This window comes from Passer domesticus, chromosome 9, assembly GCF_036417665.1.
Source record: "Passer domesticus isolate bPasDom1 chromosome 9, bPasDom1.hap1, whole genome shotgun sequence".
Classification (NCBI taxonomy): Eukaryota; Metazoa; Chordata; class Aves; order Passeriformes; family Passeridae; genus Passer; species Passer domesticus.
The window spans coordinates 16,393,976-16,464,604 of NC_087482.1; the positions used below are offsets into that span (position 1 = coordinate 16,393,976).

General features: G+C 45.1%; 2 protein-coding genes and 2 long non-coding RNA genes across 4 annotated transcripts in view; all 4 read left to right on the forward strand.

The window, feature by feature from the left end:
• Positions 1 to 22,950: 22,950 nt before the first annotated feature.
• LOC135307235 (uncharacterized) lies at positions 22,951 to 29,402 on the forward strand. Its single transcript, XR_010367952.1, has 3 exons — positions 22,951 to 23,221; positions 28,817 to 29,161; positions 29,249 to 29,402. It is a non-coding gene; the product is annotated as an uncharacterized LOC135307235 (long non-coding RNA).
• A 714-nt stretch (positions 29,403 to 30,116) lies between these two features.
• Positions 30,117 to 31,519, forward strand: LOC135307236 (uncharacterized). The gene is made up of 4 exons (XR_010367953.1): positions 30,117 to 30,624; positions 30,713 to 30,784; positions 30,872 to 30,973; positions 31,403 to 31,519. It is a non-coding gene; the product is annotated as an uncharacterized LOC135307236 (long non-coding RNA).
• Positions 31,520 to 40,811: 9,292 nt separating this feature from the next.
• LOC135307690 (IQ motif and SEC7 domain-containing protein 2-like) lies at positions 40,812 to 50,457 on the forward strand. Its single transcript, XM_064432096.1, has 4 exons — positions 40,812 to 41,240; positions 42,069 to 42,245; positions 48,400 to 48,449; positions 49,863 to 50,457. Exons 1-4 carry the CDS (start codon positions 41,219 to 41,221, stop codon positions 50,310 to 50,312), a joined length of 699 nt encoding a protein of 232 aa, XP_064288166.1. The 5' UTR covers positions 40,812 to 41,218; the 3' UTR covers positions 50,313 to 50,457.
• Positions 50,458 to 63,088: 12,631 nt separating this feature from the next.
• The window catches only part of LOC135307691 (complex I assembly factor ACAD9, mitochondrial-like), a 13,019-nt gene continuing 5,478 nt past the window's right edge, over positions 63,089 to 70,629 (forward strand). Inside the window, exons 1-8 of the mRNA XM_064432097.1 lie at positions 63,089 to 63,434; positions 64,769 to 64,870; positions 65,039 to 65,145; positions 65,861 to 65,961; positions 66,623 to 66,701; positions 67,608 to 67,782; positions 68,381 to 68,454; positions 69,676 to 70,629. The exon at positions 69,676 to 70,629 is cut by the window's right edge and continues 1,919 nt beyond it. Coding sequence (XP_064288167.1) covers positions 64,849 to 64,870; positions 65,039 to 65,145; positions 65,861 to 65,961; positions 66,623 to 66,701; positions 67,608 to 67,782; positions 68,381 to 68,454; positions 69,676 to 69,759 — 642 coding nt within the window. The 5' untranslated portion in view covers positions 63,089 to 63,434; positions 64,769 to 64,848 and the 3' untranslated portion in view covers positions 69,760 to 70,629. The remainder of the gene's footprint in view (positions 63,435 to 64,768; positions 64,871 to 65,038; positions 65,146 to 65,860; positions 65,962 to 66,622; positions 66,702 to 67,607; positions 67,783 to 68,380; positions 68,455 to 69,675) is intronic.

Genomic DNA, 70,629 nt, shown 5'->3' on the forward strand with positions numbered 1-70,629 from the left:
ATCTATGAAATATTTCTATGTATGATATTTTGTTTATTTGCAAATTATGACACATCTCTTGAGAGCTGGAAAAGAATACCATCCATCTTTGAGATAGCAAAGCTTGGGTGTAGGAGCAAACCTGAATTGTGATTTCCTTCTTGCTAGACATATGCTGGATTGTTTAGATTGACTTTGAACCAAAATCCTGCAAAGCTGGAAAATGACTGGTGGCCATCACTCTGATATCCTTAAAAGCCCTTTTTTCATTCTAATTTTTTCATCTATGGTGGCTGGTAAATACCTGTCTTCCTTAAGCTATGTGCTGGCAATACTGGAGGTAGAAAATAACATAATGCTGCATAGTTTAGATACTTGATCGTTTTCTTGTGAAATCTTATGGCAGTATCTCCTGCCCCAAAACTAAAGCAGCAGGTCAGCTACTGAGCACAACTTACTGCATAGCTGCAGCTCATGTTTCTACAGTGGAAGTGGCTTTTTGTTCTTCTGCATGGGTATGAAACACTACCAATTGAAAGGCTGCCTACAGAGCAAAGAGCCTTGTTAACTGTTGCCTGGACTTTGGGAAGGTGGTAGCTGTTAGATCAATACCCAGTAAACTGCCGAAATTAATTTTTGTGACTACTCTCTTGTGATTTTGGCCTGGCTTCTTTAGGAGGTTCAATTTTCATTAGAAATGGCACAGTGGAGCCAGTGCTGCCTCAGGACAGGTGGAGCTGGGACAAATGGCACATTGATTTTGATCTCAACAAAAAGCCACCTGAGCTCCTCATGACAGCAACCCCACGGACTGGAAATGGATCCATTAAAACTAACTCTTCACAGAGCTTTTAACTCGAAGCTCTGACACATGGAGCTTGCTCAGTTCAGCCATGGAGGAAGGGAGTTTGAAGACAGAGAGGTTCAGCAAGGAGATCCATGTACAACAAAAGTGCTTCTATTTTAGCAAATGAAGTATCTTAGGATGTAAACCCTAATCCATACTCCAGTCTTATCCTTCCATTTACCCAAATTCTCTGTCTTAATTCCTTTGTCAGTAGGAAAATATGAGAGGGAAGTGTAGATCCTCCTTTCTTTCTTCAGCTGGGCAGCTTGTAACCTTGTCTTCTCCCACAAACAGGAGCAGACAAATGGGAATTTTGTCATGAAACCATACTTGGGAAAGTTTGCCCTGTGTTTGTTTTTGTCCCAAAGTAACTGAGATTCATCGGAGTATTTACAAGCCCTAAAGGATGGATTTATTTTGCTTGCTAGAATTTTGATTTTTTTAGACCTTTTCTGCTGCAGAAGAGCCTGGCACTTGCAGAACTCTTACCCCATGCACTTCTCCAGTGCTTTTTGCAGAGAAGCTTTGGGAAGCACTCAGGAAAAGTGCCATGTTCATGTGTGGTTTATGGAGCCCACAGGACAGGGAAATGTCTTTGCAGTGGGCACTGCCTTTTATTCCAAGGTGTAGAAGGATTCTTGGCTGAACAGGGCCATGATATTCCCCTGTGGGAATTGGACAGCCCTGGTCTGCAGATTACAGAGTTACTCTGAAAACCATGTAACGTTGATGGAGAAGGAAGACTTGCTCACCATATGATGATCGACAAGTCTCGTCTTTATTCCCGAATCACCGATTATTATACACCTTTTAATTAGCTCATGCATAGTGCAAAATCCCAGCTCACCATTGGCTAACTAGCTATCAGCTAACTACGTGCTGGTTTTAGTATAACTATTCCACTTTCCCAGGCTATTTGCTCCACCACCTGTGTCTGTGCATTACGTCATCCGTGGGCCAAGGACAGTTTAATTGAGATAGCAACTCCCTTCATTCTGTATCTTGGTCAAATTAATCTCACTGTGAGCTTTAGCTGGGAGCTAGCTTGTTACAAAGCTCTCAACATTTCCCCCGTTTTCTTTTTGGGCCAGAAGTGTTGTTTTCTAAGCCCTTTCTATCATCTGACTCACTATTCTTTGTATGCAATTAAGCAAGCATGGTAATACAAGCATTAGTAATACTATCACACAATATCTCTATAGCATATTGATACAGAATGATCTGATAAATTCATACAACACATACTCTCAAATTCTTCACAACCATGGCCTTGAGCTAATAATAAGAAATCGATTGCTGCTCTATTCTGCAATACTGCGTGACTTACACTTTGTACATCTTGAGACAGCATGTCCAATACCTGGGAGGTGGCGTTCAGCTCGTCTTTGGCCCAGCAGCCTAATTGCTTGCCCAAATTCATGGCCTTATTAGCTGCCCCTCCAGGTAAAAGTGTGGCTACTACTACCTGTTTCAGCTCGCTCACACAAGGTCTTAAGTTGCCAAATAACATATGCCAAAATAATTTGCTCCGGGGCTTCATACAAGCCTAACGATTCTCTCAAATCAAGCCCTGTAAAATCCCTTAGTGCTTGCTGCCACGAGTTCTGCAAGTTCCAGGAGAATCGACAGCTTGGGCACCAGTTCTGCCGAACGGTCGATTGCTCCAACCAAAACACCTTATTACAGCCTCCACAGTCTAGCGCGATCTATGCAGCACATTTATTGTCCCCACAGTCCAGGCATGGCTGTGATTGAGGGGCTTTTACTTCTACCGTAAGGTCCTGACACCACTCGATCCAATCGTCAGGAAGATGAACGCAGGCACCTCGCGCGTCGTTAGAGTAGGGCTGGAGGTGCTGCAAATATCAGCGTCAGTTTGTTGTGCACCCTCTCTTTGTCCTCCGGTGACAAGGCCGCGATGGTCCTGAACATCTGGTACAGCTCGAGTCCACTTTTCGGGGATCCACAAGGGTCCTGTTGGAGAAACACAAAGATATCTCCTCCCCCAGTATAGTACCCTGGCAGCTACTCCTGCTGCATAAAGGGAGTCAGTCACAATATTCAAAGGACCTTTTAAATTCATCATTGCCTATACTACAGCTAAAAGTTCCAATGTCTGTAGACTGTCCCTGGCATCTGCATCTAACAAATGTTGTCGCCACTGTCCTTGCTGTTTCCATGTCACGGCTGCTCTCCTGGACTTTTTACCAGCGTCCGTAAAGGCCGTGATAGCCCCCCTTAATGGTGACAGACTTCGAATGGGCTTTGTTATCCAGTCCCATTCTGTCATCCATTGGAGGGGACTAGGATGCAGTTTCCCAGTCTCCACGACAGCTCCAGCTCCTAAAAGGGCTTCCTGGAGCTCCCCAGAGTTTACCAAATACCAGTCAAGCGTGTCCTTTTTAATGGGCAATCGTATTGTGGAAGGCTCTGCTCCTGTAACTTGGATTGCCCTAAAACGTCCTTTCTTTATGAGGGATGCAATCATTTCAATTTTCAGTCTCACAGTTCTCTGTTGCTGTAGCGGTGGAGAGAGCCACTCCAATACCCTGAGCTCCCCCATTTTCTTTTCAAGCTGAGACAGGGCACCTGTTAAAACACAAACAAATCCCACATCCCTGCAGGACTGAAGAATCTTCTCAAAATCCTCGAGGTGAAGAATGGGTCCTGGTTTCATTTTGTAATGTTACATAAAGAAATGTTAAGAGTAATTAGGAATTAATTTAGATAATACACACAATCAACAACACATACAAGATCAAAAAATTACTAAACACTATAGCACTGAACTCTTATCCCAGAGTCTGCGACAGCTGACAAACCTTAAAATGACAGAGAATTGGAGAAATCATGTCCGGATTCATGTTTCTCCAAATCACTTTTGAAAATGGCTCAGCTGTCATAGATGGTCAAATTGCCAAGTCAAAAGGACTTGAATACTTTTTGATGCAGAAAACATCTGGGTTGATTGTCAGTCACTCCATCCAAATAGAGTTAGAACTTGGCCAGAGCCCGAACTCTAATTGGTGAGAGTCACTTAACACATTTTTTAAACAGGGCTTTTAAAAACAACTGTTATAAACAAGAAACCTTAGGGTTACAAACTAATTAAACTAGCAAATAATTGAATCCTTCTGAAGTTTCTGTCAAGACAAAGATTTTCCAAACACAGCAAACTTCTTGAATTCTCTGCTGGAGTATTCCTGTAATAATAATTAAAAGAACCACAAAACTGGCAATTTGGATAAAAACCCTCAGAAACATCTAAATAGTTAGGAAATAAAAAGACAGGATCCTGAAGAGACATGTGTCTTGTAGGTGATCACACAAAAAACATAGAAAAACACATGAAAGGAAAGTACATGAAAGTCGGCTGCAAATGTTACAATATACCAACAACAATTTTCATCACAAAAATCTGAAAACTCCCTAACAAGAAGTGCTTGAAGGGGTTAAGACAACCTTCCCAAAGTATTCATCTAGTATTAACAACAATCACTATCTATCAGCATTACTTACAAAAACTAAAAATAACAAAGATTATAAACTCAACATCAACAATTCTTAAAACCTTGAATCTTGGATAAATATTTTAAAACAAAACTGAGAAAGATGACAGATAATTTTAAACACAAATAATTTCACTTAAAATAAGGCCATTTATCTAATGCCATCTCTTAATGAATAGAAGAAAGCAAAGACCATAAAAACCATAGTATACAGAAATATTACAGTTTAAATCTTCCCACATGTAGTCCAAACAGAAACTAGGAAGTTTACTTAGACTCTGCCCCCCTAAAAGGTTGTCCTCGCCTTAGGCAAGGGAAAGGTAATAAAGTCATCAAACTTAAAGCCATCAAACCCAAATACTCAATCATTTTTAAAAGCAAACACATTTACAAAAAAACTGGTAAACTAATTGTAAAGTCTGTGGAACAGTTGGGTGAAATGCCTTGTATAACATCTGCTGTATGATGCACTGTGTGAATTTTCAGAAGTTTTCTATCCTGACCTTGAAGGAAATTCCTGACCTGTTTTTTCTCAGACACTTGTTTGAATTGCTGCGATGGGATGGCTGCTGTGGTTGCTAGGCAGCTGTGACAGGGCGGTCCTTTGAGGAATGTCTGCTCGCGCCCGTCTCTGCCTGCTCCGGCAGAGCCTCAGTCTGCGCTATCCCGGGGGTGCGGAAAGGAACGCCCTCGCCCGAACCCACGCAGCCCCGATCTCCTTTGGGCTCCGCTCTGCCTGGATCTCCGCTCGGGCTGGTTCCCCCTGGCTCTGCGCCAACACCCGCAGCCAGCGGGAGCACGTCCCACACCGCTGGTGCTTTTGTGCGCTTGCAAAAAGTGAAAAAGCCCTCCTAGTTCCAGCTTTCGGGTTTCGCGTTACTGGTGCGCGTCCGCCGCCGCTACCATTGGCACTGCGCTTATCGCTGCCGCGTATTCGGCCCCCGCGTCTCGCTTTGGCTGGCCCGGTCCCGGCAATCTGTGCGCTTTCCCTACGAACAGCTGCCGTGCGAGTTTTTGTCACCGTGCGCGTCACTGGACCCGCGGTGCGCGTAACCGCCGCTGGCACCGAGCACGCCGCTGCCGCAGCGCTCGGTCCGCTCCGCCGCCGCACTGCTGGGAGCGCCGCCGGCACCGAGCATGCCGCCGCCGCAGCGCTCGGCCCGCTGCGCCACCGCACCGCTGGCACCACCGCCACCATACGCGTTTCCCTCATGGTCCCGAACTTACGCCACTCTGTTAACTCACGTACTTTACAAGGATCTTGAGAAACGCCTTGTGCACACCCGCAAGCTAACAACTGCGGGAGCTCTTTCTGCAAGTCTATGTCCTTAATCTGCTGCTTTTTTAAAAAGCAAATAAATAAATCATATGCTGCTTGCCTTTCCATTTCTAATCAGCGCTGTTGCAAGGCTTACAGACTTCGGCAGCACGTAGGCTAGGACTATCTATATAGCTCCTAGGGCCGCGACCCGCAGTGGTCATTTGCCGTTCCCCCCCTTGCTTCAGAGAGACCCACTCCTACTTCCCCATCCGTGGCAGCCGTGTCCGTCCGTAGTCGTCTTACGGTCGACGTCGGGGTCAGCCATTTGATGGAGAAGGAAGACTTGCTCACCATATGATGATCGACAAGTCTCGTCTTTATTCCCGAATCACCGATTATTATACACCTTTTAATTAGCTCATGCATAGTGCAAAATCCCAGCTCACCATTGGCTAACTAGCTATCAGTTAACTACGTGCTGTTTTTAGTATAACTATTCCACTTTCCCAGGCTATTTGCTCCACCACCTGTGTCTGTGCATTACTTCATCCGTGGGCCAAGGACACAGTTTAATTGGGATAACAACTCCCTTCATTCTGTATCTTGGTCAAATTAATCTCACTGTGAGCTTTAGCTGGGAGCTAGCTTGTTACAAAGCTCTCAACATAACGTCCTCCAATAGGAACAAGATAGACCATGTGCTGTCCTCAAATAGTGCAACAAGGAAGAATGAGCATTGTGCCAGGATGAAACCAAATGCGCCAAGCTCATCGTGGGAGCTGCTAATTTGGCACACCTTAGCTAAAGATGCTTATAGTGTGACAACCAATCAGTAATTAAGATGTATGTGTGAATATAGCTACTTAACCAATCAGCATTATGCACCAGTGGCGTGAGACAGTGTATAGAGAAGGATAAATATGCCAAAGTTGCTTAATAAAGGAGGATGACATGCAGCCACATTGGCTGTGAGTGTCATTACTCAGCCGACTCTCCGTGGGACCCTCCTCACCAAGGAATTGTCATTGCTGTGGGCACTGGCTGTTATTCCAACACCTGTGTCATTTGTTCTACTGGAATCCATGTGAGAAAGGTTGTTCTTCGCCATTGAGATTTTTAGTGACATTTTTGATCTCAAACATCCCAAAGTTTTCCATCTCACACGTTTCTGATGCTGGTTTTTCCTTTCCAGTCTGTTGTTGGCCAAGGAAGATGCTGCTTAGATTCTGCAGGCCCCCATACATGGATACTGTTACAGGTAAAAATCGATCCAGCCAATTTAATAAAAATAAAAGATAAATTTATTCACAACCGATATGCAGCCACGACAGCCAACAATCAAGGACAGCACTGACCCCGGGATGGAAGCTGGGTGAACACAGATCCGCCTTCTATCGCACCCAATCCCCCCTGTTCACCAATGCCGCTTGGCAGAGTCCGTTCTTATACTCTTTTTCTAGCCCATGGTGGAGTCCCTTTGTCTTTCCTCAGGGTTCTTCATATTCATGATGCCTCTATTCTCCGTCCTGTGCTGGACAGAACCTTGTCCGGGAACTGATGTGTATCCACTCTTTGGTTACCGGAATCCCGTATGCAGATGTATGTCCTTGATGGTCCCCTCTGTCTAAGATGAACATCTCCATGGGCCATCATCGCTGGACCTCCTCCTGTTCACACCAGTGAGAACGACAATCTCCTGTGCCGGCTGGGTTCACTTCCTATGTTAATGACACTCCTCCTACCCGACTGCCAGCTGCGGTTTCCTCACCCTGTGAAGCAATCCCCTCTTCCCTTGCTACTGTGATTTCAAGGTTTGATATTTTATTCTTATAAATATATATATATATATATTCTATCAGCAGGAATTACCATAATATACATAACAGGTACCAAGCTGAAAGTTCTCCAGTGCTCCACAGCAGCCCAGTTATCCACAGGAGGGCCAAGAGCAGCTCCAGAAGCTCCAAGGGATTCTAACAGGTGAATTTCTGTCCCTCAGGAAGGCAGGGCTGGGTCTGAAGTACAGGGTCTGACTCTGCACCCAGCTTGGCATGGCAGCAGCTGTCCCACACTTTGTGGAAGGCACATAACATGTGCCACTTATAGTTCAGAACCGGCTTAGTCAGTCTTATAAACCTCTTAAAAAAAAACAAAAACAGAGTGGGCAAAAAATTATTTGTATTTAATTGGTTGGGGTGTTTTTGGCTTTTTTTTTCCTTGGTTCTTTGCTTTGGTGATCAGAGATCATGGAGGAAGAGACAGATTTTCTGTTCAACTTGCCTGTCAGTATGCAGGGGGCATGAAAAGAAGGTCAGCTTTTCACCAGCTGCTTAAGGAGCTCTAAAAGTAATTGTGCTGTCCCTAATCAGGGGGTGGGGGCACTGCTAACAGCCTGGATTGTCCCCACCTGTGTTCGCCTCCTTACCAAAGTGCTGTGTAGATCCAGATCCTTGTGCCTTGGCCCAATGGTGCAAAAATCCTCTCAACATCTATCTGTTTGCAAAAATTTGTTCTCATTAAGATGAAAAGCTGTATGGGTGGCCTGCAGCAAATGTTCTTTTGTTGCCTGGACCCCAGGCAGTGCTCACATCTAAATGACTTACCAGCCCCAAGCTGCTCTTAAGACTGATTTGATCAAAGGCACTGAAGCTCTGTTGAGTGCAAATTCTCCAGGAAAACAAGCACAGGAACTTGGATAATGTTGGTGGCAAAAGCAGAGTGCAGAGTTGAACCTCTGAGGACACCTCACTGCTGCCTCCCCCCACCCTTTTATTTTAAATTCATTTCATATTCTGAGTGCGCGCTCTTGCATGAAATGGGTCCTCAGCAAGGAGCTGCTGGGCCTCCTGGCTGTGTCCCTTTGTGCTCCTAGTGCTTCTTGAAATAAATGGGGCAGGAGATTTTTCTCCTTTTTAATGCCTTTATTAAAAAGAATCAGCTCAGGTGGGGAGAAATCAAAGGGTCGCGCCCACGCCGCCGGTGCTCCCAGGAGTGGCACGGAGGAGGAGGATGATGCAGCTGTGTCCGCTGGTCTGCAGACAGAGCTGGGGATTCCATCCTCACCAGAGATTAGGAGATTCCGCCTTTTTGGTCCAACACCTCGGGTCCTCTCTCTAGTCAACATCCTTTCAGGTTAGGGTGAGAAGCAAAAAGGATCCAAGCAGGCACTGGACTACGCTCCCATCCTTAGACATCACCTAGGTCCCCTAGTTCTATGTTGGCTCCTTGTTTTTAGGGGTTTTCCTGGAAAACTGCAAAATTTGGTGCAATGCATTTCTCATCTGCATACCAGCTCTGATGCCACTCCCATTCTCCTGGTACCTGCAGGGTCCCTGTGTCACTCCCTGGCAAGCATCAGGGGGAATATGGTTAATCACCAACCATTAACAGGTAATTGAAGAAGAACTCTTAACAATGAAGCTAACTTAACAGCAACTGGTCCAACTTGGTTTAACTTTGCAAGCTTAAACAAAAATAGATAAGTTTTTATTCATAACAGTCCCCCCTCTTTTTCTTTGATCAGGCTTAAGCTTAAGCTTGCATCAACTTACAGTTTTTGCCTGATTAACATAGAATTTCTTATATTTTTTGTATTGATTATAAATTTCCTGAGCACTCTGGTGATCATATTTACCCAACTTCATTACTTTTTTTTGGTTTTTTCAGGTTAATCTCTTTAGAGATCCTTAGGTTATTCTGTACAGCAGATATCACTATTTTAATTAAGGAGGGAAATAAGAACAAACTAACAAGTGCACACACTGTGAAGGTTGTAGTTTTCTAACTTTTTTTGAAAGTCCATAAATTATCCCACCAACTGGAATCAAGTACAGGAGTCCTTTTTTGATTTCTTACATATGCCAGTTTTCTTATTTCATTTAAGATGTCTCTCATGACTGCTACAGTTAATTTGATTTGATAAATTACTGTTTTGGTTTGGGTGAGTTGGTCATTAATGTGATTAAGAGCTTATGTGGTCTGATTCAATATTATCTCTAATATTGCTTGTAACTTCATAATTTGGTTTAATATATACCGTTTCTTCAATTTGTTTTTCCTTAAATCATCGTATATAGGGACTCTTGTACTTGATCTAGATTCTTTGGGAAATATAAAGAAAGCTTGTTTTATAATTCTAATGATGCAACTGCCAGACCAGTCTCTTGGCAATTCAGTGGATGCTGTGGTACCATTGACCCAAAACAGGTGTTTAGGGGTTTCCCGAAATATATTAGCTTTTGTTGTGCTCTCCTAATATTTAGAAATATCTTTTCCTTTGACCAGATTTACCAGGCTTGCTTTAGTAGCATCACGTTCAAAGCACCACCAGGCTTCTCCTACAGGGTACTCTCTCAGGAGTGGCTGCCTAAATGTGGCAGTGTTCTGGGCTGTGCAATATATTTTCTCATTCTCTTGATAAAGGATCAATTGGGAGAGGTTAACACAATTATAGTTTAAATTGGTGTGGACTCTCAGCAAGGAACTTACTTCTTTCTCATAGAGAGGTTGGTAGCACTCACTGCACGGCTCTCTTGGGCTCCCCGGAACACCACCAGCAGTCAGAGCCATTGCTACTACCCTTCCCAAGAGTCCGATATGGGTCATCTTGCACAGCTTGCCCACCTGGCCTTGCCTCCTGAGGATTTTACTGAGAAGAAGTTTCCAAGCTCTTTAGAGTCTCTTGCTCTTCTGGTTAAACCTCTCTTGATCTGTCTCTGCTAATTTGGTCTCTCCTAGGGGAGCACTCTGCAGAAGATTAACCTGGAGTCTTTGGTACTAAGTTGGGAGGACTTCACCAGAATTACTTAGTAACGATTTTTAACTTTTACAAATTTCTTGAAACACTTTAAGACATGTTATGATTCTAAACTTTTGTCTTATGCAGTTCATCAGTCTTTTTGATATGTCAACTTTAAGTCATTTGGTCCTTTTATAATAGTATATTCAGCTGAATTGGCTCCTGATGTGGTTGAATCTTGTCCTGAATTAGGGTGTGAGGGTGGTGTGGAATCTTGTCCAATACCAGAGGGAGACACTGACCAATCTTGTCCAATGCTCGGGGGTGGGACTGGTCTTTAATTCTCATGATGTGGGTCTAACCTTTTTCTCCGGTCCACACAGCAGAATTAGCGATGACTGGTACTTGAAAGGGGCCTTCAAATTTAGGTATTAATGGTCTACTATTCCAGGATTTTATCAAAACCCAGTCTCCTGGTTGATGTCATGTGCTTTTGTGTCAAGAGGGGAGGTTTGGGGAAGGTATCCTTTTTTTCTAAGTCTTTCTAGGGTTCTTCCAATGATTTCTAAATATTTTCTGGTAGCTTCTTCTCCTTCCAAATAGTCTCCTGTGCTATAGGGTGTTAACAAGAATGGCAGTCCAAACATCATTTCATAGGGTGAAATCTTTATATCAGACTGGGGTCTTGTTCTGATGCGCAAGAGCGCTAGGGGCAAACACTTTAGCCAATTCATTTTTGTTTTTTGATTAATTTAGTCAATACATTTTTGAGAGTTTTGTTCATCTGTTCCACCCTCCCAGAACTCTGGGGGTGCCACGGAGTATGTAATCTCCATTTTATTCTTAAGGCTTCAATTACATTTTGCAATGTTTGGGCCACAAAGTGTGGACCTCGGTCTGAGTCTATGGTATTCACCATTCTGTATCTGGGGATAATGTTTTCCAAGATTACCTTTGCTACGACTTGGGCTGTTTCCCTTTTGGTTGGGAAGGCTTCTACCCAGTGAGTGAGATGATCCACTATAACTAGTAGATGTTTGTATCCTTGTTCTGGGGGCATCTCAGTAAAATTTATTTGTATGCTTTGGAAAGATCTTAGAGTTAGTTCCTTCCCTCCAGGTGTTACTTTTCTCATGACTTTCTGATTTACTTTTTGGCAAATTAAACACCCTTTTGTGATTGCTTTTGCTAGGTCACATACACCTATGCACAGGTTATTTCTTAGGAAATGATCACATAGTCCTTGGACTCCCCAGAGGGTTAATTTATGCAGTTCTGTTAGCACTGTCCCGGCAAGTGCTTTGTTTAAAAACACCTATCCGTCTGATGTTAACTACTCCCCTCGTTGCCTTTGGTGTAACTTTAAATCTTTTATAGCCTTTAATTCTTTTTCACTAAATATGGGTTTTTCTCTTTCCTCCTCCTCGGGTGTGGTTACTGTTTTAAAAACTTTCACTGGATCCCCTGGTTCTAAAGCTGCTTCCTTTGCTATCTGATCAGCCAATCGGTTTCCTTTAACTTCAAGGCTGTGTCCTTTTTGGTGCCCTTTTATATCTACTACTGCTATTTCTGTTGGTTTCTGTAAAGATTCCAATACAGACTTGACTAGATTCTCATGAGCTAAGCTTTTTCCACTTGAGCTTAGATATCCACGCTCCTCCCATATTTTCCCAAATGTGTGTAATATCCTAAATGCGTATTGGGAATTTGTAGAAATGGTTCCCCGGTCTCCCTCCAATAAGTCTAATCTTCTTTTCAGGGCATATATTTCACAACTTTGGGCTGACCAGGTTTGGGGTAGTTTTCCTTTTTCATCAATTTGTAAAGTTTTTCCATCTATGATGGCATAACCTGAATCTCTTTTTCCACCTACTACCCTTGAAGAGCCATCTATAAACAAAATTCTTCCAGTTGTTAGAGGTTGATCTTCTAAATCCTCTCTTTCTTTGGTTTGGAGACTGATCAATTCAAGGCATTCATGTTCTAGACTCTCTATAGGCTCTCCCATAAGGAATTGTGTTGGATTGAGGGTGTTTGATGTGATGAATTCTAAATGATCTGTGTTCATTAGTATTATTTCATATTTTAATATTCTTGCATTGGTTAGCCACTGTTGAGCTCTTTGGCTCAGCACTGTTTTAAGATCATGAGGGGTATGTACTTTAATTTTTCCTTGTAAAGTCAACTTCTGGGTCTCTTCTATCAGAATAGCAGTTGCTGCTACTGCTTGTATACAAACTGGCCAGCCTCTAGCCACTGGCTCTAACAATTTGGAGATGTAAGGTACAGGTTTTCTGCAGCCTCCCCACTCTTGAGTTAGTACACCGTAGGCTAGACTTCCTTCAGCACTTACAGAAAGATCAAAGCTCTTCTTGAGGTCTGGTAAGCTTAGGACTGGAGCAGAAGACAACTTCTCTTTTAGGTTCTCTAGTTGTTGATCGTCTTCTGCTGTTCAAATTATGGGATCTGGGGCTACCAGCTTATCATATAAAAATTTCACACTTTGTGTGTATTGATCCAACCATAACTTGCAGTATCCAAACAGGCCTAGAAGCTTTCTCACATCTCTTTTTGTTTGTGGAGCTGGGAGAGAGAGGATGCCTGAAATTCTGTCAGGACTCAATTTCTTATATCCCTCTCCTATTATGTGCCCAAGGTATGTTACTTCTGATTGTACGAACTGTAGCTTCTCTTGGGAAACTTTTAATCTTTTCTCTCCCAGAAAATTCAAAAGTTTAATGCTAGTTGTTCTGACCTGATTTTTTCCTTTCCCTGATACCATCAGGTCATCAACATACTGCAGGATTTGTACTTCTTTTTCAGGAACAAACTGTTCTAACAAACCCTCCTAGGGATTGTCCAAAGAGATGGGGTGATTCAGTAAACCCTTGCGGTAATCGGGTCCATCTTAGCTGTTGTTTTCTTTTTGTACTTGGGTCTTCCCATTCAAAGGCAAACCAATCTCTACATTCTACTGCCAGAGGACACGCCCAGAAAGCATCCTTCAAATCTATAATAGTGAACCAAGCATGTTCTCTTGGAATTCAGCTTAGAAGATATATGGGTTGGGCACAACCGGATGTCTAGCAATGGTTTTCTTGTTTACCTCTCTTAGGTCTTGTACCAGCCTGCATTTCCCTTCAGCTTTCTTAACTGCCAGTACAGGGGTATTGTGTGGTGACATACAGGGTTCCAAACTTCCCTCTTGCAGCAATTGTTCAATAACTATGGCCAGCCCCCTCTTTCCTTCCAGGGAAATTGGATACTGTTTGACCCATATGGGTGAAGTATCGTCTTGCATTTTTATTGTTATCGGAGGAATGTCCCGCTTTCCTCCTTCAGCCCACACCTCTGGGCTTATTTCAGCAACATCACCTTGGGATAACTTCATTATTTGTACCACCATCTTCCCTTCTCTCGGGACAATTCCTACTCCCAAATGAACTTGTAGATCTCTCCCTAACAAACTTTTTTCTAGTTTAGGCAGGTAGATCAAATTTGCTTCACACTGCCTTGAGTTTCCGATTATTTTTACATTCTCGATCACTGAGGCTCTAAATGGTTTCCCTTCAGCCCCTAATACTTCACAAAATTTTCTACCAATTACCATACCTTCTGGTATTTTTTTGAGACAGGACTTATCTGCTCCTGTATCAACCAAAAATTCAAATTCCCTATTTTGGGTTCCCACTTCAAAGTTTACCAAGGGCTCCTCTAGATGTTGCATTGGGTCCCCTAAAGTACAGAGCCCTTGACACCCCTAATCATCATCTCTAAGCATTTTCTCTAAGGCTTCTTGTTCTTTGGCTATTGCTTCATCAAGGGTCAGCTTTTTACAAAACCTTCTAATGTGCCCAGTCTGCCCACAGTAACAGCAACGCCTTTCACTTGAAGGGACTTGAGGCCTCTGTTCCTCTTGTACCTGATGGTACTGGCCTATCCTTAACTGCTCCTGGTGGTGGATTCCTCTACTCTTTTGTGGCCTTGGACTGTAGGAAAGAATTGTTTGCTCCAACACTTTCTCTAGCTATAGAGACCATGATCCTAGCTTTGGCCTTTGCTTTTTCTTCTTCCCTCCTTAAATACACTTTCAATGCTTCCTTCAATAACTCATTAATGTCTTTTTCTTGCCAATCTTAATTCTTTTCCAGTTTTCTCCGTATATCAGGCCAAGATTTAGTAACAAACTGGACCTTTAATAGCACTTCACCCTCTTTGGTGTCTGGGTCTATTCTAGAATACAATTGAAAGTTCCGCTTTAGGCGATTAAGCCAAGTAGCAGGAGTTTCATCCTTCTCTTGTGCGCCCGCGCATGCCAATTTTGTATTAGTTCCTTTGGGAACTGATTCTCTGATCCTTCTAATGATCAGAGACCTGTACTCCATCATGGCTTTCCTCCCTTCCTCCTGATTAGGGTTCCAATTGGGATCCACTAGTGGCAATTTGTCTTCACCTGATGGCACTTGGGGTCCTGGACGATTACCTTTTTCCCAAATTCTTATGCTTGCGGCTCTAATCATTCGGGACTCTTCTGGGGAAAATAATATATTTAGAATAGAATTCATCTCCCCCCAAGTGTAGATATTTGGACCTAAGAACTGATCCACTTGGTTAGCAATGCCCACAGGGGCTTCAACTAAATTCCGTAACTCCTTCTTGAATCCTCTCACCTCAGAGGCAGTTTGAGGAGCATTTACAAAAGCAACACCTCTTGCTACTGCTTCCATAGGAACTACTCTAAGAGGAAAAAGTCTCTCTACTTTGGAGGTCTTGGATCGGGTACCGCAGTATGGCCCATCTTCAGACACAAAATTACTCATTTGAGGGGTATTAGCACTAGCTTGGACCTGCTGTAGGTCAGCGGCTGTACCTGGTGATAAGAGGTTACTAGGTAAGGAAGCATTTGTGTCCCAGTTAGGAGGAGGTGGAGGGACAGCAGTAGGAGGGGGAGAAGAGCTTGAGTGCATGTTAAGTGGAGCTGGAGAAGGGGTGGAGCATGCAGCAGGTGGAGTAGGTATCAGTGGTGGTGCAGAAGCAGCTAAAGGAGTCGAAGGGGGTGATGAGGGAATGGCCCCCATGGCCGCCGGAGGAAGAACTGGATCTGCTATTTGAGGTGCTCGAAGGAGAGGATTATAAGGTGGAGGGGCATCAGGAGGCAAGTAGTCTAGGGGGTCCCACCTTTTGGCAATCTCTTTAACTTCAGCATCCCCTCTTTCATTCCCCTCTTTCTTCCTCTGCACTTTACAAATTCGCACTCCTTCATCCTTGATGGTATTCAAGCAACAAGCTACATAGAACAATTGCTCAGGATCAGTATCCTCTTGAGATGTCAGATACTGACTCAGTTGTTGACACATCCACTTGTCTTTTGTCCCACACCACAGCCATCCTCCTTGTACATCTAATTCTGGCCACGCTTCTAGACAATAGTGAATCATCTTAACTTTATCTAATCCTTCTGTGGCTTCTATAGAGTCCCATCTCTCTAATCGTTCACCTAGGGGACTGTGGGGAGGTATAGTTCTCAGTCTCTGGCCACTTTTCTTACTATTGCACCCTCTCATTTTTTCAGCCTCAAAAAAAATCACAAAGATGATTTTATCTTAAAGGAAATATATCTTACTTAAGAAGTCCCGACCTCCTCTGCCAAAACTCCAATTTCTCTGACCCTTTTCATCAGGACTTTGTTGAGGCCTTGGCCTCGCGCGCCCTGACTCAACAAACAAACAAAAGAACCAAAAAAATTCCTCGAGACCCTGGCTTCTGAGGCTGTATGCCTGACCTCCTTCATCAGGACTTTGTTTGCCTGCAGGACTTTTAGACTTGCCCAAATTCTTCTTGGGACTTCTGAGTTTGCCTAACCTCTCTTGTCAGGACTTAAAACAAAAGTATTGCCTGATTTTCAGTTTGCCTGACCTTCCCCTGTCAGGACTTATGCTTCAGGGCTTGAAAAAACTCAAGATAGGCTTCCTCTGCCAGAACTTGTGCCTGACCTCTGTCATCAGGACTTAAAAACAAAACTGCCTGATATTCTAAATCACCTAACTTCCTTCGTTAGGACCTGTATCAGGGCCTTTGGGGTACGTGCCACTCACACAGCTATTTCCTCTGCATGCCCGGAGGGGAGTCCTCTTTACCCCTTTGGAGGCGCCTCAATCACCAATTCCACTCGCTTCCCCCTGTTCCCGGCCGGCCCCCTCGCAGGGGTGCGGAACCGCGGTACTGAGGGGTCCTCAGGGGGACTCGCTTCGAGGGGCCGGGCTGCCAGCCCTCGTCTCACTCACACACACTCGCTGGCCTCCCTCTCTTGCCGCCGGATACTCTCACCAATCCGGCGCTGCTCCATGTCACTGTCCCAAGCCAATCTTCTCTGGTCCTGATATCCAGCTGTTCTGCAGGTCCAGGGTGGGCGGCCGTCCCAGTCCTGGTGTCCTCTTCAGGTGTGGCTATCCCGAACGAACCGCCAAGCTGAAATGAATGGGACAGGAGAACTTTCTCCTTTTTAATGCCTTTATTAAAAAGAATCAGCTCAGGTGGGGAGAAATCAAAAGGTCGCGCCCATGCCGCCAGAGCTCCCAGGAGTGGCACGGAGGAGGAGGATGATGCAGCTGTGTCCGCTGGTCTGCAGGCAGAGCTGGGGATTCCGTCCTCACCAGAGATTAGGAGATTCCGCCTTTTTGGTCCAACGCCTCGGGTCCTCTCTCTAGTCAACATCCTTTCAGGTTAGGGTGAGAAGCAAAAAGGATCCAAGCAGGCACTGGACTACGCTCCCATCCTTAGACATCACCTAGGTCCCCTAGTTCTATGTTGGCTCCTTGTTTTTAGGGGTTTTCCTGGAAAACTGCAAAATTTGGTGCAATGCATTTCTCATCTGCATACCGGCTCTGATGCCACTCCCATTCTCCTGGTACCTGCAGGGACCCTGTGTCACTCCCTGGCAAGCATCAGGGGGACAATGGTTAATCACCAACCATTAACAGGTAATTGAAGAAGAACTCTTAACAATGAAGCCAACTTAACAGCAACTGGTCCAACTTGTTTTAACTCTGCAACCTTAAAAAAAATAGATAAGTTTTTATTCATAACACTTCTGGTCTGGTTTGGCTGGGAAACTTGTCCACCTGCCTCTGTGGCTGCTCCCTGTCATTCTAATGCACAGCCCTTTCCCGCTGCTTGGCATTTAAATACTCTTTTTACTTTATTGGGTAACTTGCATCTTGCACTCCATGACATTAAATTGTGTTTACTCAGACTCTGCGTTATCCTGAGTTTCTGGAACACATTTCTAAGCCTTCCAGCTGTAGCCCAAGGGAAGCTGTTTCTGCCTTACATCACAAAATTGGCAGATTTTTTGCAAAGACAGCCCGTTACAAAGGACTTGCTGTGTGCATTAACATCTGAGGGGCTGCTTTCAAAGACAGGCAAAAAACCCATGAACAAACAGCAAACCAACCAAACAACATATTATTAAAAACTACTTTATTTTTACCTCTTATTTTTAATCTTTTCCAAGCTGGCCTCCATTTCCGCTGCAGTGTTTTTCTTTGGACAGAAAAGCCCCCTTGCCAGATGATGCGACTTCACAAGGAAAACAGAACTCACACACAATGCATATATGAAACCTAAACGTGGAGATTCCCATTATCACAATCATCATCAATGATTTTCAGTGTGTTTTGATGTCAGATTGTTTCCAGAAGGGTGAGAACAGTATCTCAGATCTCCTGGATAGTTTGGTGTCATACCCACTTATTATGTCTCCTTTCTTATTATCTTTCCTTTCTGCAGTTTTGTAGTTGCTCTGCCCATTTGTTGCTCTTGGATCACTGCCTCCTTCACCTGATTTTTACCTTTTTCTGGATTTGTGGGGATTTTTCTGTTGGTTTTGGTTTTTCTTGGTGGTTGTTTTGTTTGCCTGATTTATTTGGCCAGTTTTGCTTTTGTTTTGTGGGTTTTTTTTGTTTTTTTAATTTACTTAACAGCGGAATCAGCTTGTGATTTCTGTTGTGAAGTTCTGATACACAGGTGTAGCACATAAATGCTGTTTATGTTTTTACAGTCATCTCAGACACAGACCGGCAAGATCCTTGACTTTGAGAACTGAGTGCTCTCAGACAGAAAATTGTGCATGAATAGGAAACTTGTAGCTCCTGTCTCCATTATACACAGCAAAATGTAAAGTGGTTGGAATGATACCCATTCTAGCCTTTATTTTGCCTTCTTTTGCTGCCATGCATCAAATTGTGTCAGACTCATCACTGACCCGGGTTCTTCCAGGATGGGGTGTGCAAGAATGATCCCTCAGCTCGTGTGTGGACCTGGTGTGAACCAGGCTAGAGACGTGACTGTCATCCATAGCCAGCCCCTGTCTGCCAAGAGAACAGGGAGCTGCAGCTCTGAGGAACTCAGGGGTTAGGCAGCAAACAGCCCAAATGCCTAGTTTATATCAGTTACTGGTCAGGAGGATTTACTGTGGACAGATTTTTATTTTCCTGCTTAGAGCTGGAATAAAAGAACCCTGGCAGTTTGCTTTAGCGGTGAAGAGACTCTCTTCAACAGGTTCCAGCTCTGCTGCTTGTTTCAATTAAAAGCAGAGCCAAACTCTTCTGTTGGTCACATCAACATAAGTTTCAGGAGTCTGTGAAAGATATAAGAGTGTTAAAATTATTTCATTTTCTAGTACTTACAGTCTTCTAATTAAGTCATGAGGTAATTATGCCATCATTCACTCTATCAAATAACTGGAAAAGCACTGGAAAAGAAGGGGTTTTTACACTAAGTTTAGAAAAAGTAAATTAATTTCATAAAGAAAACCATGTAGTAAGAATACAGTAATTTAAATTCCTCAAATTCCTTTGATGCTGGAGCCCTGAACCCCAGTCATGTGCAGTGCAGCCTTGTTGTGGTGTGTTTTTTGTTTTATTAGCTTGTTTACTGTTTGATTTGTAATTTTGTAGTTTCCTTATGCCTTATGCTGTTCCTTTTGTCCCTGCCCTTTTCCCAGAATTTTCGTCACTTTTTCTTTTATTAGATGCCAGTTTCTCCCTGAGCCTGCCTCCCCTCCAGAATCTTCCCTGTCAGTTTTGTATTTCTTCAAGGTTTATCAGTTCACTGAAACCATTTTTCTCCCTTGAAATTCATTATTTGTTTATACATTTTATTCCCTGTTTTGTTTTTCACTCCCAATTCTCCTGATTTGTTAAAGATGGTATCCTCCCCTGAGACCTGCACCTGTATATAAGTCACTGTGTGCTCCCAGTTCGGGGTCCAGGGACGATGAAGAGGGGAAGTATTACCATCAAATAAAGTTACCCCAGGACCTGTGTGCTGCTTTTCGTTTCATGCTGCGCCGACACTGGTAGTTGGGACTTAGGGGAGCACGGGGCAGGGGGATTGTCACTCCGCTGTCACCATCCAGCCAAGTCCGAGCAACACAGCCTCAGCTCTCCCTTTGAGGCCAGAGAACTGCCAAGGCTCAGGGCTGGGATGAGCCTTCGCCCGAAACCTGCTCCAAGACTGATTGGGAATCAATCCAGAGCAGGGCTCACACAAAGAGCAAAGTCTCAAGGCCAAAGCCAAACCTTCATCACGTTGGATTTGTTTTCACACTGAACTGGAGCAAATTTGCTTGACCTGCAATACCACTGTTACCATGAATCTTTACATGAGGTACTAAATAAGCACTGTCCTGTCCTGACCTGTCTTGAGCTATGCTGCCCAAATACTGTGGAGAACTTGCTCTGCCTCTGCCCCGTGCCCCTGGGGCTGCTCTTGGCCAGGCAGCCTCAGTGGGAGCCAGCACTGGCTGCTGCCTCAGCGGGGCCCCAGGACAAGGCCCAGCATTTGAGAGGCCAATGGAAGCACTGGGCAGCAGCAGAACCCTCAGCAGAGATATTTGGAGAACCATGGACTGGCCACAACTCCACTGCAGCATGACTCCCAGTCAGGCTACCTATGCTAAGAGCAGAGTTATAAGAAAACTGTGGAGAAAAATCAACAACTTACTGTCTGTTCTCATACAGCTTGCGAATGCCAAAATAGCAGCCTATCAGCACAAGTGGCACAGTGAACAGTATCACCACCGTGCCTATCATGCAGGACCTGCGCACATCCCGGGGGCAGACAATTCTTGGAGTGTTCTGTGGATTCTGGGCATTTGTATCTGACTTGCCAAGCACTTCTGTGGGAGCAATTGAGAGCATGAGCCGGTGCTGTGCTGCACTGCTGAGCTGGCAGCACGGTGGATACGGGCAGGACGTTCTCTGTTTCCCCCAGAGCTGGGGCCTGCAGGCACCTTGCCGGCCCTTGGCACAGGCTGTGCCACCCAACAAAGCCCAGCAGGCCGGGAGGAGAGCCCGGGGGCAGCGCAGCTGCTTGGGCAGTGGCTGCTGCCAGGGACATGGGCCAAAGCCATCCCTGAGCAGCCACTGCCACCTCTGGCCCTCCCTGCCCCGTGACAGCTCCCCCAGCCCCAGGGGACAGGGTCAGATCCTGTCAGGAGGCATGGGAGCCTTACACTCCCCCTCTGCCCTTTCCCCACCATGGCCACGCTGTGCAGCTGCTCCCAGGTTTTGGGACGTGTCTCCCATGGAAGGGGCCCAGCAGGACTGCTGAGCCTGGCTGAGCCTGGCACAGCATTCACCTTCTGTGGCACTGTCTAGCATCTCCTGTCTTCGTGCATCCGTGGCTGGCACTAAGCCATTGCTTCCTCCAGGAAGTGCTGCCTTCTGTAAAGCTTTTTGGTCCATGTCTGGAGAAAGGAAAAAGGACAGCTGGATCTGGTGGAAGCATTCCCCATTGTGGAGGATGGCAGCTTCAGGAAGTATTACTTGTCTAAGACATGGATTATGATCAGGAAGTGGCCAAGGCTCTTGCGGCTGCCACACAGCCCTTCCTCCTCCAGACCGGTCCCCTTTCTAATCTGCTTGAAACTGGGAAATTGCAGGGGATCTCAGGGTGGGCATGGCCCATGGTGCAGTTTGGGCTCCCTCGCAGCTGATGCCAAATGCCTTCCTGCAGAGACTGGGCAGAAGCTGCAGCCAGGCCAGGCTGGGAAACAGCCCTGCAGGGCGTGAAAGCAGCAGCAGCAGCAGCAGCGAGGCTGCCATGGATCCCTTCCCACTGTGCCGGGCACGGCGTGTCCAGATGTGCAGCCAGAGCCCCCGGCTGCTGAGTCCCAGGGGAAGCATGAGGGAAATGCACCCACCACGGCGTCTCTCCAGGTCACTCAGCATCTTGTCCAGAAGTTTGGCTGCCTCCAGAGACTTGCTGTCTCCTGTGTCTTGGTTCTTCCATCTAGGGGGACCTTAATGGAAAGTGATTCAATTTCTCATTCAGGCCTGAGTGGCAGTGAGGGCACCTGGGTGACTGGTGCCCTCCAAGGCACTCCCTCAGCTCTGCCTCCCACTCAGGAGCAGGGGCAGGGGGAGCACGTTCCTGCAGTGGCCCCACACTGGGATGGAAGGAGTCCCTTGCAGGGCAGTCAGGGCAGGAAGGACTCCCTGGAGATGCCAGCAGCTCTAAACCCAGCCCCAGACAGGGCCAGGGCTTGGCAGTGGCAGCAGGAGCAGCTCAGGCTCCCTGGGGCCAGCAAAAGAGCTGGCTCAGCCCCGGGGCACAGCCCTGGGCCCGGCCCCTTCCCTCTCTGCTCTTCTCCCTGGCTGCACAGAGCACACGGAAGGACACACTGGCATTGCCTAGGAGAAGAAGATGGACAGCTAAATGCTCCTTCCTCCCACTGACAGCAATCCTGTGGGATCACTCAAGGCTCCAGAAGGGAACAGGCCAAGGCTTCCTGAATCTTTCAGTCCTGAGATTATGTTAAGGGAAATGGCACATGCGTGATCTCTTGCCACATGGACATAGATTATTTTCTCTGGAAAGGCACACGGAGAACTTGCCTCCAGCAATCTCCAGGGGTTCCAAGCCACCATCCAATAGGGCATCCAGGTAATCCATGTCACCATCCCAATCTAGAGGGGAGCAAAGATCACACTCATTACCATAGTATGATGGGATCCCCCTCTCCCATAGGGAACAGGGCCCTGCAAGGGGGTCCGGTAAGGCTCTGGGAGCCAGATGTCAGTGGACAAGGCCAAAGCTGCAGAGGAGCCTGGGGAGCTCTGGACTGGCTCCTGGTCACTCTCCACCCTCTTTGCAGGCCCTGTGCAACATCCCTGGAGTGATGGCTGGAGCCGCCCAGGCCCTGTGGGGGCTCTGTCCCTCCCACAGAGGAAACCCTCCATAAAGCCCTGGGCAAAACCATCCCCAGCGCTTCCCGGGGAGCAGGGAGCGCTGTCCCGGGAAAGGGCAGCCAGGCTGCCGGCTCACCTGGTCCCCGTGCTTGCAGCGGATCAGCCTGGGCAGCCCTGGCAGGCAGGGCCACGGCCAGGAGGAGCAGGAGGAAGAGGCGCAGAGCAAGGGCCATGGTGCCTTGCCCTCTGCCAGTCCCGCAGCTCTTGCTGCCACTGCTGTCCTGACTCCGCTGTGCCAATGTCAGCACCGCTGCTGCCACCGCCGCTGCTGCCGCAACAGTTGTGCTCAGGGACTGACTGCTGGCTCCTTGTGCTGCTGTGCAACCGCGGGGTTCTGGCACCTCTGTGACCTCAGGGCCTGCTTGTGACCTCATGGCCAGGGTGGAGATGTTTGGAGAACTGAATCTGCCTTCTTTGGAAGGGAGCTCATCCTGTCCAGCTGCTCTGCCCAAGGGCTGTGACACAGTCCCAGCCCAGCTGATCTCACAAGCTGGGACATGAAGGGATGGAGAGCAGCTCTGCCAAGAAGGATTGGGGGTACTGCTAGAAGAGAGCCTGGACATGAGCCAGCCATGTGCATTGAAGGGAGAGTGCCCAGCAAATTGAAGGCAGTGATTCCCCAACTCTGCTCAGGTGAGTCCGTACCAGGAGCACTCTGGAAGAGGTTTTACAGTGACTTCTGTGAGCCATTGAGAGGTTTGATAAGAGGATCCATGTTTACAACTAAAAGAATTTTCTACCAATGTTGTTGACATGGAAACCAAGAAAGAAAGAAGAATAAAGAAGAGAAACCTGCAACTCCCTATTCCATTGAGCATTTTGCTTGTCTCTCGTCACCAATGAATAAAGTGTAAACATAAGAGCTTTGTAAGAATGCAGAAAAGGCATGCAGGCTAGAATAAAAACAGGGTTTGAAGCCTTCTGGAAATGGACTGTGTTGCTTTGTAGTGTCTCAGTCTCTAACACGACAGAGTACTGCATCCTGTCCCCAAGGCAGGATCAAGTTCATCAAGTCCAGAGGAGGGACAAAATGCTCTGAGGGCTGGAGCCCTTCTGCTTTGGAGACAGGAGCTGTCTCCTAGGAGAGCTGGCAGTGTTCAGCCTGGAAGAGAGAAGACTCCAGAGCGACCTGATTGATGCCTTTCAGTGCCTTCTGGGGTCTTGTAAAGAAATGGGACAGAATTTTTAGTAGAGCCTTTTGTGACCAGACCAAGGGGGAATGCTTTTAATCTAAATAACGGTTGATTCAGACTAGATGAAAGAAACTCATATTTTACACTATTGCTTTTGAAACCCTGGCAGAGGTTGCCCAGAGAGGTGGACATCCATCCCTGCAGACATTCAAGCTCCTGCTCTGAGCAACCTGACCTAGTTCAAGCTGTCCCTGCTCACTTCAGGCCATTGGGACTAGATGGCCTTTAAATGTCCCTTCCAAGCCAAGCCATTCTGTGCTCCTGTGCACCATCAAAGCAGTGCTGCATTAGTGCTGGGCTGATTATGCTGGCACCTGTATTTTGGTACTTGTGCCATTTAGCAATTGACCACAAGAGGATTGATGGGCTGGACAGTGAAGTCTGCAAATAACACACAGTGTGCTCAAGGAGAAAAAGGAGAGCAACACGGCTTCCAGTTCAGATAAATGCCAGCATTTTGCTGCCCATTCCTGGTTAGAGAAATAAAGGAATGTCCTGAAGATCCTTTCTTGTGGGTGCATTATTGGCCATATCAGTACTTGTGTTCTGTAAAACAGGTTAAGTTGTTACAGCTTCTTGCCCCATTTATCCCTGGATAAACCCCAAATACTGCATTGCTCCTTGTCTACTTTCTTCCAAGTCAAGGCAAATTTTGTTCATTACTGAGTGGGACATATTCATCTGTTCTCAAGCAAATTCCTCTTGCTACTCTCACAATGGCAAGACTGCTTTGTTGATTTGCTCTAATCGGACTGTAATTAAGGCCTACCTCTCACTAGAATTAAAGCTGATGCATTGGGAGGCAAAGTGTTGAGTCATTTCTCCTGGAGTCTGACACTGTAGAGAGTTGTTCTGTAAGTAAATGACATCTGAAGACAGGTGTAGTCTATCATACTTCTGGCATACTAGAAGTGAGAAAAAACCCTTTGAATCAGGATTTTATCCTTTCTTCCTCCACCTCCTCCTCCCAGGAATTTTAATCGCTGAGGTCTAAGCTCTTCAGCTGTCTCACAAACATTCTTTTAATTCAGACAGGCATCCATGCAGTGAGCCACAAATCAGGACCGTGGTGTGAACCTTGAAGCAATGTAGGTTTATAGCACTGAAAATAATAATCCAATACCCAGGTTAAGCCAAGCCTATTGGTTATTTCCCAAATAACTCTATCTATCCTCAGTGATGTTTCAAAAACGATCATTGTGAAAGCTAGGAGCGGGGAGGGAGAATGTTATCAAAATTAAAAATAGAGCTTTCTCAGATCTTTATATTCCTATAAAAAGAGAGTCCAAACTGTTCATCTATGGAACATTAAGTAAGAAGTGAACAAAAAACTGTCAAAATAATTGCTTGGGGAACAAAAAACCCATAAATAAAAACAAGCTTAAATGTAGATAATAAGTAAACCATCATGCAAAGAAAAAAAACAAAAAAAACCAGACCTGCCAAAACTAAAACCAATAAGGCTGTTTCATCTGTCTCAATTAAAAAAAAAAAAAAAAAAAAAAAAAACAAAAAAACCTGAAAATAATCAGAGATTCTCAAGGGCATTACTATACATAGAAACTTCCTGGTATTGGGAAAAACATGAAGGACAGTGTAGCATGCAATTCACAGATGTAACCTAGAATTTGTTAGGGAGGGCCAGGGCTGGCAGTGGCTGCTCAGGGATGGCTTTGGCCCGTGTCCCTGGCAGCAGCCACTGCCCAAGCAGCTGCGCTGCCCCCGGGCTCTCCTCCCGGCCTGCTGGGCTTTGTTGGCTGGCACAGCCGGTGCCAAGGGCCGGCAAGGTGCCTGCAGGCCCCAGCTCTGGGGGAAACAGAGAACGTCCTGCCCGTATCCACCGTGCTGCCAGCTCAGCAGTGCAGCACAGCACGGGCTCACGCTCCCCATCGCTCCCACAGATGCGGCTGACCCCACAACACGTGTTTCCCATGCCCAGAAGAGCCTCAGAATGGGTTGCTGTTGGGGAACCCTCTGTTTGCATGTGATAAGGGCAAGTTTGGCTATCTGTTTCTGCCAGGAAATTATTTGGAAGTGCTCAACTGAACCTTGAATCAGAGCTTCCCCACTGCACTTCAGGTCTTTGATTGTAATTCAGTCCTAGCAGTCAGTTTTATACCCCTCCCCTTATTTTCTATTGTTTTACCATATTTTATTACCAATGGGTTGCTCCGTTCCCCCCTGTGATGTTGGTTTTGCCCCGCTTGTCCATCTCCCCAAAGACCTGCCCTTTTGTTCACTGTTCCTCCTCTCATTGCATGTCAGTCCCTCTCCAAGCCTGCCCCTCGCTCTTGAAATTTTCCTATCAATTTTGTATCCTTCAGAACCCCATTGGTTTGTTTAAGTTCTTCCCCTCCCCTGTAATCCCCAATTGGTTTAAACCTTGTATTCCCCGCCTGGTGTTCCACCCTCAGTTTCTCCCAATTGGCTAAAGATTGGATCCTGCCCTGGGACCCTGCATTGTTTGTAAGTTGGTGTATGCCTTTAGTGCAGTGTTGGCCTGCCCCTGATCGTCTGCAGAATAATCACCTTTGGAAAACATAGAGCAGACCTCACCCCATTCCTTGTCCCTACCCTCAGGGCAGTCCTACCCCCAAGGCAGTCCAGCTGTACTGTAGAGCAGCGGTGCCCTGCAGCCACAGCCCAGATTCGACAGTTTTCTGGGGGCAGCCCAGTGCCACTGTGGGTGTGGGCAGCTAGTGGGGCTGAAGAAATGGGGCAGCACAGCACTTCCCAAATCAGCTCTTCTGTTGCAGTAGAGAGATGCAGCTGTGACCACATTGTCCTGGTGGTAGCAGCAGCAAAGCCCACCAGGCAGCAGCAGTGGCTGAGCTCCATGTCCAGGAGCAGCCGTGGATGGCCACGGTGTGGGCAGGCAGGAGCCAGGCAGGGGCTGCTGTGCCCAGCGGCGGGGCCCCGAGGGGATGGGGGAGCCCATGCTGAGCATCCCTGGGCTGAGGGCACATTTCCTTCTGTGGGATCATCTGGGCCTGGACCTGAAGAGGCACAAAGGGATATTTTGGGGTGCCTGATGAGGGTTCCAGGAGTCCCGGATGTTTTAAATGAATTAGCTTTTTTTGATTAATAAGGAGAATTTATTCCATAATTAAAATTCAGTCGTAGAAAATCTAGAAGCAAATATCAGATTGTCCCTGAACCAGGCTAACAGCGTCAGGTGAGACAGGTGGGGCATTTCTCTCCCCTGTGCATCACGAAGGGACAGCTCTCTCAAAGTCTTTTTTGTCCATTTCCAAGCTCCAAGTGGTGTGGAGGGCAGGAGTTTTTCTGCTTTCTTATGGTTGTTTTTATCCTTTTTGCATATTCATGTATTTTTTCCTTTCTTGCTGAGAGTTTCCCCAAAACTGGTAAAAAATTCACTTTGTTAGAGGAAAATCTCCTGCAATATGCATTCTAGGAGGCACACATTTATCTTATAGATGATGCAAATCGAATGCACATTGCTGAGGTTTGGTCAGACAAATAATCTTCTGGAATCAGCATTTCTGGGGATGAATATTCAGGCTAGGATTTTGGTGCACGTTGATTGCCCTGAAGCCTCCTTTGTTATGCTAGGATTTTCATTAGGCGAGATTACTGTAGTCTCAGCATGAATTTGTGCATACAATCTATCAGAATCCCTCCCTTTCTCTATTAATTTATTAAATTTTTGCTTTTAGGATACACTTTGACAAAGCTTACTTATTTTCTAATTTTATGTTTAGTATTTATAAAACTTAACAACTACACTTTTATACTACTAGTCGGTATAAAATTAACAGCTCTTCTCATAAGGTAGATTATTCTAAATCTTTAATTTCTTTTCTTTGGATTGTCAATTATATTTTTTTTATATCAATGCATGTGCTTATTGTAATTTAGATATATTTTGACTCCATAGTCGTTTAAGGCTGGTAATATTTGTAAAATAAGTTTTTCATGTTTTCTTATGTTGCCTGCTAAAATGTGTCTTCATAACTGTCTCATGTTCTTGTTTTCTAATTCTTGAGCAATTTGCTTTATTCTACTCTCAGGATTTATTTCTTCTCTAGCTCTTCCAGAACAAAAAGTTTTAATATATTGCTTACAAATTTTGCCATTTTCTTCTTTTTGCTCTATTTCACATTTTCTTCATTGCAGTGTCTTTTACTACTCATAGTGCACCTTCTGAATTTGTTAAAATTATAGCGTACTGCACTAACTTGGGAGTGTGCATATGGCTCATTCTTTTTGGGCTTGGATGACTGATACAGTGACAATAATCCTCTGCAGTTTTAACACTCTAGCTCTCTCAAAGCCCCTTTGGGTTGCAGCCAAAGGGCCAAGATGTGTATCTTCTTGGTAGCAGAGCTTACACCTTGGGATCTAGTCACTGGTGTCATTCGTCTCATTCTCAGTATTTACTTCATAAGATTTATAAGAGCCTTTTAAATTGTTTTTCAGGATTTAGGATAGCATCTGCTTATTTCTAATTGTTATAGTTTTATTTCTTTGACATTTTAGCTCTAAAGTTGTAATTAGTCTGTACACTTCTCTTTCTTTCAGCTCTACTTGGCTTTTTTCCTTTATTTTAATTTGATCCTTATTAAATATCTAACGGCTTTTGTTATATCCTATCTGATTTAATGTTACTTTTAGTGTTTCTTGGAACTTAAATCTGGTTTGTATCTTATATACTTTTTTTTTCCGATTTTTCACGAATCACATTATTGTTTAATATATTCTTTACAGTGTTTCATTAGCTTTTACTTCTATTTCTTTTGTCTGTTATAACAAAAGCACAAAAATATTTTATTTTTTGAAATAAATTTGCATATCACACCTTAAATATTCAGTTCACTTAAAACAACCTCATGAATAATACAGTTTAAAATAAAATATTTTACTTCTCATAACAATGGGTTTACAGCTTACAAGCTTAGGTATTAACATGCATCAGTCTATTTTACTTCAAGGAGTAGTGGTGACGTTTTAGTGAGGTTTGGCTGGTGTTTCTGTTGGTGGATTTACAGGTCTTCTGTCCTGTCTTTCTTTGCAGCTGAACCTGCTGGTGAAGGTGGTGCAGCTTCCCAAGCCACATCCAGGACTGAGGCTGTGGGAGATGCTGAGGGTAGGTCAAGGCCTTTCCCCTGGGAGAGCTGCCAGCTCAGAGCCCAAAGCTGGGCCAGGGGGGCATCGCTGCAGGTGCCAGCACAGAACCATGCACGTGTGTGCCCTCGCCCTGTGTGATTCCCTCACCTCTCCTGCGGCTCAGTGGTGCCCGTGCAGATCAGCAGAGATGGCAGAAGCTTCTGTGGCTGTTGAGTTACAGGTGTGTCTGCAGGGAGGACTTGTCCAGCTCCTTTGCTGATTCCTACACAGAAGCCTGCCTCCCATGGCAGGGGTGAGTAGTGTGTCCCTGCTGACCCCACAGGCTGAGCCCTGCTTTTGTGGGATCTGTTCCTGGGAAATGGAATTCTGTTGCTCTAAGGTCCTCCAAAAGGGAAGGACCAAGCTACAGGACACCAGAAACCCCATGATCCATCCGAAAACATGAGGCAAATGCTGAAGGAAATGCAGCAGGCAGGAGAAGGTGGGTGCATTTCTCTCATGCTTCCCTTGGGTCTCAGCATCTGGGGGCTTTGGCTGCACATCTGGACACACCGTGCCTGGCACAGCAGGAAGGGATCCATGGCAGCCTCGCTGCCCCGCTGCTGCTTTCACGCCCTCCAGGGCTGCTTCCTAGCCCAGCCTGGCTGCAGCTTCTGCCCAGCCCCTGCAAGAAGGCATTTGGCATCAGCTGACAGGCCGCCCAATTGCACCACAGGCCTGAGATCCCCTGCAATTTTCCAGTCGCCGGGTAGAACAGAAAGGGCAGCAGTTTGGAGAAGGGAGGGCCCTGGCCTTCCCAAAATGTTTATAGGGATTTCCTGATTCTTAGCCATGTCTTTGACAAGCATTCCCTCCGGAAGGCGCCACCTCCCCAGTGGGGAACAGCCCCACCTGATCCAGCTGTCCCTCTTCCTTCCTCCAGAAGTGGATGCAGAGGCTGGGCAAAAGGCGGTGTTTCCCGGAGGAAGCAGTGGTTCCGTGCCAGCCTCTGCTGCAGGAAGGGAGGCCATGCCAGGCACAGGTACAGGAGGTAATTGCTGTGCCTCTGGGCCTGAGCCCGGCTGAGGCTTCAGCTGCCCTCTCTGCTGTTTGGCAGTGCGGGCACAGCCTGGACTAGAGCAGCACAGCCCAGGGGAATTATCCCGAGCAGGCTCAGGGCACTCGGGTACTGAGCAGTCCTGCTGGGGTCCCTCCATGGGAGACATGTCCTGAAACCTGGGAGCGACTGCACGGGGTGCCCACGGTGGGGAAAAGACAGAGGGGGAGAGCAAGGCTGCAGTGTGTCCTGAGAGGGCCTGGCTGTTTGCTCTTGGGATATGGGAGCTGTCCCACCAGAAGGAGGACAGGAGGGACAGAGGGCGGGATGGATAGCTGTGTCACTGCCTGCTGCAGTTTTCCCCGGGGTTTTAGAGAGGATTTCCTCTGTGTCTGAGGGAGAGAACCCGGGGGCCCTGCGCTGCTCCAGTCACCCCTTCCCAGGGATGTTGCTGAGGGCAGGGAAAGAGTGTGGAGAGTGACCAGGAGGCAGCCCAGAGCTCCCCAGGCCCCTGTGCACCTTTGGCCATGTCCATTCACATCTGGCTCCCACGGCCTTACCCGACCCCCTGGCAGTGCCCAGTTCTCTGAGGCAGAAGGGGATCCCAGCACACCCTGGAAAGTGTTCTCATCTGTGCTCCGTTCTAGATGAGGGTGCTGGGAAGGCTTCTCCATCAGCTTGAATGAATAAAGTTTTGAAGCCCTTGGAGCCTCCTGCAGGTATGTTGTCAGTGTGCCACCAAGGAAGAATTGTAGACAAGCGGGCAGGAAGCAGGTGACAGAAGCTTCTGTGGCTGTTGTGTTCCAGATGTGACTACAGGGAGGACTTCTCCAGCTCCTACCTTGGATGTTGCACTCAAGCCCAGCTCCCATCACAGGGGTGAGTAGTGTGTCCCTGCTGACCTCAAAGGCTGAGCCTGGCTTTTGTGGGATCCATTCCTGGGAAATGGAAATATTTTTCTCTAAGGTACTCCAACAGGGAAAATCCAAGATACAACAGATAAGATGTCCCTGCAACCATCCAAACAGATTAGGCAAATGCTGAAGGAACCCCTGCAGACAAGACAAGGTGGGTGCATTTGCCTCATGCTTCCCCTGGGACTCAGCAGCCGGGGGCTTTGGCTGCGCATCTGGACACGCCATGCCCGGCACAGCAGGAAGGGATCCATGGCAGCCTTGCTGCCCCGCTGCTGCTTTCACGCCCTGCAGGGCTGTTTCCCAGCCTGGCCTGGCTGCAGCTTCTGCCCAGCCTCTGTATGAAGGCATTTGGCATCAGCTGACAGGCAGCCCAAACTGTAACACACCCTGAGATCCCCCACTATATCCAGCCCTGCAGATTAGGAAAAGGGTGTCTGTTTGGAGGTGGAAGTGCTCTCATCATGCCACTGTAATCTGGCCATTTTCCTGCTCCATAAATTTCACAAATATTACCTCTGATGCCACCACCCAAGTGTGCAACAGCTCCATCTGATGCAGCTGTCTCCCTTCCTTTGTCAAGAGATGGACATAGTGCTTCAGTGGAAGGTGGCATTTCCTGAAGGAAGCACTCCATCTTCGGTGCCAGCCCCTGCTGCAGGAAAGAAGGCAAAGCCAGACACGGGCACAGGCACAGCAGGTAATTGCTGTGCCGTGCTCAGCCCTGGCCGGGGCTGTGTGGCAGCAGCTCTTCCCCCAGGGCCTGCCCTTGCCCAGCCCGGCAGCAGCCAAAGCTGGAGGCGCCTCGGCTTCCAGGCCTCTGGAGCTGGTTCAGAGCCCCGGGGAAACGGGACTGGTGCAGCAATGTCCCTGGCGCTGCAGCTGCTGCGGAGCTGGCCCTGAGTGCCCAGAGGCCCAAGGCACAGGAGCAGCCCCGAGCGGGAGCCCTGCCGCCAGCCCAGGGCCAGAGCCAGCCCTGGCTCCCGACTGGGCAGGGGCTGCGCTGGGTCCTGACAGGGCCTGAGCCTGTCCCCTGGGGCTGGGGGAGCTGTCACGGGGCAGGGAGGGCCAGGGCTGGCAGTGGCTGCTCAGGGATGGCTTTGGCCCGTGTCCCTGGCAGCAGCCACTGCCCAAGCAGCTGCGCTGGCCCCGGGCTCTCCTCCCGGCCTGCTGGGCTTTGTTGGCTGGCACAGCCTGTGCCAAGGGCCGGCAAGGTGCCTGCAGGCCCCAGCTCTGGGGGAAACAGAGAACGTCCTGCCCGTATCCACCGTGCTGCCAGCTCAGCAGTGCAGCACAGCACGGGCTCACGCTCCCCATCGCTCCCACAGATGCAGCCGGCACCACAAGACCTGTTCCCAATGCCCAGGATGGCCTCGGAAGGGGTTTCTGTCAGGGAACCGGCTGCTGGCTAGGGTGTCTGGCAGGCCTGCTTTATTTGGAGCTTGTCTTCATGTTGTTCTGCATTGGAATCTGGTATTCCTGGAACAGAAAACAGTGAGTGTTTTATTGCCTTCCCCCTCCAACAGCTTCTTTTCAAAGTCCAGCGTGGACAGGGAACATTCCCATTGAGGCTGCAGTGGAGTTGTGGCCAGTCCATGATTGTCCAAATAACTCTGCTGAGGGTTCTGCTGCTGCCCAGTGCTTCCATTGGCCTCTCAATTGCTGGGCCTTGTCCTGGGGGCCCCGCTGGGGCTGCAGCCAGAGCTGGCTCCCACTGAGGCTGGCTGGCCAAGAGCAGCCCCAGGGGCACGGGGCAGAGGCAGAGGGAGGTCGGGGGAGGAGAAAGAGCAGGGCCGAGGTTGCCCTTGAAAGGCAGAGGCGCTCTGGGGCCCGCTCCTGGCCAGGGACCCTGCCCAGAGCCGTGCCCTGCTGGCCGGGGCCTTGAGGGGCAGCTGTCCAGCTGGGCCCAGCTGTGCCAGCAGCTCCAGCCGTGCTGGGGAGCCTTGCCAGCTCTGGGCCCTGCTGTGCACGAGGGTCCCTGTGTGCCACTGGCAGCTGGGGCCTCAGCCACCTCCTCTCTGCACAGGAGCACCTCGGGACAGGAGTTGGAAGACGGTGGCTGCACCTCACACCCAGACAGCGTGAGCAGCTCCTCCAGCAGCAGGAACGGCCCGGACAGCCCTCTCAAGTCTTCTGTGAAGAGGACCCCAGAACAACAGTCTACGAGGGAACCTCCTTTTACCCCGTAGATCCCACTGCCACCTGCTCTCCCCATGGGCCTCCCCAAGCTGCCTTCATCCCTTTTTTTATCTTTGTCTGTCCCATCCCAGCCAACTCGAGTACCTCTAGGGACCCCAGGAGCAGCCCAGCACCCTCCAGCCCTTCCTGAGACCAACACATCCCTTCCTCTGCCCCTGAGCCCCCTGGCCTTTCCCTCTAGGAATCACTGAAGGTGACACCCCCCCCACCCCACCCCCCCAACCCCCCGCTTGCAGGGTAGGCAATGACCTATTCTTCTGTTTAAATAAAGAGAAGGATCTTTGTTCTGGTTGGAAAGCAAAACCAGTGAGAGACTCCAAGTCAGAAATACAATTTATTAGAAAAAGGGAAAAAAATCAAAACACATGCAATAATACAAAAGAAAAACCACTGACAGGGTCAGAATACAGCCTGCTGACACCCTGCTAGTTAGGGTGGTGGTAGCAGTCCAGATGAAATGTACTTGTGGAAGTGGTGATCCTGTAGAAACAATCTGGTAGCTCTCATCCTCTGGAAAAGCAGTGGGTAAGGGCGGTGGTTCCTCTGGGAATCCAGTGGAAAGACTGCTTGTTGTGTCCCAAAACCCAGATTATATCCAGCTGGGGATGCTTAGCTCCTCCCCCATGGGCAGAGCATCTCACAGTGGGCTGATATCATTCTGCCTCATGCTGTGGGTCCTTGATTAGCCACTAAACAGAAATGGCTCTGGGAGGGAGTTATCTCTGAGTCATGTGGCAAGACATTGATGGGCCCATTAACAGGAGATAACGAAGAAACAATGCCCCTCCTGGTTTCAGCAGCTCTTGAGGATGGGAATAGAATACATGTTTATACTGCAACCTAGGACAAGTGGTCACCCCAGTGTCCAGGTGGCAGCAGCAGCAAAGCCCACCCAGCACCAGCACCGACTGAGCTCCATGCCCAGGAGGAGCCGTGGATGCCCACGGTGTGGGCAGGCAGAAGCCAGGCAGGGGCTGCTGTTGAAATGGAGGTTTTGGGGGGTTCAATTAAGTTAGCAATATGGACTAAGCATTTAAATTTTAAATTGTAGAATTATGTGTTGAATTTTAACCTTTTACTTAAGAACCCTCTGCCAAGGTACAAAGGGCATAGGAAAATGCAAATTTCTGAAGCTTCTTGCTATGAAGGACAATACCAGTGTCATAAATAGGACAGGAGATCTTTCTCCTTTTTAATGCCTTTATTAAAAAAATTCAGCTCAGGCTGGGGAGAAAGGACAGGTCGCCCGCACCCCTGCTGCTCCCAGGAGTGGCACGGAGGAGGAGGATGATGATGCAGCTGTGTCCGCTGGTATGCAGGCAGAGCTGGGGCTTCCATCCTCGAGGGAGTAGTGGGAATTCTGCTTCTTTGGTCTAACATTCCAGGTCCTCTTTCTAGCTGACATCCTTTCAGGTTAGGGTGAGGAGTAAAAAGGATCTTAGCAGATACTGGATTAAGTTCCTCACCTTTAGACCTTACTTAGGTTTCTTAATTTTATGTCGGCTCAATGTTTTTAGGGGTTTTTTCCTGGAAAATTGAAAAATTTGGTGAAATGCATTCTCATCTGCATACTAGCTCTGATGTCACCACCCCCACCCTGCTACCTGCAGGCTCTGGGGAAGCAGCAGGGGGACAATTGCGCTTGATTTCTAACCATTAACAGGTAATTGAAGAAAAACTATTAACAAGAGGTGATTGCAACATGAAGCTAGCAACAACAAATAGTCAACATTTCAACTCACAACAACTGGCCCAACCTGTTTAACTTTGCAGCCTTAAAAAAAATGGATAATCTGTTGGGGCGAACACCCCAGGTGTGGAGACACGAGGCTTGACTCCATTTCAGAAGGCTGATTTATTATATATTCTATTAAAATAGTACGTTAAAACTATACTAAAAGAACAGAGAGGAAAAAATGACCAGAAGGCTACAAAGAAGAAGAATAGAATGGAATGCATAACAAAAATCTTGTGACTGCTCACAGGCTCAACACAGTTGGCTGTGATTGGTCATCAAGTGAAAACAATCCACATGGACCAATGGAAGATGCACCTGTTGCATTCTACAGCAGCAGACAGTTATTGTTTACATTTCTTTCCTGAGGCCCTCAGCTCCTCAGGAGGGGAAAAATCCTAGGAAAGGATTTTTAATAAAATATCATAGCTACAGATGAGTGTTTTACTCATAACAGGAGAAGACCAGGGAATGCAAGAAGCCTAGACTAAGGAGCTCCTCTGTCTCCAAGCTGATCCAAACCAACAGACGTACTCAGATAAGCACCAGGGGACCACAGTGCACGCACAATAGAGAAAAGTTCAAAAGTTCAGTCATGAGGAAGACCACAGCCTTCAGCCTCAGAGACCACCAAAGACCCCAGTGTGACCACCACAGGAAACAACGCGTGCCTGATGGAGAAGGAAGACTCGCTCACAATATGATGATCGACAAGTCTCGTCTTTATTCCCGAATCGCCAATTATTATACACCTTTCAATTAGCTCATGCATAGTGCAAAATCCCAGCTCACCATTGGCTAACTAGCTATCAGCTATCTACGTGCTGTTTTTGGTATAACTATCACCACTTTCCCAGGCTATCCCGCTCCACCACCTGTGTCTGTGCATTTCTTCATCCGTGGGCCAAGGACACACAGTTTAATTGGAATGGCAATTCCCCTCATTCTCTATCTCGGTCAAATTAATCTCACTGTGAGCTTTAGCTCGGAGCCAGCTTGTTACAAAGCTCTCAACATTTCCCCCGTTTTCTTTTTGAGCCGGAAGTGTTGTTTTCCAAGCCCTTTCCATCATCTGACTCACCATTCTTTGTATGCAATTAAGCAAGCATGGTAATACAAGCATTAGCAATACTATCACACAATATCTCTATAGCATATTGATACAGAATGATCTGATAAATTCATACAACACATACTCTCAAATTCTTCACAACCATGGCCTTGAGCTAATAATAAGAAATCGATTGCTGCTCTATTCTGCAATACTGCATGATTTACACTTTGTACATCTTGAGACAGCATGTCCAATACCTGGGAGGTGGCGTTCAGTTCGTCTTTGGCCCAGCAGCCTAATTGCTTGGCCAAATTCATGGCCTTATTAGCTGCCCCTCCAGGTAAAAGTGTAGCTACTACTACCTGTTTCAGCTTGCTCCAGAATGTGGGTTGCCCTATTTGGCAGTCCCTCTGGAGCGAAGAGAACAGGACTTAAGTTGCTTGATGCAGTCGTCTAGTGCCTCCTCAACCCCACAGTCTTTTTTAATCGGTCCTACAGTGGATGTCTGTGTGAGGGGCACAAGCTTTCGACAGCGCGAAGCTATTATGTGAGTACGCACTTGCTTTTCTACTCGCTCACACAAGGTCTTAAGTTGCCAAGTAACATATGCCAAAATAATTTGCTCCGGGGCTTCATACAAGTCTAACGATCCTCTCAAATCAAGCCCTGTAAAATCCCTTAGTGCTTGCTGCCACGAGTTCTGCAAGTTCCAGGAGAATCGGCAGCTTGGGCACCAGTTCTGCCGAACGGTCGATTGCTCCAACCAAAACAGTCTAGCACAGTCTAGCACGATCCAGGCAGCACATTTATTGTCCCCACAGTCCAGGCATGGCTGTGATTGAGGGGCTTTTACTTCTACCGTAAGGTCCTGACACCACTCGATCCAATCGTCAGGAAGATGAACACAGGCACATCGCGCGTCGTTAGAGCAGGGCTGGAGGTGTTGCAAATAGGGCCGCAATATCAGTGTCAGTTTGTTGTGCACCTTCTCTTTGTCCTCCGGTGACAAGGCCGCAATGGTCCTGAACATCAGCTCGAGTCCACTTCGCGGGGATCCACAAGGGTCCTGTTGGAGAGGAAACACAAAGATATCCCCTCCCCCAGTATAGTACCCTGGCAGCTACTCCTGCTACATAAAGGGAGTCAGTCACAATATTCAAAGGACCTTTTAAATTCATCATTGCCCATACTACAGCTAAAAGTTCCAATGTCTGTAGACTGTCCCTGGCATCTGCATCTAACAAATGTTGTCGCCACTGTCCTTGCTGTTTCCATGTCACGGCTGCTCTCCTGGACTTTTTACCAGCGTCCGTAAAGGCCGTGATAGCCCCCCTTAATGGTGACAGACTCTGAATGGGCTTTGTTATCCAGTCCCATTCTGTCATCCACTGGAGGGGACTAGGATGCAGTTTCCCAGTCTCCACGACAGCTCCAGCTCCTAAAAGGGCTTCTTGGAGCTCCCCAGAGTTCACCAAATACCAGTCAAGCATGTCCTTTTTGATGGGCAATGGTATTGTGGAAGGCTCTGCTCCTGTAACTTGGATTGCCCTAAAACGTCCTTTCTTTATGAGGGATGCAATCATTTCAATTTTCAGTCTCACAGTTCTCTGTTGCTGTAGCGGTGGAGAGAGCCACTCCAATACCCTGAGCTCCCCCGTTTTCTTTTCAAGCTGAGACAGGGCACCTGTTAAAACACAAACAAATCCCACATCCCTGCAGGACTGAAGAATCTTCTTAAAATCCTGGAGGTGAAAAATGGGTCCTGGTTTCATTTTGCAATGTTACATAAAGAAATGTTAAAATAAAAGTAATTAGGAATTAATTTAGATAATACACACAATCAACAACACATACAAAATCAAAAAATTACTAAACACTACAACACTGAACTCTTATCCCAGAGTCTGCGACAGCTGATAAACCTTAAAATGACAGAGAATTGGAGAAACCATGTCCGGATTCATGTTTCTCCAAATTACCTCTGAAAATGGCTCAGCTGTCATAGATGGTCAAATCGCCAAGTCAAAAGGACTTGAATACTTTTTGATGCAGAAAACATCTGGGTTGATTGTCAGTCACTCCATCCAAATAGAGTTAGAACTTGGCCAGAGCTCGAACTCTAATTGGTGAGTATCACTTAACATACCTTTTAAACAGGACTTTTAAAAACAACTGTTATAAACAAGAAACCTTAGGGTTACAAACCAATCAAACCAGCAAATAATTGAATCCTTCTGAAGTTTCTGTCAAGACAGAGATTTTCCAAACACAGCAAACTTCTTGAATTCTCTGCCGGAGTATTCCTGTAATAATAATTAAAAGAACTACAAAACTGGCAATTTGGATAAAAACCCTCAGAAACATCAAAATAGTTAGGAAATAAAAAGACAGGATCTTAAAGAGACACGTGTCTTGTAGGTGATCACACGAAAAAAATAGAAAAACACATGAAAGCTGGCTGTAAATACTGCAACAATATCTTAATAATAATTCTTATCACAAAAATCTGAAAACTCCTTAACAAGAAGTGCTTGAAGGGGTTAAGACAACCTTCCCAAAGTATTCATCTGGTATTAACAACAGTCACTATCTATCAGCATTACTTACAAAAACTAAAAATAACAAAGATTATAAACTTAATATCAATAATTCTTAAAACTTTGAATCTTGGATAGATATTTTAAAACAAAACTGAAAAAGATGACAGATAATCTTAAACACAAATAATTTCACTTAAATTAAGGATAGTCAAAATAATTAGCACATTTACATCCATTTATCTAATGCCATCTCTTAATGAATAGAAGAAAGCAAAGACTATAAAGCCCATAGTATACAGAAATATTACAGTTTAAATCTTCTCATATGTAGTCCAAACAGAAACTAGGAAGTTTACTTAGACTCTGCCCCCCTAAAAGGTTGTTCTCGCCTCAGGCAAGGGAAAGGAAATGAAGTCATCAAACTCAAAGCCATCAAACCCAAATACTCAATCACTTTTAGAAAAGCAAACACATTTACAAAAAAAACTGGTAAACAAACTGTAAAGTCAGTGGAACAGTTGGGTGAAATGCCCCGTATAACATCTGGATGAAGCACTGTGTGAATTTTCAGAAGTTTTCTATCCTGATCTTGAAGGAAATTCCTGACCTGTTTTTTCTCAGACACTTGTTTGAATTGCTGCGATGGGCTGTCTGCTGTGGTTGCTAGGCAGCTGTGACAGGGCGGTGCTTTGAGGAATGTCTGCCCGCGCCCGTCTCCTGCCTGCTCCGGCACAGCCTCAGTCTGCGCTATCCTGGGGGTGCGGAAAGGAACGCTCTCGCCCGGACCCGCGCAGCCCTGATCTCCTTTGGGCTCCGCTCGGCCTGGATCTCTGCTCGGGCTGGTTCCCCCTGGCTCTGCGCCAACACCCGCAGCCAGCGGGAGAATGTCCCACACCGCTGGTGCTTTTGTGCGCTTGCAAAAAGTGAAAAAGCCCTCCTAGCTCCAGCTTTCGGGTTTTGCGTTACTGGTGCGCGTCCGCTGCCGCTAGCACCTATTCGGCTGCCGCGTCTCGCTTTGGCCTGCTTGGCCCTGGCCGGCACTTCCCTCACGATCTGTGCGCTTTCCCCACGGACAGCTGCCGTGCGAGTTTTTGTCACCGCGCGTGTCACTGGACCCGCGGTGCGCGTAACCACCGCCGGCACCGAGTACGCCGCCTCCGCAGCGCTCGGTCCGTTCCGCCGCCGCAGCACCGGGAGCGCCGCCGGCATATGCGTTTTCGCCTCCGCGTCTGCCCCGGGCTGTCCCGCGGTGCGCGTAACCGCCCTCCTGGTCCCGAACTTACGCCACTTTGTTAGCTCATGGACCGTATGGGGGTTGAAAAACAACCCTGTAGCGTACCCGTAATCTAACAACTGTGGGAGCTCTCTCTGCAAGTCCATGTCTTTAATCTGCCGCTTTTTTAAAAAGCAAATAAATAAATCATATGCTGCTTGCCTTTCCATTTCTAATCAGCGCTGTTGCAAGGCTTACAGACTTCGGCAGCACGTAGGCTAGGACTATATTTATAGCTCCTAGGGCCGCGACCCGCAGATGTCGTTTGCCGTCCCCCCCCTTGCTTCAGAAGGACCCGCTCCTACTTCCCCATCCGTGGCAGCCGTGTCTGTCCGTAGTCGTCGACGTCGGGGTCACCATTTGATGGAGAAGGAAGACTTGCTCACCATATGATGATCGACAAGTCTCGTCTTTATTCCCGAATTACCGATTATTATACACCTTTTAATTAGCTCATGCATAGTGCAAAATCCCAGCTCACCATTGGCTAACTAGCTATCAGCTATTTACGTGCTATTTTGGTATAACTACTTATTACTTTCCCAGGCTGTTTTTCTCCACCACCTGCTCGGTGCATTACTTCATCCGCGGGCCAAGGACACAGTTTAATTGGAAGGCAGCTCCCCTCATTTTCTATCTTGGTCAAATTAATCTCACTGTGAGCTTTAGCTCGGAGCTAGCTTGTTACAAAGCTCTCAACACAGAACATATTTTCATTCTGAGTATCTTTCTGTAAATGAACATTCTGTCTCAACCAGGAGGTATTTTTGACCAGCTGTTAAAACTTCAGAAGTACACCTAGAAAAGAGGCAAAGACAGTTTCCTGAAACATCTGCCTTTTATTAAAAGTCCATCATATGGGTCAAAAGAAGGGTGAAAAAACCAAATCAGTCCTTTTACTTCTTCAGTATGTGATTTCACAGATACTTTTAATTTCATTTTAAAGAAAAAAAGGAAAGTAGCATGTACAGGGAGAACAATCCAATAGGAAATACTAAATCTGTACCTGTTTGTGTGTCAACTCACCCGCAAATGGTGAGTTAAAAGTAAAAGATCATTTGTAGCATTTGAAATGTCTTCAAGTAGCCTTTACACTCAGCAAAACTTTGGTCACAAGTGGATAAGGTGATCATGGGATCTGTTCCATGAAAAAAAAATATCCCCTTAGATTTTTATTTTTTTTTTCCTACTGTTTTTGATATATATTGCATATTGTGCCTTAAGGGCAGCAGCTACATAAAGATATCTCTCAGTATTTGTTCAGTATTTGACAGTTAGGCTGTTCCAATGTACCTTAGGGATTTTTATTCTAATTTTATGCTGTCAGACTTTTATTTCTCTGACTTTGTATCCTCTGTGGTAATATTACTAAAAGCTTTCCGGTTTTGTGGGTATTTTTATTAAAAGAAAAGTAATTGTATTAATCAGAGCTTAGTTTTTCTTGCCTTTTTCTTCCAGATTATCCCAATGGCATTCGGCTCACGTCAGCTGTTCCAGGAGCAGATATCAAAGTACTCATAAATTTCAATGCACCAAATCCTCAGGACAGGAAGAAGTTTACAGATGATTTGAGGGAATCAATTGCAGAAGTTCAAGAAATGGAAAAGCACAGAATAGAGTGTAAGTACAAAGGTACATATAATGGAGCATTTTCCAGCTAATCAAAATAATAAAAAGTAATATTACCCTTGGAAAATTTAAATTTTAAATTAAAAATTACCATTAATAAAAAGTATAAGAGTATAACACATTAGAACTCTGTAAAAGTTCAAAATAATGTGGGTTTTTCTGTGACTTTATCTTGAGAAGAAGGAAAAAGCCAATAATGCCTTAAGCCCCGGCTGAGTTCATTGACTACTATTTACTGCAGTGTAGCTGCAGTGGAATTCATCTTGGATAAGTTGCAAATAACAATGGGCAGAGGAGAGCTGGGTCTGTGATTTGTAGCATAAATTACAGGAAGAATTTTAGGGATAATTTGGACAGAAGAGAGCTGGGTCTGTGATTTGTAGTATAAATTACTGCAGGAATTTTTAGGGATAATGTGGAGAAGAAAGATGGATCCGTGATTTGTACTATAAATTCCTGTAAGAATTTTAGGGATAATGTGGACAGAGGAGAGCTGGCTCTGTGATTTGTATCACAAATTACAGCAGGAATTTTAAGGGCAATTTACCTCACACTGAAATTCCCAATGATGGCTCTTCCAATAAGCTTCATTGAATTTTTCTTCATTTCCGGGTTGCAATTCCTGTGGTCAGTAAGGAAGTCATGGTCCAAACCGATACATTTTGCTGGTAGTCCCGTGAGTGTCTGAAGATGAAATTTTATCCCATTTTCCCAAAAGAGAAATCCAGCTGTGGGTAGAGGGGTGAAACTCCCTGTGGGACGTTCTGGGTTGTTTCATGCCCACAAACACCCCTGTAAAAGCCCCCGTGTGTGTTGCAGCCGAGCTGGAGAAGCAGAAGGGGGTGGTGCGTCCCAGCATGTCGCAGTGCTCCAGCCTGAAGAAGGACTCCGGGAACGGGACCCTGCCCCGGGCGTGCCTGGACGACAGCTACGCCGGCGGCGAGGGGCTGAAGCGGAGCGCGCTCAGCTCCTCCCTGCGCGACCTGTCCGAAGCAGGTAAGAGCTGCCTCTCCTCCCCGGCTCGCTGCATGCCTCCACAAATAGCAGTGGTGGAATCTTACACTTCCAAGTAGCTCCTTACTCCCCCCTCCTCGGCTCGTGGTTAATTTCTGTTTGTTTTGGGTTTTTTTTTTTTACCTTTGTTCTGTTAAGCGGCTGCTGTTTGAAAGTATTAAAGCCGTTGTAGGTTGCTATAGAAACTTTTAAAGGACAGTGAAGACAGAGGAAAAATTGTAAGTTTTTAATAAAACAGAAGTGACTGACTTGTGCTAGGAGCAATTCACTTGGTTTTCCTTTCTTTTTTTTTCATTGCCTTTGCTTTTTCCCCCTCATAGACTAGGCCTGGAAAGGGAAGGAAAGCTCCTGGTCTCTGTGTGACGAGCGCTTTCTGTGTACTCTGTGCTCAAGTGTACCTGTGTCACCACCTCGATGAATGAAACTGAGTGAAGCCCTACTAAATTCTCTCTAGAGCTGTGTAACACCAGTGTGCCCCTGATGCTCTTTTCTGGTTCTGTAACTCAGACACAGTTCCTAATTCTTGCAAAAAGAGGTTGTTGTGAAGTACTCTTTGCAACAGAACCAAAGAAGCCCTATTGGACAAGGATGCTGATAACTCACAAAGCCACTGATGTGTCTTAAGTTTTATTAACTGGTTAAAGACTGGAAAGCAGTGGTGATACAATTTGTTAGCCAAAGCAAGCCAGGGGAAGTTGGGCATGTTTTTATTTGATGGTTTGCCTCACACCTGGCATAGCCATGTAATCTTTCAGTGTTAAAGATTCCTGTCACTGACAAGAACTCTTATCTGAACACCATGTCCACTATTCAGAAAGTACTTCCATAGATAGTAGCAACTCCATTTTTTTTAGTTATTTGGTTTTTAGTTCATAGGCTGTGTTGCATACTCTGCTTTGTTCTTTCAATTGCAGTGATGATGTCCAGTGTAGTCATAATTTCAATATTCTGTTTATCTTTGGTAGTAGACACTACTTACCTATTTCCTTTTTTTTTTAACTAAAGAGGAGACATTAGCTATGCTGCAATAAATAAAATTGTTGTAAACTGAAATGATAGCCTGTGTTTTGTGGGTATATGTATGTGCATACAAATATGTAGAGAGTGAGCTCTTTCAATTCTTTTCTTCTCTGTTTAGGCTTTCATACTCACATCTCCATGTGCTTCATTAAAAAGACTTAGGCCCTTGATCCAAAATCAGGCTGAAGTTGACTATTGGTGCTTGCTTGGCTCCAGCGGATTTTAGATCAAGCCCTAGTCTTCACCACTCTTATCTCTCAGATTTGAAGATACTTCATCTTTTTCTGTTGTTTTGGTTTTATTTCATTAGAATGAGAACTACCATATTGTTAATATGTGAGTTCAGTGGGTATCTGTACCCCTAAATGTGATTTCTGATTAATTTTTTCATTCCATTAGAATTACTCATCCCTCTCTTTCAAACACTGCCATGTATTTGAATTCATATTATGGGTTTAATTCAACAAACCAACATTTGTAATCACAAACACATTTCACAGGGCATGCCTACAACTGGCATGCTTCTTACTGAAAATAACCTTTTTCCATGACAAAAAGTAGAAATCACTCACAGACTGCAGGGTTTATCAATGAGTTTGTTAAACCCAACTAAACTTAATTTTAACCTGAAATAACTGAGAATTATGGAGAGCTTCTGTTTGGTCTTGTGCAGTGCAACTGACTTGAGAAACAACCAGCCTGTTATTTGCTGTGTTATTTGGTGGAATGACTTAAGGGAGATGATCCATATCATTCTGCCTTCTCTCAGGGAATAGCTTGCATGTGAGGCTAATTTTATTTTTAATGTGGGAGAAGTGATCCACAGAAAAGCAAAGAAATCTCTTTCAGTTAGGAAGATACTGCCCCTCAGTGATTATCCTATATTAAATTGCTTCTCTAAAACAGGCCTGAGTTAGGTTCCCTCAAATCCTTCTGTGGATGAAGCACAGGATGAACAAGGAGGAGGAACAGGAGTGTGTGGGCCTGTAGGAAAGTAGATTTTTAGAGAGACCTTTCTACCTTGAATCAAAAATAAATCTAACAAACAAGAGAAAATGGCCTGATTTCATATTTATGCAGGAAGGCAGGTAAATGTCCAGTGAACATTGCAAACTCAAAATTTTAACTGTTTATTCAGTGAAGGGAAATGTGACTGAACAGCATTTGGCTGCACAGGTACTTGACAGAACTATTTAGGAAAAAAATCCATTGCTGTCCCCCAGACATCCCAGTAAATGGAGGCTGTGGAAATTACTAAATTTCTCTGAGTGACAATTCAGCAGCTTCTGAGATCTAGCAAATACCCTGACTGATTCTGCCTCCTAGGCTGGGCATGCACAGAAAAGCAGGATGTGTCCATCAGGTATCCTTTCCTGAGAGTGTTTCCATGCCTTGGCCACAGCAGCTCAACTCCCAGCTGTGGGAAGGGTGTGCTGAGGATCTCTTCACTGGGAGATGCTGTTGTTCCTTGTGCCTTGACAGTTCTTTCCATGGAATATAAAACAGAATGTGACATCCAAGTGTTCCAAGATGCGAATATGTCAAAAATATTTAGGGCTTTATTTTTCTCTAAAGATAAATGTATAATTTTTATTGCACATTCTTGAGCTGGAAGAACTGAATTTATTTTTTCCAGACCTTGAAATTCTTAATTTATACAAAAATATTAGAGCCAGGCAAATTTTAATGAATCTAAAGCTGAGTTTTATGAGTTTACAGAAAGATGGGAAAAGTGTGATGTCCCCTCATGGCCACTGTTCCACAGGAAGAATGATTTGGTCACTAAAGCAGAGCAGAAAGAGTTGGACTGGCTGTGTTTCCCATTCTGTTTCTCCCAGAAACAGTCCCATTGCACTGATTTTAGGTTCTTCAATTTGAATTCCAGCCACTTTGAATTGCTGGGGGACCCAGTGCTTTTACATTGAGTTTACAGAGGAATTCAAACTTTATTCCCACATCACTAATCTGTAAGGTGGGAGTAGTATTTACACACTGAACTGGTTTAAAAATTGCAGTTTTCTTGTTTGCCCCAGTACTCCACAACTGGCACAGCCAGGTAGTACTGACCAGGTGAGGGTGGTGCAGTGGTTCCTGTTACTGAGAGCTGGGCTTGTCTAAAACAGCCACAGGCCAAAAAAGATTACTGCAAAATCAAAACAAAACCAAAGGTATTTCCAGGATTAAAATAGTTCTGTTTCAGTGTGAAATCTTAAGATTGTACCTGTTTCACACAGAAACAAGCTGAAAATGTAAAGGTGGCAAACAGTACTTTCCCCCTCAAAAGTGGTCTCTCCAGTCATTGGAGAGAGTAATTTAACTTAAAACTTTTTTCCAAGCTTTCTCCCCCAAGACACTCAAAGCCAAATCATAATACTAAATCATAATATCAAATCATTGATAGTCTTTAGCTATCAGTTATCTCACTGGCCCAGAAGAGTTTCAAGAACTACAGAGCAGGAGTGAGAAATATTTCCATGTACTGAGCTGATCTGTAGCCTAAACTGTGAGATCACCACACATCCTGTGATGTGTCCTGCACACATCCATTCTGCAAGGTGCAGTGGCCTTTATTAATGAAGCTCAATATTCTTTTGGCATGGTTAAGTTTGTAAAAATCTTGTAATCACTTCATATCTCTACTATAAATTTGAAATGTTCTTGGCCCTATATAGTGCATGTTCATATATGAGGCATACACTTGTGTAAGTTCAAGATATTTCTTGCAAGGAATATTCATATCTAACAGATAAGGTTAAATTAATTGAAAATTTATTTTTATAAATTAAAGTCCACTCTAACAGCCTTAAAATATTAAAGTAAGCTTAATATATTAAGCAAAACTAATCTTCAGATTTGATAAATACCACCTTGCTTTGTACCACAGCTACTAATTATCCTGCCAGTACATGCTTGGGTGCAGTTCTAGTTTAGAATTTCCCTGAGATGCATGTGAAGGCTGGAGCTCCAGGGAGGCATTTCTGTGATGGGATGCTATCCCAAAGACCAGGGAACAGTCTGGAATAAACACACATTGGCAGGGGGAATGCTCCAGGGGATTTACTGAGTAAACCCACCACACTGCATGTCAGCACAGAATCGGGATCAATTTGTTTTTAAGAAAAAGAACTAAGCCTCTGTACGGCAGTAGTGCCTATCTGAGGGAAATTACAGGCATTTAAGGTGGATTTTTCTGTTGGTTCTTGGCTTTGCAAGTACTACTTTGCCCTGGAGTTATTCTGAGCAAAATTCCATCTGTCGCTCTCTGTCCGTATTTACTGTGTCCGTGGTTATTTGATCAGACTGTGACTCCTGCCATATGCAAAAGGCATTGGATTGTTGTGTTTTCCTTCATTTTTGGCCACGTTTAATGCCCCGTGTCAGCTCTCAGTCTTATTTGCAACCCTGACTGCTAAGTTCCGAGGTGGCTGCCGCAGTGTGTTTGCATCAGCAAGCAAGAGGGGTTGGAGTGTTAATCAGTACTAATCCCGTTATCAGAGCAGCAAAATATCAAACCTGACTAGGAGTCAACATAAGGGATGAACAAACCCAGTTTTTCTTGGGGGACTCATAAGATAGTAGAGTTTGGCTGAGGCTAAAACTGCAGCAGGAGATGAAGCAGTGAGCTTTTGACAAAGAGCCCATCCAGGGAAATTGTTCCAAATCCCAATGAATTTCTCAAGTCAAACACAACACCTTGACCACAAACGCCTTCCCCTCAATTTAATGTCACTGCAGAGGGGTTGTACTGGGGAGCAACTCTTTTTAAGAGGGGAGAATGTTCCAGTAGCCTGGAACTGTAGCTCTTACAAGAAACTTGTTTCAGGGCAGTGTTCTGTGACCAACCAGGTCAATACTATGCTTATAAATCCAGCAGGTGGTAGTTTTTGGTCATCCTGATCCTTTGGGTAGTCTGAATTGCCCTATGAGCAGTTCCACTGCTCTCTAGTTCTGATCACAGGTGCTTTTGGGGTGTCTGTGATGAGGGTACATCATTAATTGGTTAAGTGATGCTGAAATCCTCACATTCTCTGCCAAAACTACCTCTCAGTGTAGAAAACTCTGAATGCAGCCAATGCAGGGTGGAGACTGATATTTGGCCTTGCAGGAAAACAAGGAGAGAGTGCTGAGAAAGCTTTGGTTTCGAAAGCCCTGCAGATTTTAGGGAAGCTCTGAGCACCAGGAGGGCTCCTCAAAGCTCAGCTTTGTTTCTGCACCCTGCCAGGAAAGTATTCTGAAACTTTGCAAAGCAAAGCTCCACAAGTTATCTTCTAAAAATCTCTATTTCCACTGCAGCCAGATGCTATTTTCTCTGCTGTGAAGTGAGAAAGAAAATCTGAGATCCTGTGTCCTATCCAGCCACTGAGCTCTTCTGGCTTTTTAGGCAAACTGTCTGGAGTTTCACGTGTGGGTTTAGGCAAAAGTTTTTGCAGTTTGAGACTGTTGGAGTACAAATCCAACATGCTTAAAGATAAAGCACTGCACAGCTAAACAAACAAAATCTAGCCATAATGTCAAGACAGATTCCAGATTTACTGATCAAAAATTAAGTTTAGTTTTTTTTTTAAACTTCATGAAAGAATATTGTATGAAATCCACTGAGGTTCAAAGCTGAAATTGAAATTATAAATTCGATAAAATGATAAAACCGATGAAGTGATAAAACGGATTAATTGATAAAACCGATGGCCCTCACAGTGCCCCACACTGAAGTTCAGAATATTTCAACGTTAAATTTTGCATTTAAGTTAATGCCACCCCACAATTATATCTCAATATTTAAAGAAAAAAAAACCTCCATGGCCGATTAGCTTCCAGTAAACCAAACCCTTTAAAATCATTGCTGCTCAGCATCACAAGCGCAGCACTAAACCCAGCTGCCCAAACACCTCTACTTCAAAAGTTGTGCAAATTACCAACAAAATAATCACCCCCCGCTCGTGTGAGCCGATCCCCAGCACCAGCAGCTCTCCAAATTTCCACTGATCCCCTAGAAACGCAGGCAGGTGCAGGGAGTTGCTGTCCCTGCCGGCCCTGAAGCTGTGGGGCTGTGGGGCCGCGGCTCCTGGCGCCGGTCGTGTCGCAGTCTCTAATCTCTGCTGTTGCATGTCCTGGGCAGGCAAGCGTGGGCGACGCAGCAGTGCAGGATCGCTAGACAGCAATATGGAAGTAAGTAGGAAGTTCCTGATGTCTAGCTGGATGTGATGATGTGCATTTCAAACCTTTCTTTTATATACATACATATTTTTTTGCTCTTTTTTCTTCTAACATATATATATATACACATATATATAACCTGCCTGCCACGAGTGAAATGCATGCCTAGGCTATTCACTCTGTATTCTTCCAGCCTACAAAGCACTGACAGCTTGTTTTAGAGCAATGCCATTTTTGGTTTGAGCTAACCTTGTTCCCTTTGTTCCTGCCAGCATGGTTAAATGGATATGATGTGTCTTTTTGCCACCATTTCAGTCTGGTCCCAGCTTAAAAGCCCACCTTGCTCTTTGTTACCAAGTACACTGTTCTTGCTGTTTGATATTTAGCTACAACTATTGACTGTCATGCTCAACCATCCCCATTGCTTCTTTTCGAGTTCAATTGCTAAATGTATGCAGTCATGACACCATGGAATTGCACAGATAGGGCATGGGAGGACAAAAAAAATTATTCAGATAGGTGAATTCAATGTGGATTTCATGAGATTTCATTCATCTTCAAACCATTTATATATACTGTTCATGTCTCTGAATTCAGCTTGCAGATTTTTTCTTTTTTCTTTTTTTTTTCTTTTTTCTTTTTTCTTTTTTTTTTTTTTTTGTGTTTGCTTTAGGTAGATTACAGTTTAAATCTAGCATACTTTGCCTAACTACTCTTGTGTCCCATAACTCTTTAAAAATACAAACCCTCAACTTCAGCAACTAAATTCCAGGCTAAATAATAGAGAATGTTGGACCATAGGTCAGAAAAATATAAGCACATAGAAATGTTAGTGGCAAAAATGGTATGGTTCCATTTAACACAAAATGCAGAGGTAGGCCTGAGAAGCAGCACTGTCATATATAGTAGTGGAAAACTGCTATAAATAAATATTTAAATACCATTTTAAAATCTGAGCTGTAACTGTAATATTTGCTGCTGTATGTTTAACTATTTAGGTTGCATTTAATCTAGCGCTTTTTTTTGTGGTAAAAAAGCAAGTATGGTATTTTTTGCAGTATTTTAAAATGTATTTTGCCTTTAAAAACACACTCGTAGGTCTTATATCATGTTACATTTCCGTGACATTTTTTTTTTTAATTTGAAGTCATATCACTTTATGTCAAAATATTGAGAGAAAATCACCCAATGCTTAACATCCTCTAAGAAGGGCATGAGTGCCCCACTGGCCACTTAGGGAAGGTGGAGATAAAATTTCCCCTAGAGCTCTCTAACATAATCCACCCATGTTAACCCTAAAGGAGGAGTTTGTGGGTCAGTGTGAACTTTTTCTTTTCTTTTTTTTTTTTTTAATTTTTTTTTCCCTTTCCGAACATTTCAAGATATTTTTTTTTTAATTTTTATTTTCTATTAATTTCTTTTTAGGGGTCCATCATTAGCAGTCCTCACATGCGCCGAAGAGCTACATCAACCCGAGAGTGTCCATCTCGCCCTCACCAGACTATGCCCAACTCCTCCTCACTCCTAGGGTCCCTGTTCGGTAGCAAGAGGGGCAAGCCCCCCTCGCAGAGCCACGCGGCCGCGCAGACCCCGCACCACGCGGAGGGCGCGGCCGCCGCGCCGCACCCGCACCACGCGCAGTTCTGCCACCAGAACCCGCCGCCCTACCACCACCACCACCACCACTACCACCCGCCCCCGCACCCGCACCCGCACCAGTACCACCAGCACGGGCACGGCCACGGGCACGGCCCCTACCTGCCGCACGCCCCGCACCACGGCCCGCACCACGGCCCGCACCACCACGGGCCGCCCCCGCCGCCCGCCGCCGCCAGCACCAAGCCCAAACACAGCGGCATCAGCACCATAGTCTAGGCCTAAAGACCCTCCTCGTGACTCTAGTTCCAAACCCAGCTGCAAAGGCACTTAGAGGAAGCAACAAAATCACACCGTCAGTTTTTACCCAGGCCGTTTAATGAGCTTAAAGGCTTGCTGTTACTAAATAAAATAATTCCAGTTAGCCCAGGCCATACTGGTTTTACTTATCTACTGGATAGATGTTCACCACCATCTGGTTAGTTCTTATTTCCAAACTTGCCTTGACAACGTGCTGCTTGCTGAATCTGAAGAAAGCTACCTTTTACACCAAACCCCTGGACAATTTTACACACATAATGAAAAGCTAGCCTATGGAAAAAAAACAGGGAAAAAAGTCAGACAGAACCAAGTGTTGCATTCTTGCTCTTTTACTCTCAATGGGCAAAAAAAATAAGTAGACCTGATATGGTTGATGAAAGTACGTAAGTAAACTTTATATAATATAAATATATACATATAAATATATATATATATATATATATATATATATATATATATATATATATACTGTATAGTTAACATTTGTGCTTGGAAAGAAATTTTTTCAGTCCACAAAACTAGCAATATAGACTTTACAAGGAATTCCACTTACTTGATAGGACAGTATAATAGATGAATAGCATATGAAAGTAGACCAAAACCATTAAACGTTAGAAACCAATTTCAAACATTTCAGTATTTTCATCACAAGTCCCCTGGACTTGTTAAGATTTCTAAGCAATCATTACTAAATGTGCCAAGTAACATAGCATTTAAATGTTATAGTCCAATACTGCTTTGTATAAATCCTTATTTTATTAACACGATGATATCATACGTAATCAGTATTAGAGCTGCTCTGCTATTTCAGGTAAGCAAACTCGTTAAGATGCAGTAATTATTCCGTAGCAATGGAGGGTGCCCACCTACCAGGGGGCACCCCCGAGCATTGGTCACACAAGTTTTTAGACACTTTAAAGGCTGTGATAACTGTGAATTTACATGATCCACATTTCTTTTGTAAGCATATGGATTGAACGAGCACATGGGAAGAGTTCCGCCAGGTGCATGTAAACACTGCAAAAACATTCATCTCAAACATGAAAATGGCAAACCTCCATCCTTCTCAGTTACTTTGGTTCCTGTTTACCATAATTGCTCATTTTTACCCCCAGCAAAGCTGAATTCTAGTCCAGAGTGTTTCCAGTGGAAGTGCTCTAAAACTTGAAGGTTTGCTTTAGAATTTAGTATAGGGTTTTTTTATATATATATATATTAAAAAAAATTCAAAATCTGTAATTCCATGTAGCCATGTGCTAGCAATGAAGTGGCTTTACCATTTTTACTCATCACATTTGTTAGTTTGAAACACCCAGCACTCAGCAGGCTGAGTTTATGCTCAAACCTTCACTTCCATAGTCCAGTTAGTTGCAAGACATCACATAAAAATAGGCTGTGCTGTTGTTGCTTATGTGTTGTAACCAAACAATTTGCAAATTTCTCTACAATTTGTATCCCGAAATCCTGTACAAAGTTATCCATGGCACCTACTTTGTAGTTTCAGCACTTTGAGCCACTGCAAGGACTTAACACCTAAACAGTAGAGACAAAGGAATCACAACTGCAAAACTGTACCAGCCTAAAAGCAAACCTTGAAGAGGATGAGCAAAAAGTTCCAGTGAGAGATGGGTAAAAGTAATCACAGCTCCAACCAGTCGGGTTTCTGTGTAACAGAAAACAAACAGTAATAAAAGCGTCCCAAATCGGGAGGACATGGGAGCAACAGAGTGACTTGTCCTGTTGGCTTGCTCATGGCATCTCTAGCGTGGGGAGGATGGGAGAGGTTCAGTCATTTTTTCCCTTTCATACCATGGATACCACAATACCAGCAGAACTGCAAACTGAGCACTTTGTTCACCTCCACAGAGAGCAAATACAGCAATCTAGAGTTTAGCCTTTTGTTTCCAGCAGTCCACGTTTGTTTCACACATGTGCAATATGTTTTCCCCTTCTGCTCCTTCTCCTCAGAATGATCTCCATGAAAAGAAAACAAGTGATTATTATTCTTTTTCTGTGTCACTCATTCTATTCTAAATTCTGCGGCTTACCTTAAGAGGGCTCACCTGGGTCCCCTGAGGCTCTGTTCCTTGCAGTTTAAAAAATATATACTGTTCTTATAAGGGAAAGTAGAACTGTCTGCATGTCATCTAATGTTATTAGTGTGAGGCTACACTCTACATATTGTATAATTGCAAAATATATCAGTGTTACTGTTGATATTAGTTGAAGTAAAGTGATAACATGTTTCAATATGTAGACTTTTCTTCATACATCTGTACCAATAGTAGAGTCTAACTGTAATTTATAGGTTGTTCCAGAAAAGATGAAGAACCATTTAGGTGCAAACATCTCTGAGAAACTGCATCTTTTAATTAAAACAGAGGTAAGAAAGCTCCTCTTCACTGGGTGATGGAGTCTGTACTTGTTTCAGATGCAGAGGCATAATGGAAGTAAAATTCTGTAGATGGAATAAAGGCAGAATATGCAGTAGCAGTGGAGAGGAAAATCTGACTCACTGTGTTGATTAACGCTGAAGGTGTTAAATCTCCCAGATCTGCATTTGCTTTGTGTTTAAAAAACCCTTTCATTCATTTAAATTAGAGTTACATATATTCTGTGCTTAAACAGTGAGCCACAGTTTAATGCCTGCCCACTGATTTTCCATGTGCAGTCAATGTATTTGTGAACCAAAGTGTTGAGGAGATGTCACAAACGTGCATGCACAGAAACATTTCCACATGGTTCCATGGACACTGGGGAGGAGAATGTGCCTGCCCTGGGCCTGCAGGGAGTGTGAAATCACAGATCACTTGGAGGCTGGTTAGAAACCAAAACTGGTAACCTGAGAGCACGGGATTTGGAAACTCTGTTCTTGCTCTTTCAAGCCAAGGAGGAGAAACAGTGGACTTTACTTTTTTTTTTTCCTAGTTTTGTTCTGTTTTGTTTCTTAGACTATGTGTTTCTATGTACTCCAACCAAACAAAAGTGTCTTGGTGTCAGCACAAGTCTCCAGACCTTTGCTGCTTGTATAGGGTCATAGTAAAACCTCTCTGACTCCATCCTTGATCAACAGTTGCTTAGAGCAGTGTGGGTCGTGCCTAGAATAGGAGAATTCCAGCACTTAACACTGCCTGGGGTTAAGAAAATGAATTAAAATTAATTCTTCAGCCTGCAGACAGGAATAGAATGGAGAGGGTTTTTTATCAGATACCATTGCCAATTACAAACTGGTACAGAACTGCATAGACTGACCGTGATTCTCTTTTCCCATAAACGATGTGGCAAAGCAGTAATGCTGATTTGGACAAATGAAAGGGAAATGTAAAGAATGAAGGTGTGGCAACAACAAAAAAAATCTTTTCTGGGACAACAATCAAATATATATTTGGCGTTTTTATTTTTTTAAGTTAAGAATGAAATGTAAAACAATGTAAAGAAACAAAAAATCAAAGTTCATCCTAATATAATGTGCGCCTTGTATTGCTAAAAAAAAGAGTCTAACATACAGTGTAGAATGATTTTCCCATCATGTACTGCATGCAGCAGAAGCCTCTTGTTTCTTGATAAAATGAGCTGAAAGACAGTCAGCAGATATTTAAACACTGAATCTCTAGATGTTGACTTGCTGTTCCATATGAAGCTGTGTGTTTTCTGCAGTTAAGCATGCATTTTGCTGTTCCCTTGTAAAATACCATCGCACTTCTTGACTGAAAAATGGATTCTCGTGTATATATTTCAAAGAAAAGTGGAACCAATAACAAGATTCAATTTGGAAAAGAGAAAAGGGGGTGGTGAAAATGGGACCAGTAGGGGGAATAGAGAATTATCTAAATTGTACATAGTGTGTAAATTAGCATTACTATAAGTCTGCAGTCACTTTGAGGTTGCCTATCTCCTGCTAGGAACTTAAATCAGCTTTGAGTTGTATTAAACTGTTAGAATTAGGTCTTGAATGCAGACTCTTAAAGACTTCAAAAATCATTATGCTTACAAGAAGCTTCTGTTCTGGGGAGGCTCGAGACCCTTTTGTAACTCTGGGGAAGAAAGGAGTGCTTTCATTTTAATATGCATTCTGTTTGTAAGTAGTAACAGACCCTATTGATGTAAAACTATAACTGTGATCATGTGGAGAAATCAAATAAATCATTTAAAACTCTTTGTTTCTCATTTAATGCAATCCAAGAGCTTCAACTCTTCATATTTGAAATGAAGGAAATTCCTTCCAATGGTATCCTGGCCCTGCTGAGGCAGTGGGATTTGTGCTACTCACTTCAGAGGGGCCAGGAACTGAGGATCAGGTGGAGGAGGTGGTGAGTGGAGTCTGTGACCCATCCTCACTCAGCTTGGTGGGGTAGTGCTGAAATAAATTGAGTTCTAGAGTCACTAAAGAGCAATGAATCCAACAGCCAGATGTGCAGCCAGGGAGAGAGTGACTCCAGCACCCAGATGTGCAGACAGGGAAGCACGGCAGAGGTCCTGGTGGACAATTCCTAAACCCTCGAGCCCCGGAGAGTGCTGGCAGCTTTGAGACCTTCTGTCCCAGGGGCTGCGTGTCCAGCTGACCCCAGGCAGCCTCAGGAGCTCCTGTCCAGGGCACTTGTGCCCTGCCTGGGCAGGGCCCCGTTTGTCCTTTCCAGGGTCAAGTCCTGGGCTGCTCCGTGGAACCCCCAGGAGCTGGCAGTGCCTCGTGGCCACGGACAGGGAGCCCCGGACCCCTCAGCCCAGCACCGAGTAAGTACTGCCCAGTTACTCCTTGTCCTCTGTTTGTGTGTCTCAGTTTCCAGCCCTGAAGGATCCTTTGCCACACGTGACCTTCCCAGTGTTTGAATTGCAGTTACACTTTGATAATCACCTGTGGATATTCCATTGTGCCCTGAACTTGGTGCATTTCCAGCCTTTCCAGGAGATTGTAGTGTGTTCTGGAAAGCCTGGCCAAGCTAATTCTCAGCTGTCAGTTAAACTAAACACTATGTTTGCTTCTGTTTTCTACAAATTTTAGGACATTCTTGAATTATTTTGTGGGAATAGTCAACTATGACCTCTTTCTGGAGGGCTGTAATTTCAGGATGCGCATCTTCACCAATTTTTTTTTTTTTGGTAGGTAAGTACCCACTTACCATCATCCTCTGTGCCACTCTGAGCTGTGGGAGCCCTTTGAAGGTGACCAGTGAAACATCCTCTAGTGGAAGTAGAAGAATTTGCAGAGCTGTTCTTCACTGATGCTTCTATTCCTGGTTTAGAAATTAGGATTTGTAGAACTTTAGCAGATTTTGAGAAGACAAGAGGTTTGCACGTGGCAGTGCACTCACAGATTGTGGGAATGAGTCGTCATGCAATAAACAACTTCTCAAGCTCTTCTAAATAGCAACTTTTTAAAAACAGGTTCTTTCCCAAGAATTTTTGCCTTTTTTTTTTTTTGTTGAAATAAAGAAATGCAAGATTAAAAGGACAGAAAAACAAAATAAAGATCTTCAAATGTTTTATCTGTATCTTTCTTCAGATTTTTGTTGACTTAACAATCAATGAATTCTATTTAACTTTGTTTTTTTCCAGTTGGCCTTAATGATTGATTTTCATTCAGAGTTTCATAAAAACAGGTATGGTATTTTAGCATATATTTATTTTAATAGTTGTGTAGTGTTTTATTCATCTCCACCCTGTGTTACAGCTGCATTAAATACACCTTTTCCAAAGGAATCTTTCTGGATTTTTACCCTGCTTAGTGATTTTGGTGCCATATTTTGTTGATGTAAAATTCCTGGAAGGGAACATAGCACAACCAATTTAATAGAAATATCTGAACCACACAAAAAATTCATTTTAGGTGTAGTTTTTTTAAGTAAGCCTTCTTTCTGTTTCCTATTATTTCAAGAATTAAAGACAAATCCTGTATTACTCAGCAAAAGTAAATCAACTTCAGGATGAGGCTGGTCATGAAAGTTAGGAAAATCTTAAATTAATATTTCTGCTGGAAGTACTTCCTCAGCTAAGCAAGACTTAAATGAAAGTTGTGTGTGCATGATGCTGACTTGAAGCCATCACTTCTTCACTTTTTCAAATCTTTAGATTTATCATTTTTGCCATGTGAATAATCACACATTTTTAGGGATAAAATGGAAAAAAAAACAACAACAAAACCTTTATTTAGCATTTTTGCAGTAACTGAGATGTGAAATTAGCAGCATGGTTCACGAGACACAGCAGCTGAAAGCAGCCACAGGAGAGTGCAATCCATCAGCTCTGCTGGGTAACGGCACCACTGGAGCTTTCATTTATTTTTCATCCTTGGACACAGTGCTTTAGACAGGTCTGTGTAATGAGCAAAGCAAAAATAATCTGTCTTTAACAAGATGAGCAGAGGAAATTCATTCCAAGGCAAATGAAATATTAGGAGGGCATGATGGAAATGTCTTTTCTCTGCAGTTTCTCAGCTCTGCCACAGCACAGTGCCTGGTTTCTGATGAGGAGATGGGCCCTGGGTGAGTGTCCAGGGAAGTGGGAGAAGCAGGGACCGTGCAGGAGTTCTGTGACTCAGCAGTGGGATCAGAGTGAACCAAGGCTGGAAATTAGTTCATTTAACCATTGCCAGTCTGACTTTGTAGTGATTTTTTATAGGAGCAGAGCTCAGCTGAGTGTGGGGCCCTGAAGGGAGGTGCCCACCCCCTGAGCATCTTCCCCCTCCACCAGCTCCCCGTGTTCTCTTGGCTGATATTCCTTCACTTGCTGGCTAATATTTCTTTATGCCCATCTCCAACAAGGAAGAACATTTTTATTTAATGATTCATCCTGTATATTGTCCTTGCCATCTTTCTGGTAGTCTCGTGTCTCTGATTCTGCCTCAGGCCTTACACCAGGCTCCAAAAAATGACTCTGCTGTAATTAAAAATAACATCCAAAAAAACCCCAACCAAACCCCAAAAAACCAACCAACCAAACACACCCCTGCAATCAGCAGAGTTTGAGATGCTTCTGTTGTCCTTCAACCCCTGAAATTGGAAGAGCAGCAACATTTTCCAGCCCAGTGACGAATGTGCTGAATATTCCAATTCAGACTTGGAGCATCCCACGTGTTTATAGCCCTGAATTTTCATGGCATTTCAGCAGGTTTTAAAAATGTCCTTGATTATGTGCTAACTCCTCTGCTATGCCAATCTGTACATTTTCAAAATCTTTTGTTTGTGTATTTTGTGCCTAAAGGAGGAGGAAACTTTGTTTCTGCTCTTCCTATTTTTTTTCTACTAGTACAATATGCAGTTTCCTGGGCTGTTGCAATATTCCATTACCCTCCTCACAAATTTCCAGACTGCCAGCATAGCTTCATGCAAAAAAACCCACAAAAAACCCAAACAAACAATAACAACAACAACAACAAAAAAACAAACAAAACAAAAAAAAAACCCAAACAAAAATCCAAAAACAAAAACAAAAAAAACCCCACAAACCCAACCTGTCTATATATTAGTAGTGAACCACAGGGGACATGTCCTCAGCAATTCCTCTGACTGCAGGAATTTGAAATGCCTTTGAAAAAAAGCTGGTGAAAAAGCACTGGCATTTTGGGTCATCTGTTTCTCTTCCCAGATGAGAAAAGGGAGAAACAGATGCCTCATTGAACTAATAAATAAATAATAAATTAAATTAATAATAGAAATATTTAACATAAATATATAAATAAATTATTTAATATAAATACTTAAATTATTTAATATAAATAATGTAAATAATAGTTTATTAATATTGTACTAATAATTATTAATGAAATGTTCTTGAGTTCATGGAGCTCTTCCCTTGTCTCTGACATTACAGTGCAATGAAGGTTATTTTGGCAAAGAGCTTCTTGACCCATGTCCCTTCTGTATCCATTAATAGTGCCAAGATGTGCTTTAACCAGTTGCTGCAAGGTCTTTTTATAGCCAGCCTTGGCCTCTCACTCATCACTGTCCCCTGGGTGTGACATAAAGGCAGCACTCTCCAGGCTGGCCCACAGCTCCTTGGGTGCAATCCCACAGCAACAGCTTCTTTCCTGCACTGAGCTCAGGTCACCTCCCCTCGCTGAGCCAGAAACTTGATTTCAATACACTCTCTGGCACATTTTCCCTTGCTTGAGAAACTAAATCTTATTTGGCTGTTAAAAAAATTATAGTGTGAAATAAAATATAAAATACTTCAAAACATGAGGCAATTTAGTGCTTCCTTTTAATCTAACATGGCAGAGCTGATGGACAATTTCCCTGCAAGTGCCACCTGACGTTGTGAGAGTCCCTTTGACTAACAGAATGTGTCTTTATTTTTCAGGTGGTTTCTTAGATGGCCACAGTCCAGTCAGTGTGAATGGACAAGAGCCTGGACGAATTTATTGATGTATTTATACAGTGACCATGTTAACATCTGGGTTTCAAACACATCACATCACTTGCACAGCCCACAACCAGGAGCAAAAGTGGAAATACCCGTTCCTGCCCTCACCTTTCCCAGGATTTCATATGTGAAACAGCTTTTTAAAAAAATGTTCCAAGTCAGGAGGTGATGCAATGAGCACATCATCGATGAGCACACGCCTGTGGGAAAGACAATTATGGATGTCAAGTGCAAAACTTTCATACCATCTGTCAGCTTGAACAGGAGCAAACAATGACTGCATAAAGAGAGGAGGAATTGTATGCATTTTCCTGGAAGTGCTGCAAAGCCTGGTGAATGTTTTTGTAAAGTGGTTTAGTAACACTTTTTCAGTAAATAAAATATCTATGTCTCAAAGACCTAAATGTTATCAGGTCATTTTATTGCTGAATACCAGTTTTTAAGCAGCTGCTGGAAAAATATGGAAGAATAAAAAGGAAAGCTGAAGGGTATTTTTATTGTAGTCATTTACTGATCTCCACTTGTCTTGCATTAATTCCTTCTCAGGAAGAAATTTTTCCGCTTCTGTGTGGAATGGGCTGAAATGGACATCACTGTGGGAGTTGTGGTTGTTCACAAAATGTGGGTTATGAGGAGCTGTAACAGCTGAGGGATTGGATGGCCCAGGAAGGGAACCTGAAATGATGGGAACACGTGGATGAATATCTCAGTGGCAGAGACAGCAGAGAGGAGTCATAAATAAAAGTGGGGAAAGGAAAAGGTTGGGCATATTGCTGAAGCAAAAGAGAAAAATACTGTTTTAACTTTTTTTTTAGTAGATGGTGCAGTTCTGTGCAAGGCAGTTTGAAGATGTGTCAGGTCAGGGTGGAGGGATTCTGCAGAGAACTGCAGCTGCCAGCAGTGTGATTTCAGCTGTGGTTACACACAGCACTGGATGGGAGAAGATCTGTGGTGTGGCACCACTGGTGCCAGCGCAGGGACAGAGCATTCTCTGTGCCAGTGATGGTCCACCTGCAGTTTCGTGCTGTGGGTGTGATATCACCCCCTGTGACTGGAAAACCCCAGGTGTTTATTTATTCAGGATATCCCCACAATGCCATCCTCATGCTTGCTGAGTGAACACACAGGGTGGGGTGTGCTGGCTGCTGCCTCAGTTCTTGTGGACTTCATGATGAGGCATCTTTTCCCTGTGCTTCCCAACTGCCCAGCCTTGTTTTCACTCTTTGGATCATTTTCTTCAAGCAGTTTGTACCACGCTCTGTTTATCCTTTCTTTCAAGCTGCCACATCACCCCTACATCACCAGAACCTGCCTGACTTGTCTCAGGAGAGGGTGGCCTCAGTTTAACCCTTTCATTCCTGATATTCAGTCTGGCAGGTGTTGTGGGACCTGCACCTCTCCTGCCCAGGAAGATAAAAAACTAATTTTTTTATCATTTTTTACCTCTCCTGCCCAGAGCTGGGATGTGACACTGCTGTGGCAGTGCCACCCAGGTCCCCTCAGAGGGACATGGTGTGGCTCTGCCCCATTAACCCCACGTGTCACAAGGCTGAGGCGTGTCCCCTTCTATCCATACCATCAAGCACTGGCACCTCATCACTGCACCCCAAAGACTGCCAAGTGCTGCACCCAGCTCAGCGTTCCCCACCCATTGTTTGCTGCCCGGGAGGATTAGACATCACCTCTTGCTTTTCCACCCTTCAAAAGCAAAAGAAGCAGGATAATGTTACTTAATCAGAGCTGAGCACATCCTTACCTTTTCCTGATCCCTCACTCTCAGCCCTTCTTGTTCCCTACTTGCAGTACAGTCGAGAGGCAACCAACATGGCAATTTATTTGGGTTACAACATTAAAGGATTTTCATTTTATGAGTCATAAGTACAGGAAGCAAAATAAGTGAGTTCATTAAGCCTGTGTTTACTTGTTCTTTTCCAAATGCCATTTTGTCACATTCTGCAGTTCCACACAGACCAAAGCAAAGTGAAGGCAGGTGGACATGGACATGCCTAAAATGACAGAGTAGCAGCAGCCTTTAAAGGGATTATTTTATCTGAAATAAATAGTTCAAACAAATTAATTCTACCCTTGAGTAAATGAAGCTCAACACGCCTTTAACAGCCCTTCTGTGTCGGTGAGCAGCCCCAGCCACCTGCAGGTGAGGCAGCGGCTGTGGGGTGATGGTGCCACAAAACTGACCGTGACCTCCCGTACAGAAGGGGAGCACTGAGTGCTTCTCAGCCAGATTTCAGTGAATATCAGTAATTTCACACAGGTTTGGCACCTGGGTTTTTTAAAAAAAGACAAAACCTGCTGCCAGAGGGATGGCAGGGAAAGTGAAGGAGGAGGGGGATGCTCGGTGCAGGGCAGTGCTCTCGCAGGGCACAGCGAGCAGACAGGTCTTTGACACTTGTTTATGTGCGGGAAGGGCTGCAGGAGTGCGGGGCCGCTCAGGGGAGGTTGGAGCTGCTCACACCATCCTGCCCCGGCTCCCGACACACGGAGGAGGGGGAGTCAGGCTTGGATTTGGGAGATTCGGGGGCGATTTCCACGCTGCAGCCCAGCGTGTCCCGCAGCTCCAGGAGGGGAAGCAGCGATCCCTGCCTGCGGTGCTGCTCGCGGGCTGGCCTGCGCCGCTGCTTTCGCTTCATGAGGGCGATTCAAAGGCTGCACCAAGAGCTGCTTCTCGGCGGGACCGTGCGGCTCGGGCAAGAGCTGCCGGGCCGGGGAGGGGAGGGCACCAGGGAAGCCGTGAGGAAGCCGTGAGGAAGCCGTGAGGAAGCCGTGAGCGGCGTTACTGCGGGCCCTGCGAGCGAAGCAAGGCGCCGCAGGGCTGTGGGGCCGTGCCCGCCGCAGGTCACCCAGATGGAGCACATCCCCGCGGCTCCTGCGAGCGAAGCGCCGCCCCGTGAGGCGGTGAGGCCGCGGGGCTGTGGGGCTGCGGGGCCGTGCCCCGCCCCGGCGGGGCCGGGCGCTCGGCGGTGCCGTCAGCGGAGCGCCGAGCGCGGCCATGAGCGCGGTGCTGCTGGTGCTGCGGGCCCTGCGCTCCGCCCGGCCCCGGCCCCGGCCCCAGCTCCAGCCCCAGCCCCGGGCCGGCCCCGCGGCCTGCGCACGGCCGCGCCCCGCCGCGCCTTCGCCAAGGAGCTGTTCCTCGGCACGCTGCGCAAGGTGGGTCCGCGGGGGGCGGTGGGGGCCGGCCGCGCCCGGGGGTCGCTGCCCTTTCACCGGCGGACAGCGGGGCTGGCACGCACCGGGGGCTCGTCCGCAGCAGCGCCAGGGCCTTTCCCAGCTGCTCATCCCAGTCCGGGCTGCGGGCGTTGCTGTGAGCCCTCGGCAGGGCCCGGCCCGGCCCGGCTGCCCCGCAGCCCCCGGGTCCAGCCCTGCGGAGCTCCCTGCCCTGGCTCTGTGTGTCCCTCAGCTGCAGCCGGGTAACTGAAGGGAGCCTTTGCACACAGAACAGGCGATGGGGCTCAGAGTGACCCAAACAACGCCGAGAGCCCCTGTGCCTGCCAGCCCCGCGGGTCCCCTGGGCGCTGCCTGTCGCCGTGCTCCCCCTCTGGGCATGCCGCTGAACTTGGATGGCTTCGTCCTCTGGTTGTTCTTCAAGGATGGAGGCTTCTTGTAAATCTCTGCCTACAGTTTTGGTAGGAAAGATTGGTGTTCTTGTGGTGCCTTGAGATGCCACTGGACAAAGAAGTTAAAATCTGAGATGGAACGCTGTATTAAGCAGAGTTTGTTACTGCAGGGCTTAGAGTGTGCATTTATCAGAGATTGCAGGGTGAAGTAAATGGAAAGAAGGAATAATTCAAATCCACTGAAATAAGTTGAGCAATAAAGTCTCTTTCAACAGAGCTTGTCAGATAAGGTGTTAAAACAGGCAGCACTCAGGCTCCACTGTGTTAAACCCCTCTACAGATGTGTCTCGGGTGTTTCTTCTCTCAAGTTTCAACACAGCAGCTTTCTGAAAACCTCTAACATTTCACAGGTCCTGAATTTTTGATGCTGATATATTGCTCAGAGTACCATGAACAGATTTGTGTGGACAGAGATAAATTCTTCTGTTTAAAAGGGGAAAGGCAGTAAAAATTAGAAGTGTTCTTCTCACGTAGCCTCCCACTCCTTGTGTTCCTTGTTTGTATTTTTTACCAATTCCAACCTGTCAGGCTGTGCTGCTTCCAGTTCATGGCCAGAACACCCTGGGGATGATAAGGAGTGGTGGGGCTCACTCACCTTTGTCCTCGAGGCATTAGCAGGTGAAATGTGCTGGGTGTTCGCAAGGGACAGTGCTCATGGGCTGAGCTTTGGAAACATCAAACTCATTTTTATCAGTCCCTGAATAGGGTTAAAACTCATGGGTGATGAAGAACTTTTGCATCCTCGTGGTTCTTAAAGGATCTCTTGATTTCTCCCTCATGTTTCTGTTGTTCAGTTAACACCCTCTGGTCTGGTTTTGATGTGAAATAAAGTTGGGTCCTGTGGAGCCCTATTTCTGTTTCGGGACATTTTCCACAATTCTTAATTTGCACAGTGTTTTAGAGTCTTTGCAAGGCATATCTCCCATGATTTTTATTTTAACTGCATGGTTCGTGTATTAAAAATTATTAAATAATTCTCCTATTCTCCTATTTTAGGAAGAAGTTTTTCCTTACCCAGAAATTAGCAATGAAGAACTGGCAGAAATCAACCAGTTTGTGGGACCTGTTGAAAAGTTCTTCAATGAAGAAGGTATATTATTGTGGTTTTATCCATGCAAGTGATTTAGTGATTACAAAATTATTTCACTATAGCAGTTTCCATAAGGTGTTTCAAACATTTAATTTAGTTTATGCATTTATTGCTGCTCACACAGTGATGCTGATTCTGTAGCATGTCCATTTGTGGCTTTTTTGGGAAGTATTTGGGTGCTGATCAGAAGAATTAAATCTCCAAAACAGGGGAAAAACCAAGGATGTAAAAGAATTCTGGGATAAAGATAGGATTTGAAATTGGTTTTAGCTCAGCTGAATTGTGCTTCTAACTACTTCATACATTGTGATTTTTTTTTTCCTAGTTCTAGTTCCTAGAACTTTATAGCTGTCCTACTCTGCTAAAACTGACCGTGGCAAAATGCAGCAGAGATACTCAGAAATGCTGGCTCGTTGAGGAGTTATGAAAAATCAAAAGCATTTCTGTTTTTTCAGTATTAGAGTAATAATTCCATTTGGGAAAGGCCTTATTACCGTCTGCATTCCAGAGAGCATTGCAGGGTGTCCTTCCATTCGTGCTGCCTTGGATAAGCCAATTCCAGAGCAATTGCAGAATAGTGGTTTGCACAGACAGCAATTTCTGGGGCAGTTAAACAGCACTGTCTCAGCCTTCCCATTGACAGAGGTTTTCCAAACTCTGTAGGAGTTTGGAGAAGCCAGTGATTGTCACACATCACAATTGGCAAGATCCAGGTGATTTTAACTGTAAAATTGTAGTGTTGCTCACTGACAGTAAATAAAGGATTTATTCAAATTACATTTTTTAACTCTTTGCTCTGTGGGGGGGAACATGGTTCATGGAGTAAACAGCCTGATGTTTAGGGAAGGAATAAAAGGGTCAAATTATGGAGTCTGGAGAAAGTATGATTCCTGTTTGTTTTCACTGCCATGGTACAGAACAGCTCTCTTAATCCCCCAAGAATCTAAAATCTCCTAAGAACAAGATTTTCTAATTTCCTCATTTATGTACTTTTTTTTTCTTGTATTCACGACCTAGACTTAGTTCAGATAGAGAATCCTGAAAATACTTTGCTTATTCCAGTCTTGGAATCTGCTGGCATGCAGAACCAGTAGAAATGTTTGAGAAAATGAAATAAATGCTGTATTTTTCCCATTTGCAAGTCTTTTTCCTGAATATGTGGTGAGGACAAACAGGATGGTCAGGCTGAAGCTAGAAAGAAGAAATTCTTGTGAAGCTGGGAATGAGAAGGGTCATGAGTGACTGTGGCCCTGGTGGGGGAATCCTGTAGCCTCCCAGCTGCTCTGGGCACTGAGAAACACAGTGTTAAATGAGAAAAAATTCTGTATTTGTAGTGGACTCAAAGAAAATCGATCAAGATGCAAAAATCCCACCCGAAACCTTACAAGGACTGAAGGACCTGGGTCTCTTTGGCATGCAGATTCCAGAGGAATATGGTGAGTAAATGCCACAGAAGAACATCTAGGGGTGCATTTTGTGCCACTTTTGTACCTCTCCAGTTAAAGCTGCTACATTCCTGTATTTCTGTACTTGAAATGGATTTTTGGGGGAGCGGGGAAGTGGCACAAAAAATGTACTGAAATAAAACCTGGTGCCTGTTCCAGGTGGGCTGGGCCTGTCAAACACCATGTATGCACGTCTGGGAGAAATCAGCTCCCTGGATGGCTCCATTGCAGTGACCCTGGCAGCTCACCAGGCCATTGGGCTGAAGGTAATGCTGCTGCTCTGGGGCCAGGGCTTCTGCACAGATTGCATGGAAAAGGTGAAGTGAAAAATGTGGGGCTTAGGGGGAGCAAATCAGAATTACTGGCAAAGCATAAATCAGGTTGTTGGTGTCTGCAGCAGCCTCTGCCACTGGTTCAGTGTGAGACAGAAAGGCTGCATAGGAAGTACACAAGGAAGTTACTATTAGGATAATTGTTCTTAGGTGAATGAGTCCAAGTTGTTTTTTTTTTTTAAATTGGCTAAACTTGTTTAAAGTACCTAGAATAAATAGAATTGAAACAGTATCAGGGGTGCTCAGGTGATGAGGAAGGAAAGAATTCAGAAAAGAGGAACTTTGGCTGGCTGGGGCTGCATGTTGGGGGGCCTAGAGGAGATAACTCATCTGAGAGAAAGTGTGTCAGTTTTGAACTTGAATATAGCCATAGGTATTTACCTTTTTAGTGCTGGGTGGATGGCAGAAAGAAGCTTGAAACCACACTCAGTTTGTTATAGCAAGAGAAGATTCCTTGTGGAATTGAGCAGAGAATGCTAATGAAAAAATATTTTAATGACTGACAAATAATACAGTCTTGTTGATTAAACTGTCTCTTGCTATGCCATAAAACTTGCAGATGAAGCTTTCTAAACATGCTGGAGCTTGTCAGCTCCCTCTCTTTTCCCACAGGGTGATGCTGCAAAGTTTCCTGTGCTTGTTTCTGCAGGGGATCCTCATTGCTGGCACCGAGGAGCAGAAGGCCAAGTACCTGCCCCGCCTGGCCTCGGGGGAGCACATTGCTGCCTTCTGCCTCACCGAGCCCGGCAGGTGCTGCTGCCCCACAGCCCCACAGGGGCTCACTGCCTTAGCTGCATTGCTTCATACCTTCAGGCTTCTTTATCTGGGGCCCATGGCTTCAGTATATACATCTGTGGCTTAGTTTTGGTATTTCAAGGAACACTCCAATTACTCTTTCCCCAGCATGCTGCTTTTGGCAGTGTCCATGAAATCCTTGATTCTTGTTCTCATCCCAGGAATTCATTTACTTGAAAGGATGCTTTGTGCTACGTCAGAAATAATGTGCTGTGACTGTTCTGGGATGCTTTCAGTTCTTATTCAAAATATAAAAGCCTGTTTTGAAGGAGCTACCAAAACTAAAAGGAAGAATTTTTGTTGTCACTTAAGTGAGAGGCTCATTGTGTGTTCACATAGCTCAAAGTGTAGCTCCAAAATGTTGCTTTTGTGGCATTCTACACAGTCTGGTCAGGTTATAATCCTGATAACATGGTAATGAGAAGAAATGTCCCCTCAGGTAACTTTTAGAACTGTTCAATCTAGTGAGCTTCCTTGTTAGTTAAAAGCTAAAATTTATATACTGCTATTTGAGACCCCCTCCTTTTTACAGAATAGGAAAGATGGGGAATATGCAGTTTTGTTTTTTTAAAGCGTGTTTACTTCTTTAAACATTAGTAACTTGTTTGTTTTCTAGTGGGAGTGATGCTGCATCCATCCAGACAAGGGCAACCCTGAGTGAAGATGGGAAACACTTCCTGTTAAATGGCTCCAAGGTACCTACTCACAGACTGGGAACAGGAAAGGGGTTTCTTACAAATGTAGGAAGTGTTCTTGTCTTTTGCATCAGTCTGGAACTGGGAGGTTTCCAAGCTAGAGGAGAATGACCCTGTCAAAAAGATTAGGCACAAAGGGACTAGAAAATTATTGTTAGAGAATTACTGCATTAAACTCCTGGTAAGGAAAATGGAAAACTACCCTGGGTTCTTTCTCTGTTGGCCATTTGTGTGTTCAGCTTCAGGGCGGGTTGGTTTCTTAGTAAATCAGCCCCTTCCATGACAGCTTAGGTAAAAGGAAACCTGAACCTGTATTTGACATCTCTTCATTCTGCAGGCTAGATTTTAAAATACAACTTGATATTTAATTAGAAATAGGTCTGCCTGGAACCTTTCTGTTAAAAGAAACCGTGACAAAAGCCAGTCTTGAAGAAATCAGAGATGTCCTGGTTTCAGCAGTATTGGATGCGTTGCAGACTTGGTCTGTAGTTGTTGATCCATTTGTGGTGTGAAGAGACCCACCCTGGGGGAGAGGCTGATCAGAGAATTTCTCATCAGAGTTAATTTTTGGCCACAGGGTTTGTCCAGTCTGCATTGCCCCTGTATCTCTCAGGTGCCAGCAGCAGCAGGATGGACCAGCTTTTGTGGAAATGCACTGTGGATTTTAATTTAATGCATATTGATACTACATTCTGGTTTTAAAGTTGCTCTAAACTGAGCACATGTGGTCAGCTCTCCTCAGAAATGTGCTCACCCTGGGAGCAGACCCTCATTAGAACTGAAGGGAAGGAACAGCAATTTTTCAGCACTCTGTTCTTTTCCCAGCCTGTTACAAAACCCTGGAGGGCTGTGCCCACAAAATCAGCACATTTACCTTTCTTACACATCTTCCCTCTCTCAAAACAGGTCTGGATCTCCAATGGTGGCCTGGCCAGTATTTTCACAGTGTTTGCCAGGACAGAGATTGTGGACAAGGACGGGCAGGTGAAGGATAAAATCACTGCTTTCATCGTGGAGCGGGACTTCGGGGGCGTCACCCATGGGAAACCCGAGGATAAACTGGGCATTCAAGGCTCCAACAGTAAGAGCCACCTAAAACTGTTAGCAGAACTTGTTTTCATAGTTTAAGGTTTTATTTTGGTTGGATCATCTGAATTCAGGGGCAAATCAATACGTATTCCATGTTACAGTATAAGTTTCATGTTTCTTTAGCTGGCTTTTCCCAGGAGCCCTTCCTGACGCAGGGTCTGAAATAAGAAATCCAATTTGTGGAGTTCATTCACTGTGCAGTGAAAGAAATTATTCAGGAGTCTCAGTGGCCAATAGGTTTAATCTAGAAGTCCACGTTCTTCAGCTCTTCTAAGCTTTGTAATGATTGCATCTTTTCACCATCTTGGTGACTGTTCAGTCAGTTCCTTAGAACTAGAAATAAAGACCAAACTGTAGTTCTCTGTTTACACAGTGTATATTCATAATATTTTAAATATTTTACATCAATAACTGATGTCAACTACAGCCTTTTCCCAAATTCTCACTTCTTTGGCGAAGCATGTATAATTCTGTCATAAACAATGCATTAGGAAGACTTCATTTCCTGCTACAAATAGTGACTTAAGTTCCTGAATGTCTTTTAAGTATTTCTGTGTCATATTTGATCAAGTGTTAATTCTGTGTTTCAGCCTGTGAAGTACATTTTGAAAACACCAAAGTGCCTATAGAGAATGTAATTGGAGAAGTTGGAGGGGGATTTAAGGTAAGCAGTGGAGAATAACTACTGGTGATTTATAGAAGTCTGAAGGAGGCTGTTTCCCCCCATGCTGAAGTTTCCTTGTGGGTGGTGTGAGCACTGCCACACTCTAGGGTACAGGAAGAGAGATTCCCCCATTGATCTGTAAATTGGTGTCACTGGACAGTGCACAGTGTGCCATCATCTCAGATTTCTGTGTTTCTTCTCTTCTTGTTGGGCTTTTGGTTGTTTGTTGTGGTGTCCCCTCAGAAGAGGGAGTGACTTCAGCTGCCCTTCTGCCCTGAATGGAGGACATGTCCTCTGCTGGTTCCAGAGCAGAATGTGGGAAGGGAGACACCCTGGCACAGGCTGTGTGGATGTCACAGGGAGTGCTGGAGGCATGCCCAGCTCCAAGGTGCCCTGGCTGTCAGGTGCTTCTCCAGGGCTGCCCTGTTGCACAGGGAAATGCTGGCAGGACCCCAGGAGAGAAAACCACAGGTGGCCTTGCAGTGTAACCTTTCTCTGAGAGTGTGACCTGGGGAGTTGCTAACCTGCTCTTACTCCTTCTCCATTTCTTATTCCTGCTGTAGCAGGCAAGTCCAGGCCTAAGTGCTAAAAGAAATTATTTTCCTTAATGTAGTAGAGATTAAAAGAAGATTGTTATGGTGCCTTCCTGACAAGTTAAAATGTAGGACAGTGACTTCTTTCCTAACAGGCTTTGACATGAGTCACCCATGTTGAGAAACAACACTACAGACACCAGACTCCAAAATCTATTTTTTTTACGTTATTGGTCTGTATTTCATTTCTATACCTCCTTTCTTATCCCTTCTGTGATGTGTTGCTGAAAGCCACCTGAGGCAGAGAGCAGCCATCACAGGTCAGCTGCAAGGAGAAATACTGTGGTTTTCTTCATCTGATAAACTGGAGCCGTGCTGTCCAGCTGGAATGTTGTTTACCAGCTGCAGATAAATGCATTTTTATCTACATTTTACCTTCATCTAATTAGAGATTATTTCCAAGTCACCGGATCATCTACTTCAGATACAAAATTGGATGTAATGGGTGGCAGGAAAAGCCCAGTTTTGAAGCATTTTCCTTGGGATGCTGAGAGCTGTGGTGGCTGATGTGAGGGCACTCTCCAGGACTGGCAGTGTGTCCCAGTGAGGAGTGAAATCCAGGGAACACAGAAGCAGGAACCAGTGACCTAAGGAGAATGTGGCCTAAACCCCATCTGTTTCTTCACAGGTTGCCATGAATATCCTCAACAGTGGAAGATTTAGCATGGGCAGTGCATCTGCTGGAATGATTAAGAAGTTGATAGGTGGGTGAATTGGGAGCTCTGCATGGCTGGGTGCTAGCAGAAACTGCTCTGCCTGAGGCAGATCATGCAAGACATTCAGAGTGGGAGCAGGAGTCTTGACCTTGTCATAACAGGCTTTGATATCTTTAAAACACGAAAATATGGTTTTGAAAAATTAAATTAAAAGCCTGCTTGCAGAGGTTTTGAAATAAAGGTCTTTTTCCTTTTGTACGGTGTAGATTCAGTTCATAGAGTGGGAGGTTATTGCCTCTGTTGGACTTCCCTGAGGTAAAATGTTATTCCCAACAAAAAAACCTCTGTACTATTGATTTTAGAAGGTGTAATCTCCCCTGGAACCTCCCACCTGAATAACTGGCTCAAAGCTGCACACAGTAACTAGGGCTAAAACTGCTTTCTGCCAATTATTAGCCAAAACAGTAACAGAAGTCTCTCTAACCAATTAGCACCAAACCTGATCACTTCTCTTAAGAGTACAGGTTCATACCTCTGGTTCAAAAGCCTTTGACAGGCTGGTCCCACACTTGGTCAACAACATCAGTGTGAGGGTGATTTTCACAAAGTGCTGCTTCTGGAACAGCCAGGGGGCTCCTGGGCACAGACTGGAATGTCACCGCCCAGGGAAGGACACCAGCTGCTGGAATGGTCTGTCACAGCCCTTCTGAGAATGACTTGTTTTTCTTTCTTTGAAGAACTGACATCAGAGTATGCTTGCACCAGGAAACAATTCAATAAGAAACTCAGCCAGTTTGGATTAATTCAGGTAACAAAACATGAAACACCTAAATCTCTGTGCGAAGTGCCAGGACATAGATTGCATTGGGTGTATTTTGGCTGTACTGGTTTAAAGGATTTGCTAGAAATTTGTGTGAACCTGGTGC

What these genes read in the sequence shown, in the direction of transcription:
- LOC135307690 (XM_064432096.1), top strand. Translation starts at nt 41,219, where the DNA reads ATGGAAAAGCACAGAATAGAGT. An exon ending in GCGCGACCTGTCCGAAGCAG is followed by an intron (nt 42,246 to 48,399) that starts GTAAGAGCTGCC and finishes TGTCCTGGGCAG; the next exon opens with GCAAGCGTGGGCGACGCAGC. An exon ending in CGCTAGACAGCAATATGGAA is followed by an intron (nt 48,450 to 49,862) that starts GTAAGTAGGAAG and finishes ATTTCTTTTTAG; the next exon opens with GGGTCCATCATTAGCAGTCC.